This window comes from Taudactylus pleione, unplaced genomic scaffold, assembly GCF_031769625.1.
Source record: "Taudactylus pleione unplaced genomic scaffold, aTauple2 ptg000016l, whole genome shotgun sequence".
Taxonomy (NCBI): domain Eukaryota; kingdom Metazoa; phylum Chordata; class Amphibia; order Anura; family Myobatrachidae; genus Taudactylus; species Taudactylus pleione.
In genome coordinates, this window is record NW_028284418.1 from 10,130,265 (window position 1) to 10,191,212 (window position 60,948).

Here is a 60,948-nt window from a genome sequence, read left to right on the forward strand (position 1 = left end):
AGGTAGCAGGGAGATCGGAGGGAACAGGTACGCTAGGTGAAACATCCATTTCACCGACAGTGCATCCACTAGGCTTGCGCCTGCATCTCTTGTCCTTGAGCCGTACACGGGCAACTTGCAGTTGTGACGGGAGGCCATCAGATCCAACTCCAGCAGTCCCCATTTGTCCACGAGAAGTTGAAACACCTCTGGGTGAAGCGACCATTCCCCTGGATGCACGTCGTGACGGCTGAGGAAGTCTGCCTCCCAGTTGAGGACTCCCGGAATGAAGACTGCCGAGATTGCCGGAAGGTGGCACTCCGCCCAAGCCAGGATCTGAGACACCTCCGACATCGCAGCTCGACTGCGAGTCCCTCCCTGGTGATTTATGTATGCTACCATGGTAGCGTTGTCCGATTGCACCTGCACTGCTCTTCCGTGAAGAACGGTGCCTGACGACAGTAGAGCACGGAACACCGCTCGCAGCTCTAGAACGTTTATGGGAAGGGCGGCTTCCTCCGCCGACCAACGGCCCTGAAGAGACAACGAGCCGGTCACTGCCCCCCAACCCCGGAGACTGGCATCTGTCGTAAGCAGAACCCAGTCCGGGATCCAAAAGGGGCGACCCTGGACGAGATGAGCTGACTGAAGCCACCACACCAGCGACCAGCGCACTTCCGGGGACAAAACCAGCATCTGGGATCGGATCCGGTGAGGTAACCCGTTCCACTCCGATAGAATCTGCCCCTGCAGGGGCCTGGAATGGAACTGGGCAAATTCCACCATGTCGAATGCCGACACCATGGACCCCAGGACTCTCATTGCTGAATGGACTGACACTCTGCCACTGCTCAGGCAACTGTGTATCCTCAGTTGTAGGGAGGACACCTTTTCCGGAGTCAAGAAAATCCTTTGTTGACAAGAATCCAGAAGTGCTCCCAGATGGACCATCCGTTGTGATGGGATCAGAGAGGATTTCTTCCAATTTATCAACCACCCCTGCGCCTGAAGACAAGCAATGGTCAGGTGGAGATGTCGAAGAAGCACCTCCGGGGAGCTTGCCAGCAGCAGAAGATCGTCCAGGTACAGCAACAGCCGTATACCCTGACCCCGAAGGTGGGCAGCCATAACTGCCATCACCTTGGTGAACACCCTCGGAGCCGTGGAAAGGCTGAAAGGCAACGCCTGAAACTGGTAGTGATGGGTCAGGATAGCAAACCTCAGATACCGCTGATGTGCCGGTGCTATGGGCACATGGAGATAGGCGTCCTGGATATCAAGGGAGACCATGTAATCCCCGGGTTCCATCACCAAAATGATGGAACGTAACGTTTCCATCCTGAACTTGGGAACTCTGAGGTATTTGTTCAGAAATTCAGAATAGGGCGATGAGAACCACTGGGTTTCTGCACCAGAAACAGAGTAGAATAGTACCCCGCCCCGCGCTGAGACTGCGGAACGGGAACAATGACCCCTGCTTGTAGCAAGGATTCTATAGCTACCTGAATCTGGACAGCTTTGGTCTTGTCCAGAGAAGGACTCATACAGAAAAACTGGCGGGGCGGCCTGAACTGAAAAGACAGGGCGTACCCCTGAGAGACTACTTCTCGAACCCAGGCATCCGTGGTGGTATTGTGCCAACACTGGGCGAATTGGAGAAGTCAGCCTCCCACTCTGGGGTCCCCCAGAGAGAGGCCCGTCCCATCAGGCAGCAGGTTTATCCTCCTGCTTGGAATAAGGGCGCCGAGCACTCCATGCCTGCTTCTTGGGCTTGGGTGCGGCCTTGGACACCGAATGTCTCAGGAAGGACTGACCCTTGGTCTTACCCTGAACCCGAAAGGACCGAAAGGCAGAGCTCCTCACTTTAGCCGGCGCAGAGGCCGAAGGGAGGAAAGCCGACTTAGACTTAGCCAAAGTATGCACTATTTTGTCCAAATCCGGACCAAATAGTAACTCTCCATTAAAAGGCAAGGCCTCCAGACCCTTTTTAGAGGCTGCATCAGCCCTCCAGGACCTCAGCCACAGGGATCGCCGAGCAGACACCGCCGCTGCCGACACCCTAGAAGTGAGCAGGCTGGCATCCAAAGACGCTTCCCCAATATAGGAAGCTGCATCCCACATCTGTCCCTCTAACGCTCTCTGGATATCCGGAGCATCGTCAGCAAAGGTATCCTCCAAGGCATTGGCCCAGGCCTCAATGGCTTTAGCCACCCAGGAGATAGCCATGGACGGGCGAGCCACCGCCCCGGAAAGAGAGTAAACGAACTTTAAACAAGTCTCCACCTTCCTGTCCGTGGGATCCTTCAAAGAGGAGATAGACGGCAATGGTAGCGTCATGCTTTTGATCAAGCGGGTGACGTGGGAATCCACCGCTGGCGGAGTCTCCCATTTCCTGCAATGAGCTTCAGGAAAAGGATAATTGGATGCCAACCTCTTCTGTGGATGGAACCTCTTACTGGGTAATTGCCAGGCCGCCGCCATATGATCCGTTAATTGATCAGACAGGGGAAACACATTCGAAGTTACCTTGGTTTTTTTTAAAATTAGGAAACTTCGACCTAGGATCCGGCGCATCATCCTCTACATGTAGGATGGCCCGCACCGCCCTAACTAAGGCTGGAACATTAATGGAGGACTTAGCTTCCACCTCCTGCCCCATGGCATCAGAGTCAGAGTCCTCATGGATTTCTCCATCATCTGAGGACACTTCCGAGTCCGACAACTGCGCAGCTAGTGAACTCACAACAGGACGTTTGGACGCCCTTGGTGGCACATCACTTTGCAACATCGACTGAAACACCGAAGATGAAGCCGCCAGACTACAGAGCTGGAGAGAACATCCACCCAAGGTGGAGGAGCCGTCGGAGCAAAACTCTGCAAAGACACCACAGACTGTCGCGTCACTGGAGGAGACTGCACATACACAGGCAGTCCTGAATAAGGACCCACAGTCTGGGCCCCGGGGGGAGACTGCAATATTTGCGGAAAACCCGGGGAATGGGGGATGGTGGGCTGGGGTAATGCCCTAGAAGGGACCGCTGATGGGACCGATAACCGGTCCGCAATAGACGCCAGCACCTGTGAAAACATCGCCCAAGGAGGGTCCTGTGACACAGGGGGGTTGGAGGGGCCCGGTACCAGCTGGCACCGCCCGCACAGACCATCCTGAGATAAGTCTTAACACCCTCGCACTCACCAGTATGCGACACAACAGCCCAGATATGGTACTGTGTAGCACACAACAGTATGTGACTGACCCCACAAATACGTGATTTATATAAGTGAGGGTATCAGAAAACGCCCTTCCCCCACACACCTGCCGGGCCGTAGGAGAAGGAAAGGGATAGGTATAAGCTGACAGTAATGGAGAATTAGTCACAGACAGGCAGCACTAGCAATAGTCACATACAATGCAGAAAAGTTAGTACTCACTGCACCTTCCGCTACAATCAACCGCCCAGATTCAGTGTCTGGGAGGGCTATAGCGCTGTGTACACTGTCCTTTAGCAGGGGAGAGGTACACAGGGGGACCGGTCCACTTGATACCGCCTGGGAGTCTGCGATGCCTGCCAGAGAAGATGGCCGCCGGAGACCTCAGAGGAGGAGTGGCCGAGAGATAAGAGCAGCTCAGCGACGCCAGACTGCTAGTTGAAAGGCGCGCTGAGCTGAGGTGAGGAGCCGCTAGACAGGATAGGCTGCATCCCCTGGCTAGCAATTAACCCCCGGGTTGCCAGTCCCGCTTCCAGCCTGTTACCGTGGTGGTCTAGCGGACACGCGGGGTATTCATCTACTTAGAGGGGGAGCCCGCTGCTGCTAGCGCCTCCGGTCTGTCCCCAGAGACCGGAGGCTCCTGACTGCATTGAAGTATCTGCGGGCCGCCGCACGCGGCGACCCGCGGCTTACCTGATCCCCGTCGCGTCTGGCAGCAGTCACAGGGAGTCCCCAGAACCCGGCTAGTACAGACTATGGGGTCCCGCCGCGATCCCCAGATCTGTACTGGCGTCACGGCGCCAGCGGGGAGAAGGAGCGGCAGCATGGACGTCCTAAAGGACAGTCTGATGCTGCCGCTCTAATAGTGTAAAAAAAAAGAAGAAAAAATTTTTTTAAAATTTTCTTTTTAGTTGGCCGGGCACCAACTAAAACTGAGGTGCCTGTGGCTCGGGGGCGGGGTATAGAGGAGGACGGACCCAAGTGCATCCTGGGAGCAGTGAAAGTTTTAACTGCGTGGTGCCCATGGATCCAGATCCAGCTATACCCCAAGGTCAACCCTGTGGACCCCCTATGGACCGAGAAGTAGAAATTGGTAATGTTTATGTGGAGGGCTCGGACTGAGTTGTCTTTGGAGACCAGTTTTCTTTAAATTTCTTAGTCATTTATAGCACGCAAATCTCTGCAATCACCTTAGACATGTGGTCTTTCAGATGTTTTACAATACTTGTACATTTAGCATCGTTAGGGGCAGAGGTGGAGCCATGGCACCCAGAGCACATGCAAAGGGAAGTGTCATAAAGCAGGATGTATCCATGTAAAAAATGTAGTCAAAGCTCTGCCATTGGGTTTCCAGACTGTGTGCTCGATAGACCACGCCGTATAGACCATTGCCTATAGTAGCATATGGACTTCTATGGCCTTGCGAAGGGATCTCAAGCATCCTTCCCTGATAGTGGCCACTAGTGCATGTACAGCCTGATGGCTGCACATACATATTATTTCACCCAAAGACATTGCCAGGATAGCTGGGTATTGCAGAGAAGCTTGATGTTGCTCTGCCTCTCCAAGGCAAGGGCAGCTTGGCCAGCATGACCTGGTCTGTAGGGTGAGGCCCGGTGCGCTGCTTTCTGTCTTCAATTAATGAATTCCTCCCTCGGCAGCAGACATGTGACAAATGCAGTTCATGACCAGAACAATGGTGGTGGTCACGGTGCATACAACCATGCACATAAATGCAGGGGATTGGATGAAGGACAAGATAGGTGGAGAGAAGAGGATGGGGCAGATTTGGGAGATAGAAATGCAGCTTATTGGTGGCTGGTCTTGTGGGAGGGACCAGCTGTCAAAACCCTACAAACTGAGACTGAGTATTGAAAAAATGCTGTGGCAGGCAGTGTTCAGCGGGACTCGCTGGGCTCTAGGCTCGTCCCTTAGATCACTGGGGTGGGTGCATGGGGGTTCGAACCGCACTGGTTGACACCATCCGAGGTGGTGACACCAAAATAGCAGAGCTGCTCTACTATTTTGGTGTTACCCCCTCGGATAGTGTCACCAAGCAGCCGCACTGCAGAGAGAGGCTGGGGTCTGCCCAACTGCTGCGCTGTGTGAGCCGGGGCTTACTCCATAGAGCAATAGCTTACTGGGCAGCCCCCAGCCTCTCCCTGCCTCTAAGTCTTTGACTGCAGAGAGTGGCACACGAGTGGGTGTGGCTTTGCAGCACGAGGCCACGCCCCATTGTGCGTGAGAGATACCTGGCCCCCGCACCAGGTGTCCCAAAGGTTAGTGATGCTACTGCCTTGGACAACTTATGTGTGATCCTGCTCTGGGCAGAGCAGGCGGCCAGAGCACAAGCTCCACCCATGCCATGCCCCTGATTAAGGGTATATCTTTAGTTGCAATTACAGAACTGTGGGGGGCAAATGGGATTGGATGAAGTGGCAAGTTGATGTTTTAATCTTTGAGCAGGTCCACCAAACACAAGGGAGTGTGCCCCTCCCCTACACACATACAACCTGTTTAGCATCTATATGATGGGTTGTTTTATTACGATGACAAGGACTAAATAGCACCTGTGCAATTTGTTGAAGCTCTTGAATGTTTGTAGAATTTATTTTCCCAATGGCAGATTTCAGCTCTTTCCAAAGATTTGGAAACTGAGATCAGGACTCATTACTGGCCAGTTTAAAACAGTTACTTTATTTCCTGTTAAACCAATATTTTGTGTTTTTGGATGTGTTTAAGTGTTTATTGTTCTGGGGCATCCATGATCTTCGACCCAAACCTTTTTTTCTCACACTGGGTAGCACATTTCGCTCCAAAATGCCTTGGTAATCCTATGATTTCATGATTCCTTCATACGGTGAAAACCTCCAGTACGATAGGTAGCAAAGCAGCCCCATGTAACCCTAGGTAGTAGGATGTTCTTCTCCTTAAAATCTTCATTTTGTCGCCAACATTGCCAAATTTGCCATTTTATTTTGGTATCGTCTGTACTCAGAACATTTTTCCAGAAGGTTTGTGCTTTGTCTAGGTACATTTTGGCAAAGATCAGACATTCCTTTTTATGTATTTTTTTCATCCCTGGCCTTTGCCCATAAAGTTCTTCTTGGTTTAGTTTGTGGCATATGGTATAGGTACGTCCATCGGCTGTGCAGCAGAGCAAATGCGATATGTCGTTGAACGACTATGTTCACCGACATATCGCGGGTACACACTGGCTGACGTGCAGCAGATATATTTGGCCGATCAATTGATCGGCCAATGTATCTGTCAGTGTGTACCCAGCATAAGTCTCCATTTCACCTGGTTTTAATCAGCTACAGAACCTGGGTTATTCACAAGTGTCTCGAATTAAAGGGGATGATACTGTAAGCCCACTATTACACAATTGTGCTAAAAACAGTTAAAGGGAAAAAAAAAAAAAAAAAAAAAAAAAAAGATTGGCTAGCCCAAATGAAATACATAATTTAATTGAATAATTTAATTCTAAATACGCACAAATAAAAACAAAGTTGTTCTTTAAAAGTGTTAGTGGCCTATTTAGTAATAATCACAGAAATGTTATTAAGTATAAGTATCATGGCAGATATCTTAAAATATCCCCGCTATGTAACAAGGGAAACTTGCAAGGACAGTGGTTGCGGTAACTGCTATCCCTGTGAGTTGACACTGCACATGGTCACAGTGTCAGTTTTCCGCCGGAGGCTGCTGGAGAGAGATCGGAAAATCTCTCTCCCGCTTCTAAGCCTCCATAGGCTTAAAGCAGTTTACACCATCTAAAGATGGTGTAAACTACCGGGACCAAAAACGTAGCTTTTTGAGTTTGGTACATAGGGCTGAGGGCCTGATGCAGACCCGTTCGCTAGGCTGCATTCGCACGTAGCCTGCCGATGTTTGCAATGTGCGCATGCAAATACGCGTGCGCAAACCAATCCATGTACACAGACGCCTAGCTTGACTGACAGGACGAGGCGTTTGTGGGTGGTGACAGGGGTTGGTCGATGGACACAGGGGAGTGGTAGTGCGAACGCAGGCGTGTCTGAGCGTGCATAATTAAGACACAGCATCATTTTACACTGAAGCACTCGCAGTACTTGCGGTAGGGTATGGTCTGCCACAAGTGCTGCGTATGCACCGCGATCGCACGCCAAGACATAGTGGGCGTGCTAATGCCTTGCAGTGCGATCACGAGATTTGCATACTTTGGCAGCATGCGGACGCATTTAGCGAGCGGGTCTGAATTGGGCCCTGAGATCGTAGTCCCCATTGATAATAATGGGGACTGCGATCTGCAGTGCTAATTAACTCTCTGCCGGAGATTTCTGCGAAATATCCTGCATTGTGCTATTAGTACAGTACATAGCAACAATTCATAAAATTATGCAGAAACTACAGTTTCTACATAATTTTATGAAAAAAAGCTTGATACATAGGCCCCTTAATCTTCTAAAATACTAGGAAATAATATTAATTAAATAATAATATTAATAATAATAGGGATCACAAGCCACTCTTATCTTCATCTTCTAATTATAACGGAAGAATTATAGAATTAATAAACATTGCACCAGCCCCATTTTGTACATGTATAATTTACATTAAACCTCATTAGAAAGCTAAATAATAACACTAATATTTAGCAGACTTAGGCCCTCATTCAGAGCCGCTCGTTAACAGCAGTACGCTCGTTGCATTCCGATGTTGAGAAAGCGCGCATGCGTCGGTGTAACACTGCGCATGTGCGTACGGCATATTGCGAGATTTTTTGGTCTCGTTCGTCAAATAGCGTACAGGAAGTGACATGTCAAATGTGATTGACAGAACAGGGCGTTTTGGGGCGTTGACGGGGGTGGAGATGGAAAAACGCAGGCGTGGCGAGGCGTTTTTTGGGCGTACATACATTATCTGATGCGAACGTCAAATGTGTTCGTACCAACTCATACGTCACTGGATGATCCTCTTTCCGTTCAAACTGCTCGCACAGCTTAGGGTCTGGATTACTCAACCACATTGGCGATGGCCTTCTCCTCCGTCCCGGCCCTCCACGATGTTTCATCGATTAATCACGGCTTGTCAGAAAACCAATTAGTTTTGTATTGAAAACCAGCTTGTAATGTGTTTTGAAATCAGTTTTTTGGGTTAGCACAAAACCGTACGCAGGTTGAAATCATAGCTGCTAATGTCAGGATTACACAATCAATTAGCGTACATTTGTTGGTCTGTTTTTTTTGGTTGATATTTGTTTTTTGTGCTATTGTAACAATAATGTCATCATGTTTGTGTGTATTTTTCCATTTTGCTTTTGTCTGGAGAATTTGCATCCTTATGTAAATTTTAAAGTGTCCCTTAAAGAGGCCTTTTTTTTTATTTCGTTTACATTTTTTGGGAGCTCGTTTTTGCCTTGTGGGCCAGGATTAAATGTAAACCATTTCTAAAATAATGTCAGAATACAATGTAGAACATTTTTTCAAAATTTATTGGAAACTAAAAACATTTTCAGGCACATTTTTGCCCCAAACATTTTTGGCAGTGTTATTCCCAATAATTTTTTAATTTGTGCAAACATAAAAAGGTATGGAAAATTAAATCTAAAAATTAAAAACAATTCACAAGAAAGGAGAGGGAAATTTTGGCCAGAAAGGAATATGGGGCAAGCACAGAAGGAGAGTGGGAAAAGTAGCCAGTGCTGTCTACGTTTTTTCCCCCGTTTGGCTGGGGGAGGGTGGGCGCCAGACCGGGTCCGGGATGTCATCGGGCTGGCCCATCCAGAGGCAGATGTTGTGGCCTCTGGACTAGGCACAGGGCTAGGCACATTTGGAGGATTGGCTGATGTTGTGCCAGAGGTGGAGGATCCTGATGTTCCGGCAGGAAGGGAGGTCGGCTCCACCATGTGCTGGCGAACGAGCTGCTCCAGGGCATTGGCGATGCGGATGTTGGCCCTGGTATTTTCCGCCAGGGCCTGACCAATGGTCACGTTGGCCGCAGCATTTTGCTCCAGGGCCTCAGCCACCCGTACCAGACTGGCGTCCATCCTCTGCAGAATCTCCGTATGGAAATCCGATTTAAAATTGAGTTCTGTGAGGAGGGACACTGCCTGCGAGGGGGATTGCCCTGGACTGGCTTCCCAGGGTCCTCAGCCGGATGTACTGGTTCATCCCCTGGAGAGCCAGCAGAAATTCTGCGGCCAAGGCTCCCCTCTGGAGCAGACTCATCCGCCTGTGTCTCTGTTGGAAAAATGAGAAAAGAGTCACATTAGAATCTACATATTGCCACAATAACATTTCAGAGTTGGTGACATCACAATATTTACCTGGGACAACATGAGGAGCCGCAAAGTCTGGCATGTCCGTATCCATGTTGGACACGCCAAACACCTCCACAGCCTGCACACACCCCTGTGCCAGCTCTTCTAAATCATTCAACTCCAATGACACAGGGGTGGGACCCCCACCTGTCCCCCTTGCATGCCTAGCCCTGTCCGCCAGTTTTTGCTTCAGGCGATATTTGAAGTCGCCCCATCTGTGGGTGAAAAGGAACCATTATTCCGGTTTTTGGGGGGGGGGTTTTGGTTTTAGGGGGGTCAAGTTTTTACTTACCGCCGTTTGACATCCCGGGCTAGACGGACATAATCACCCACCCTATTGACAGCACTGGCTACCTCCTCCCACATTCTCCACTTCTGGCTAGCACTCATATTCCTGTCTGCCTGTGGCAGGATGTCCACACACTTCTGAACCAAAACCTCCATCTCCTTTCTTGTGAATTGTGGCTGCCTTTTCTTTTTCCCTGCTTTGGCCGGAATACTGGGCCCAGCAGCCTCTTCCATGTCATCCTCCTCACCTATTTGTTTAAATGTTGAGAAATTTAAGCTTGCAAACTTGCACTATATTATGTTTCAATATAATCATTGTTTGGAAATGCATGAAATACTTACCGGCAGACTGTTGGCCATTGTTTCCCTGGTCTGTAGGCACTTCTTATCTCCAAACAAGAAATACACCAGAACGTGTTTTTTGGCTCGTGACGTATTTATACATGCGTCCTTATTTTTCGGCCGCATCATTGATTGTGCGTTCCTATGATCCCTCCTTAATTTGTGCGGGAAAATAAACACTATTTATGGCTTGGGGCGTCTCGAGTCGAGGTGGCGGTTGTCGGTTGTTGGAGGTTATGTTAGTCGGAGTGGATTGTTGGCGGGATTTGGATTTGGCGTTGTTGGGAGTTGTTTTTGGTTTGTCTTTTGGGTTGTTTTTTTTCCGTTCGCTTTTTTTGGTGTGGTTGTTTTCTTTGTCGTGTTTTGTTTTGGTAAGTTTTTGGCCGTCTTACTTTTGTTCACTTTGTGTCTCCTTCTTTTTGTGAATTTTGGCTCGTTAATTTTTACAAAATTCTCCTTTGTTAGGTTTCTTTTGGCTCTGCCCCAACGACCTTTTTATCCGGTGACTATTGGTCTATTGGTAAGTTTATTTTTTCACTTGTTTATTAAATGTTCCTGTTTATTGTAACGCAACTTTGTTTGACCTTACACTTTTAACCTTTGGGTTTCTGAGTCTGAAATGTATGAACTAATTCGTGCATTTATATCTGCGTATTTTTTTACTTGTATTTGCGAACTAATTCGTGCATTTTTATCTGTTTCTTTTTTGCCTTGTATTTGCGAACTAATTCGTGCATTTTTATCTGTTTCTTTTTTGCCTTGTATTTGCGAACTAATTAGCGCATTTTTATCTGTTTCTTTTTTTGACTTGTATTTGCGAACTAATTAGCGCATTTTTATCTGTTTCTTTTTTTGACTTGTATTTGCGAACTAATTAGCGCATTTTTATCTGTTTCTTTTTTGACTTGTATTTGCGAACTAATTAGCGCATTTTTATCTGTTTCTTTTTTGACTTGTATTTGCGAACTAATTAGCGCATTTTTATCTGTTCCTTTTTGTGACTTGTATTTGCGAACTAATTAGCGCATTTTTATCTGCTTATTTTGAACAGGGAAATTGGTTGTGTTTTCCCTTTAGCATTTGTTTAATACATTTGGGCCCAAATTGAGGTAGTGTGCGCACTGTCGTTTTGCTCTTTGCCCAAATGTGTGTTTCTCCCCTTTTCTGTTTTGTCTTGCACCCAATTTAGATTCCTAAATGCCCACCCTAAATTGTGGCATTGTTTATTTGTTATTATTTATAGGTTTGGACAATCATGACAATACCCCGGCATGTAAGCATCATTGGATTGTATCATCAAGCTAAGTAATTTTTCAAATATTTTTGGACAAAAAAGCCTTACATTCAAATCTTGCCATTTCAGGTTCATCTTGGTCGGATTGTTCTGGCCATGCTCCCGGAAGCCGACCAACCTCAATCTCGTCCCAGGCGTAGGCATCGTAGGCGTGCAAGGCCCCAGATATATCGAACACGTGTCACCCTTTTTGGAATGCCCGATGATGAGGTGTTAAGACGCTACCGTCTTCCGCCCAAAATCATCATAGACACTCTCTCATTAATAGAGAGTGATCTTGAGCGGCAAATTGACAGTCCTACAGCAATACCACCACTTACGCAATTCATGGCGGTGTTACATTTCTGTGCCTCAGGATCGTTTCAAACAATGGTGGGAATAGTGGCGGGAATCTCACAATCCTCCTTTTCCAGGATCCTGAGGGCAGTGATGGAGGCCCATTTCAAGCACCTCCATCATTTTATTAAAATGCCTTTGGATATGGGTGCCCTTAGTGTGGCCAAGGCCAATTTTTACCAAATAGCTGGCTTCCCGCACATCATAGGGGTTGTGGATGGTACTCACATACCACTTTAGCCGCCAGCACGGCTGGAGGCCATATTTCGCAACCGGAAACACTATCACTCCCTGAATGTAATGGTGGTATGTGATGCCTCCCTCCAGATCCTGTCCCTGAATGCAACATTACCCGGAAGTGCACATGACTCATTCGTCATCCGGCAGTCAGGGATATGGCACAAATTAAACAACCTACAAGCTGGTGATGTGTGGCTTCTGGGTAAGTGGAGACCTTTAGTACATAACAATGTTAAGCTTGATACACAGTGATCCTGATGTTGTCACTTCTTTTTCACAGGAGACAGTGGCTACCCTTGCACGCCCTGGCTGCTCACTCCTTATTTGGCTCCCACACCAGGGCCACAAAGTAATTTTAATGCCGCACTTACAGCCACCAGGCAAGTGGTGGAGCGCTGTATCGGCCCTTTAAAAGGCCGATTCAGATGCCTCCACCGCTCTGGTGGCGAGCTCATGTATTTGCCGGATATGGTTTCGAAAATTGTGGTCCTGTGTGGGATATTTCACAACATCGCCATAAGGAGTGGTGTCCCAATGCAGCCAGAGGATGCCTTGCCTGAGGATGGCCCCCCTGAGGTTGGTCGGAGGTCAGTATGTGGGGGGGCCATACGCGATTATGTGGTGGCCAGATATTTTAGGTAATTATTGGCAACACAAAAGTGTTTAGACACAATGTGGTAAGGATTTTTGGAGAACATCTAATTAATTTTTTTTTTGTTTCCCATCTTCTGTTTGATTTCATAATCTTTGGGACTCTAACGATGACTACTTCCTGCTACCCATAAAAAACCTTCATGGGGACACATTGGATATATATTCTGGAACCCATATTGCAACGCCACATTTGTGGAATCATGTTGGCATGCTCCTTCGTCAACCAGTTCTTGATTTTTCATTTCTTTTTTCATATGGTGTTTTATGGGTTGTATTTTTGGTTTTCACTGTGTGTATTGTTTGTGAGTCAACTCTTTGTTATTTTAGTTATGTTGTGAATAAATGTTTTGAGAGTGTAATTTTGGTCATTTTATTGCCCATTACAAGCAAGTGTAACCAGGTTCACCCACGTTAAAATTTATTAAGGGTTAATCCTGTAATGACGCAATTTGATCTAAATTTAAAGATGCTTTCTGGGTCAAAACCAACACCAAAAGGAATCCTGTACAATCAGTAGGCTTTGTAATCTCGGCCTAAGCAGGTTGCCCCTCAAATTGGAACATGTAAAATGTAGTAATATATAAATTGTCAAACATAAAAAAAGGCCAAGCAGATTGTTACTGTTAGCTGTTTCATGTGCCTGTTTTCCTTAAAAATATAACACACAATCTTAGTGACATTAATTGCAAATACTTGCTGGAAGAGTCTACTTATGTCAGTGTAAACAATCTAAGATTTGGAAGGAATGAGACAGAACGTTAAGTTTAAAATTTTAATGAATACAACTATTTTTTAATAACACAAAAAACTTAGGGACGCAGGATGACAGACATATGGTCAAGGACCACCAGCAGCCCGATGACGTAGCCCTGCATCCTTTCTACGCATCCGGCTAAGTCCGCCAAACGCCTCTGTTCCTCTGTGGGTTAGAAAAGTGTGGGGCTTAATACATAATTAATGAAACCACATTAAAAAACAAGCCACACAAAGCTATCCAAAAATGACAATATTGTGACCAAAAGCAGATTTACCCCAAAAAAACCAAGGCCCCAAAAATGGACACCCCAAAAATTGCAACAAAAAACATCAGATTCTGACAGGTGTGATATGTGTATGGGGAAATCAGCAGTAAAAGGTAAAGACAAACATAAATCTACACCAAATTCTGACAAACCCCCCAAAAAAAGGCACAGACACAGGATTACATACAAACACTTTTATAAAAAAAAGTAAAAAAAAACAAAAAAAAACCACATACCGTTCAAAATGACGTCCGGGACAGAAGCAACTCCCTCGTCCTCCTCGGAGGTGCCAACATTCCCCAACGAGGTTGGAGGGGTGATTTGGGATTCAGGGTAGGGGGTAGTTACGAGAGGGGTGGTTGGAGGGGAGGGGGAATTGGGATGGAGGGGAAGGAGCCCCGACACATCTTCCACAGGGTCTGTGCAGGCTGGGGAGGAGTGGGAAATAAGGGAATTTTGGGGTGTAGAGGTTTGGCTGGGGGTTGGGGAGAGGGGCCGAGAGCGCCGTCTTTGACGGCGATGACGCCGTAGTCTTCGCTCTGCCCCTAAAACATGGGAAACAAATTGTGGTTATTTTCAACCCTGACCTAGTTAAACGCTAATTTTTGACAACACAAATATGTAAACATGGCCATGCAGATATGAGTACAAAGAATAAATAGGACATACATGAAAACATGGGCATGCAGATATGAGTACAAAGAATAAATAGGACATACATGAAAACATGGCCATGCAGATATGAGTCCAAAGAAAAACATGAAAACTACAGTCACAAAAACTTACTTTCCGCGATCTGCATGCGAAAGCATGCCAGCAAGCGGGGCGTCCGCCGTTGCAGGTCGGACCACCTGCGCTCCAGCTGACCGATCTGGCGGCGTGAGCCGAAGGAACGCAGGCGGCCACGTACCTCCGCATATGCGGAACGCTTTTCCCTATTGGTGATGGGGGGAGGATGGCTGGTGATCCGCCTGTCCATGTCCTCGGTTAACACCATCAGCTCGCGCCTGGTGAATGCCGAGGCTCTCATGATAGCAATGGTGTATTTTCTAAAAATCAATTTTAATAAAGACCCGAAAATAAATTTGATTGGCTAATGTATTTGGGTAATTAACAGGACCAATTCTATTGGTTAGTGTATGAGTCATGTGTTCGACAGGGCCACAAATCTTTTGCGAGTTATGATAGGCTTGATGCAGTGACATGCGTAAGCTAATTTAAATAAAGAAATGAACCCAGTAAAATATGCGTGGTTAAAAACAAATAAAACAAATGTTTAATTGTCTCAAACATGTATTTTGACAAATAACAGCGAATGTTTAAGCCGTACGTATTCTGCGGGTAAACACAAACACGGACAAGAGTAAAGTTTATTGCATTGTCAAAAAAAAAAAAAAAGAGCAATTAAGATAATTGATATATTGATTGGCATGATACAATTGAGGGAGGTAGGCAGAATAAAGGAGCAGGTAATCGGAATCTGACAGGCCCACTTCCGGTTTGTACTTGTGCGTGCGTTCCCTGCAAGCCACATTGGGGATGTACTCTCGCTATTTGGAACGCTCGTTAGTTAGAGGAGGGGTCGGTAGAGTTTGGGGAGGATGTTTAGATGCGTTCGAAATTACGAGCGAGTGCTTGAATTAACATATGTCTGTACGTACGCCGAACGTACGAACGGCCACTTGCGTCCGGCTCTGAATGAGGGCCTTAATACATAACTGAAATTGTGCATGTTATTAAACCACTTCATCCAGGAATGATCAGACTCCCAAAGCTCAAACAACCTGATCCTAATTCTATAATTAACTGCAGTAATCCCTGGTTGTAGCATACAACTCAGTTAGATCCAGGTAATATGTAACATTCTCAAATAATTGAAGCTAACCTTTGAAAATGATTGGGGGTGCCCCTCCAAATAACTGAAACATGGAATGTGTAGCCATGGATAGTGGCAGCAAAAATATTGGGAATGCTCAAGCACCCACAGAGCTGGCTCCTATGACAGGACTTTCAATGGCCATACACAAGAACGTTATTGTTCCAACATGCCAACTAGTTGGCTGGTTGGACTGATAATCGTGCAGTGTGTGGAAGCAAACGATAATTATTTGTTTGCTTCCACATGCTAAAAACTACAAAGAAAAAGGTTGTTCCAACTGAGGAACATATTCAGTTAGTTCTGCACCCGCGATACTTTTTCACATGCTGGACTTTTCGGCGACATCGCGTGTTTTGTGCGTACCCCCGCTATTCGCCGTATTCAAAAACAGGTCACGGCAAAACTGTAACAAACGAAAAGTGCTGTCAGAAATGGGGAACTCAGCCTGACACCCCCCAAAAGATGCACTAACATTGAGGATCAATGTACATGCCCCCAAATAGCCCTACTGAAGCTAATTGGGGTACTTAAGTGCTGTCAATAGCTTCTAATTAGCGTCTTTGCACAAGTGATGAAGAATAGCATTAAGCAGTATTTTTAGAAGAAAATAAGTAGTCCTGTCAAATTTGGGGTACTTGAAAATAGGTGCAAGCATATTTTGTAGTCGCAAAAGTCATGTTTTAAAAATCGTGAAACCCCCCCCAGCTGCAAGCACCTGCAATCTAAAAAAAACACCTGCCCCACCCTTGCAGACCCCCCAAAAGTCTAGTTTGCTAGTTTTTATGCATGTGCCCCAACTTAGTACTTTTTTGCCCCACATTTTCAGTCATTTTTTGGGTTGCACTTTTCTCCACCTATTCAGAGGCAAATCTTTTTTGACAATTACATTGCATTGCGTTTTTGCATACGCAAAAACCATTTGGAATTGAATACGGAGATAAGTTTCCGCCTGGCAAATTGACGTCATCCTCGATTCTTTTTCGCGGATTCCGACTTTTCGCCGCTAATTGAATACGGGCCTAATTGGGAAAATCAAGCATGTTTGATTTTTCCCAAATGATCATTCTAGTGTAGGGGAAAGTTGGAATCTTTTTCCCCCAGCTGAACGATAAGTAGGCGAACACTGGCCGGCAGTGTCCACCTACTTTTGTTACAGTCACCTTTTAAGGTGCCCACACACATAGCGACATTTTACACGATCTGGACGAATCGTGACGACAGATCGTGTAAAATATGGCCAAATCGTGAGTCCCCACTCACGATCACGATGCGCATCCCCGCTGGTCGCACATCGCATCGTCAGATCTGCTGTGCAGTAGGGCAGATCTGACAATCTGGGACAAAATGCACTGGGAAAAAATAAAATTAAGATGCACGATAGATCTTATGCTTTTTACTCCAAATCGTGTGTAGGAGCTGCCGGGGAGCTGCCGGGGGAGAGTTCAGGGGAAATCGCACACATCGTGGGATCGTGTGCAGATCGGTATATGTGTGGGCACCTTTAGGAGCAGTGGGTGCATTGTCATCAGCACCAGCTGCTGGAACAACAGTAACCCCAAGTTCCTGGACCTGGGTCAGGTGGGACAGGAGCCGACTGGAACATGTTGTCCAGCTTTCCGCTGCAGCGGCGGCGGATCCAGGGAGCAGCACACCCTCTGGTCAGTGATTGCATGCCAAATGCCTTCTGCTTATAGTTTGCGAGTTTCACAACTGGCTGAGCTGTCCCGTCCTGGCTCTGAGATTATTGGAGTTCCCCTGCTGGGTCTGCTGTGGAAGCTACAGCGGGCGGCTGGCAGTACCAGACTGTAACCTGGTCTGGTCACCCCAGAACAGCAGCACCTAGCTGTTCAGTCCCCCCCTGCCCACAGATCCCCCCGCCCCTGAACAGCAGCAGTCTCCCTTGACTGCACTCCCCCCTCCTTCCAGAACAGTAGTACAGTCAACACTGCCCGCACCCCTCCTATCCCCAGTACAAGTGACACTACCCTACCCTAACCACTATTATACTGTACAATACTGCCTAAGCACGTTGTTATACTGTATTATACTACCCTAATCACTGTTATACTGTACTGCACTAACCACTCTGTATTATGCTGTACTGTGCTGCCCTAATCACACTTTATTATATTGCACTCTACTGTAAAGGTGGTTTAGGATTAGGCTCCTTACCTTCAGGCGTTGGGATGCCACTGTCTCTAGTCTAACTGCCGGCATCCCATACCCAACCCATTTACTGCAGTACATCCCTGAAACCTCCATATTCTCAGCTGCATCCCCCAAATCATCTCTGCACTACAATAGTAACACCTCCTCTTAATACCCTGCACTACATGACTGATCCCTCCTACACCCTTCCCCTACACTACATCACTGACCCTCTAGCCTTCATTACTTCCTAACAGTGGTGTAACTTCATCCCAGGTGCCCGGAGGCAAGATAAATGTTGGTGCATCCCCCCCCAGCACCTATGCCAGCCCCAGCTGCTGCCACCCCCCTATACCGTTCCTCTTATACAGTGCCCCCCAGTAGTGGTCCCCTTATGCAGTGTTCCTTATACAGTGCCCCAAGTAGTGGCCCTTCCTATGCAGTGCCCCCCGTAGTGGTCCCCCTCTGCAGTGCCCTTTATACAATGCCCTCAGTAATGGCCCCAGTAGTTGGTTCCCCCTATGCAGTGCCCCATTATGTAGTGCCCCCCAGTAGTGGGTTCCCCATTATGTAGAGCCACCAGTAGTGGGTTCCCCGTTATGTCGTGCCCCCAGTAGTGGGTTCCACGCTATGCAGTGCCCCTTACAAAGATAACACACACAGATTACTTACCTGAATCCCCGTTCCTGCACCCGCCACGTTCGCTCCTCTCTCTGTCCTCTCGCTTGGCACTATGAGAGAAAGGGCATGACATCTTTCCCATCACCACTGTGGGAGCTGGAAGGTAGAGCTCATGAGTGAGCTCCGCCTGGCTCCCTCCGTGGTTAAAGCAGCTAATGAGAGTCTGACTCTCATTGGCTGCTAAAACAAACACATCGCCGGCGATGTGTTAGTTACTGATAGGCGAGCAGGGGGGTTTTCTGTTTACTCAGAAACCCCGCGTGCGTGTCGGGTGCTCAGGTGGGTCACTTCGGTCACATGCTATGTGATGTTCGCGAACATAGAGCACTCCGGCAGCAGCAGGTCCTGGAGGAGGAGCGCCGATGATGCATTTTCTGTATGCATCATTGTCCTGGCCGCCGGGTTCCGATGCAGAGGGTAATGCCAGCTTTTGCTGGCGTTACCCTATAGAAGCCTATGGGCTTCTACCGCATCGCGCTGCCTATGAGGGATCCGATCGGATCCCTCCCAGCATGCCCCGCGGCCGCCACATCACTCTGCGCATGCGCAGCTGGACTCCCGGGTCATAAACCCGGAAGTCCACAAGGCGGCAGGGATCGCAAAGGACAGCTCTTATCGGAAGAGCTGTCCTTTGCTGTACAGATCGCATATGTTAGTGCACATGCGATCTGTACAACTGCGGTATCCAGCGGTAAGTATTGCACTCTGTTGGTGCATCTCGCCCCTGATGATTAGACTAGTACAAAGAAGAGATTTATAACAGATTCTAGGTTATAAATATCTTCTTTATATTATTCTAATTTTCATAATCAAATTCAGGGAGAGACAAGGTGAGGCAGTGACGAGCTCAGCCTCCCCTCTGACAATATGAAACTGCCTGCAGCGCAGGGTCGCGCCACAGGCAATAATACTGCATTGAAAAAAAGCACCAGGGGAGGCAGCTATTACATATGTCTAACAGAGGAGGCCGTACCTTGATGTAAGCAAACCCTTAGTGTCCGGACGTGTTGGTACTTGTTGTTCCACAACTGCAAGCCTGCCCGGGCAGGATTTCTGGCACCTGTAAGGCCACCTTTTAAGAACAATATTAATTCTTTCCATAACATTAACCCACACCCACCATGGGCTTTAATTTTATTTTTGGGGTCCACACTTTCCGAGGAATTCCCGTCCTGTGTTGACCAGTTTGGGGCTGGTTAATGTTATGGCAGGGGGAACTCCATGTTCTGTGTCTCCCTGCTATAGCATTATCCCCCTGGCTGGTTTAGCCCGGCGCTGGTTATTGGAATATAGGGTGAACCCCACACCAGTTTTTCCCCCAATTTACTATCATAGCATAAGAGGTGTGATAGTAATTAAACTTGTGCTGTACTATTGTCATTTGAATTTTCAAGAGTGCATGACAAGTCCATTTTGTTAAATATGCACAACATTATGTATACTTTTTAGCTGCTGCTTAGCAAAGAAAATAATATCCTGTGATATATGAAGCTGGGCAATGGTGCCGGCCTATGACCTTATGTTGTTCCCTCTCAACTGTGCGGGGGTGGGGGCAGAGATCAGTTCCTGGCTCGGAGGCCAGGTTGTGTCCGGGGGGGGGGGGGGGATCTCTTTTCATCATAGCAACCCAGCACACGCTAAGCAGCAGCCAAAGCTGCTATGCCTGTGGGGGGGGGGGTGATCACACTGTTCGTACCCACCACTGGCTATGCACTGGGCTGAGGGGCTCACAGCACCCTCCTCCCCAGCGCGGCGGCGCTGCAAAACGTTTTTTTTTTCTCCTAAGGGGGCGTGGCAACACCTCCCGCGATTAGGCCATGCCCCTTTTACCCGGGCACGGCTATCAGCTATTACCATCTGTAAAAATGTAGATGAGTTACACACGGTAATAGTGAGCATACAAATAGGGCCGTATTCAATTAGTGGTGAAAAGTCAGAATCCGCGAAAAGGTATTGCCGATAGTTTTCCAACAGGCGAAAAGTCGCTATCGCCGTATTCAAATGCATCTGCTTTTCGTGTAGACGAAAACGCAATGTAATAGGCGAAAAAGATTTGCCTATAAATAGGTGTTGAAAAAAAGTGCAAAAATCGCTATTTAGGGGTGCAAAGATGGAAAAACCATTCTGCATCCTTGGGACTACCCCCCAAAGGATAACTGCGTAAAAAAAAACAAAAACAGAAAAAAAAAGTGACACACCAAAAAATTACTTAGAAAAAGGGGGCGAAAAAGTGCAAAGTGGGGGTACAAACTTAAAAACTATCGAAATAGCCTTTTGGGGGTCTACAAGTAGGGGTGAGGTGTTTTTTTTTGGATTGCAGGTATATGCTGAAGGTGCATTTTTCACGTTTTTTAAAACTTTACTTTTGCGACTTTAAACCATACTTGCTCCCATTTTCAAGCACCCCAAATTTGACAGACCACTTATTTAAAAAAACAAACAAAAACAAACTGCTTAATGCTATTCTTCACCACTAGTGCAAAGACGCTAATTAGAAGAAATTGACACACCTTAAGTACCCCAAATAGCTTTATTAGAGCTATTGGGGGGCATGTACATTGATCCCCAATGTTAGTGCATCTTTTAGGGGGTGTCAGCTGATTTCCCCAACTCTGATAGTACTTTTCGTTTGGTTTGCATTTGTCGGGTTGCGTTTTCGCGTGTTTTGGAATTGAATACGGCGAATAGCGGCGGCGCGCATGAAAAGTTTCTGCAGCTGAGTTACGTGATGCAGACGAAAAGTCCAGCATACGAAAAAGTATCGCAGGTGCGAAACTAATTCAATAAGGACCATAGTATAATGGGATTATCAAAGCTGCCTTAATTATAAAAAATAAATAAAAAAATAAACAAAAAAAAGTGACATTACCATAGTTCTCATGAGCTTTAAAAATTACTCCCACCACCCAAAAAAAACAAATACAACATATAGCGGTAAGTTCCAGGTAAGAAACATTGATTATATTTTTCCTTGTACTGACTTTTTACCCAGAAGTGCATGTGATCTCATAATGTCCCATAAACTCATTGCATACCTATTAAAATATATGTACAGTCCGTGCATTTAATCAAGTTATATTTAAAAAAATAAAATAAATAAATTCAGCTCATATGACACTACCTTCAGTCTTCGATATCTATCTATATCATATCTATATCATATATATATATACATATAGTCAGGTGCATAAATATTGGGACATTGACAGAATTTTCATATTTTGGCCTCTATTCACCACCACAATGGCTTTGAAATGAAACACACAAGATGCGCTTTAACTGCAGACTTTCAGTTTTAATTTGAGGGTAATTACATCTAAATCAGGTGAACGATGTAGGAATTACAACGGTTTCTATATATGCCTCCCACTTTTTAAAGGGGCCAAAAGTAATGGGACAAACTAAACAATCCTAAATCTAACTTTCACTTTTTAATACTTTGTTGCAAATCCTTTGCAGGCAATTACAGCCTGAAGTCTGGAACACATAGACATCACCAGATGCTGGGTTTCATCCCTGGTGATGCTCTGCCAGGCCTCTACTGCAAATGTCTTCAGTTCCTACTTGTTCTTGGGGCATTTTCCCTTCAGTTTTGTCTTCATCATGTGAAATGCATGCTCAATCAGATTCAGGTCAGGGGATTGACTTGGCCATTGCATAACATTCCACTTTTTAGCTTTAAAACACTCTTTGGTTGCTTTTGCAGTATGCTTCGGGTCATTGTCCATCTGCACTGTGAAGCACCGTCCAATGAGTTCTGAAGCATTTGACTGAATATGAGCATATAATATTCCCCGAAACACTTCAGAATTCATTCTGCTGCTTTTGTCAGCAGTCACATCATTAATAAATACAAGGGAACCAGTTCCATTGGCAGCCATACATGCCCACGCCATGACACTACCACCACCATGCTTCACTGATGAGGTGGTATGTTTTGGATCATGAGCAGTTCTTTTCCTTCTCCATACTCTTCTCTTCCCATCACTCTGGTACAAGTTGATCTGTGTCTCATCTGTCCATAGGATGTTGTTCCAGAACTGTAATTGCTTTTTTAGATGTTGTTTGGCAAACTCTAATCTGGTCTTCCTGTTTTTGAGGCTCACCAATGGTTTACATCTTGTGGTGAACCCTCTATATTCACTCTTGTGAAGTCTTCTCTTGATTGTTGACTTTGACACATATACACCTACCTCCTGGAGAGTGTTTTTGATTTGGCCAACTGTTGTGAAGGGGTTTTTCTTCACCAGGGAAATAATTCTTCGGTCATCCACCACAGTTGTTATCCATGGTCTTCCGGGTCTTTTGGTGTTGCTGAGCTCTCCGATGCGTTCTTTCTTTTTAAGAATGTTCCAAACAGTTGATTTGGCCACACTTAATGTTTTTGCTATTTCTCAGATGGGTTTGTTTTGATTTTTCAGCCTAATGATGGCTTGCTTCACTGATAGTGACAGTTCTTTGGATCTCATATTGAGAGTCGACAGCAACGGATTCCAAATGCAAATGTCACACCTAGAATCAACTGCAGACCTTTAACCTGCTTAATTGATAATGAAATAATGAGGGAATAGCCCTCACCCGTCCATGAAATAGCTTTTGAGTTTATAGTCCCATTACTTTTGGTCCCTTAAAAAGTGGGAGGCACATATAGAAACCGTTGTAATTCCTACACCGTTCACCTGATTTGGATGTACTTACCCTCAAATTAAATCTGAAAGTCTGCAGTTAAATGCCATCTTGTTTGTTTCATTTCAAAGCCATTGTGGTGGTGAATAGAGGCCAAAATATGAAAATTCTGTCAATGTCCCAATATTTATGGACCCGACTGTATAATTTTATATATATATATATATATATATATATATATATATATATATATATATATACATACATACATACATACATACACACACACACACACACACACACACACACACACACAGAACATTCATATGGTGTTAGCCAGCACTCATGTGAAAGAGGATCCCCGAAGTCTACACAGGAAAATGGAATGCAGTGGTTAAATGCTCTACTACTGTACTACTAACAACTGGTGTTTTGTAACCTTGAAACGTTGCTTAGTCAGTGACTAAACCAGAGGTTCCCAAACGCGGTCCTCAAGGCTCCCTCACAGTTCAGGTGTTAGAGAAATCCATGGTTAAGCACAGTTGGTTAAATCAAATTGATTGAGGAGCTGATTAAGTCACCTGTGATCAACCACGGCTCTCTCTAAAACCTGAACTGTTGGGGAGCCTTGAGGACTGCGTTAGGGAACCTCTGGACTAAACACTCCATTGAAAACATGATGCCAGAAAAGGCATTATAACCAAATTATTACATGTAATAACCAGTGGTTCTCAAACTCTGTCCCCACACTGTTCACATTTGCTTTAGACGACAGAAGGTGATTAAAGATGAGTTCCCTAAGTCTGAACAATTTTCGGAAATCATGACTGAGGCATGGAGTATTCCGGATAGACTGTTCCATGCTACAAAGAAGGTATCCTCTTTATATCCATTCCCTGTGAGTGGATGCACATGTGACTCATTTAATTAAGAGTTCCACGTTGACCATTCCAACCGCATCCTCTCATAAGGATGCTACTGATTAAAAGATTTTTTTCAAATTTTTTCCTGTTTCAAATCAGTTTTTTTCTTTATATGGTGCAATTGCGCAGCTGGCTATGGCGGCAGCCTGGGTAGCCAAGGCCATGGAAGAGTGGATGGCAGCATTGGAAGAGACTATGCAAGATGCTACAAGAGAACTATCTTATCTCTCTTATGCGAGAGGCAGCATCTCACATAGGGGATGCAGCAGTGGACGCAGGAATTATGGAGTCTAGGGCATCGACAACGATTGTTGCATGCAGAGCCCTTTGGTTAAGATGGATGTGGGTTCCAAGAAAGCTCTGGAATCCCTGCCTTTTTCTGGTATAATATTGTTTGGTCCAGAATTGGATATGATAGTGGCTACGGTGGCACCTTCAAAATCTGCGGGGTTGCCATCAACAACAACTTACAAGAGGCAGTTTTCCTTTCAACCTCAGGGAAAGGCAAAGGAACAGTCCTTTTCCAGGCAGTCGAAATCCCGCAGGACTACCAAGCCACAACAATGGAAGTCGTCATGGTCAGTCAGACATCCAACTGCCAAGCCAGACGACAAACCTTCAGCCTGATAGGGCGGGCCTCCCCCTGGGGGACCTTCAAGTGGGAGGCTGACTTCTTCAGTTTTGCGACACCTGGCATCAAACAACAACAGATGCCTGGGTCAGATGCCTCAGGGATATGCAATCACCTTCTGGTGACATCCTCCTCAGCAGTTTTTTTTTTGCACAAATCCCCCTTCAGACTGTCAAGGCCCTGGCCCTCCAGGAAGCCATTCAGACTCTGATGAATTCACGGGTAATCATTCCGGTTCCCTTGGCTCAACAGGGAAGTGGATATTATTCAAATCTGTTCTTGATTCAGAAACCAAATGGGTCTCATCGCCCTATCCTGAATCTAAAGCATCTCAACACATTTATTCATGTACCCAAATTCCGTATTGAAACTCTACGGTCAATTGTGCTGGCAATGGAACCGGGGGATTTTATGGTTTCCCTGGACATACAGGACGCATACCTGCATGTTCCTATAGCACTAGCCCATCAAATGTTTCTACGATTTGCTGTTTGTCAGCAACATTACCAATTTCAGGCTCTACCCTTTGGTCTGTCCACAGCTCCTTGGGTTTTTAACAAAGATAATGGCTGTCATGACGGCTCATCTCAGACGACAAGGAGTCAGAATACTGCCATACTTAAGACGACCTTCCTGATATTGGCACAATCTCAGGATGTTTTACATTATCATCTCCAGCTGATGATGGCCTGCCTAAAGGAGCACAGCTGGATTATCAATTGGAAAAAGTCATCACTTTTTCCAACTCAGCGAATGATACATCTGGGAGCGCTCTTGGATTTTCAGGCGCAGAGGATATTTTTGCCAGTAGAAAAGATTTTGGCTCTACATTTGCGGGTGCACAAATTGCTCCACAATCAAAGAGCATCAGTCCACTCAGTATACAGGGCGCTGGTTCTAGCACAAGACCTCCTTCAAGGCAGGCCTGTCCAGGTCCAGACAGACGAAGCGACCGCAGAAGCCTACCTCAACCATCAGGGAGGCATGCGAAGTCGGGTATCCATGAGGGAAGTGGCAAGCATTCTGACTTGGGCAGAATGTCATCTTCCAGCAATTTCGTAAATATTCATCCCAGGAATCCACAACTGGGAAGCATACTTTCTGAGTCGTCAGGACATACATACCGGAGAATGGGCTCTCCACCTGGATGTTTTCCAGCTCATAGTGGACAAGTGGGGGACTACCACATGTGGATCTCATGTCAATTACAAGGTCCCCAGGTACGGGTCCAGGACAAGAGACCCCCTCAGCCACCTTCGTGGATGTGCTGGCAGTGGGGTGGGATTTCAGGTTCGCTTACGTGTTTCCTCCAATTTCTCTTCTGCCAAGAATTCTCAGAAAATTCAAACAAGAGGGAGGCAGGGTGATTCGAATAGCTCCGGCTTGGCCCAGGCATCATTGGTTCACCGACCTGATGTGTCTCTCCGTAGATACTCCGTTCACACTTCCTCTACAGCAGGACCTGCTAAAACAGGGTCTCTGTTTACATCCAGACCTACCTCATCTGTCTTTGACGGCTTGGCTCTTGAGTCTTCCATCTTAAGAGCCAAAGGGTTTACTAGCTCTGTGATTCATATGACGCTTGGGGCAAGAAAGCCTTCCTCTGCCCACATTTATTAGTTTGGTTTCAGAGTAGAACTGCTCTCTTGCCAGATGTTAGAAAGTTTTCTCAAGGTGTTCTCCATCTGCAACCACCTTTTGTTCCTCCGGTGGCACCGTGGGATTTGTCTTTGGTTCTTAGGGTGGTACAGGATCCCCTCCCTTGAACCTTTAGATACAGTGGACCTTTCAGTGGCAGCACTTTCATGTCACCCCCCCATATTTGATCTTCCACCAAGATAGAGCTGTCCTTCGTACATGGGCAGGCTACCTTCCAAAGGTGGTATCCCATTTTCATATAAATTAAGAAATTGTTGTACCAGCTTTCAAGTCTTCAGGCCTTTCTGCTGGTGAAGCCTAATTGGATGTGGTTCGAGCCCTTCTTATCTATGTGGATCGTACCAACTCCATCAGGAAATCAGATGCACTTTTTGTTTTGTATGGCTTTCACAAATGTGGTTGGCCGGCTAACAGCAGAGTCTCACTCAGTGGCTGCGTATGACTATATCTCAAGTTTATACGAAGGCTGATCGCCCTGTTCCCAGCAGGGTGACAGCACATCTAACTGGTTCTGTGGGACCTTCTTGGGCAGTTAGACATGGCGTCTCAGCTGAACAGCAGTGCAAGGCAGCCACTTGGTCTTCCATCCATACCTTTGACAAATTCTATGCATTTGATACTTTTGCCTCCCAGGATGCTTCCTTTGGGCAGTGGATTCTCCTCTCTGCTCAGGAGTGTCCCCACCCTTAAGGGAACTGCTTTATGACATCCCCAAGGTAGCTCCTGTGGACCCTATGGATTGTGAAGAAAATAAGTTATGGTAGACTTACCTTTGATAATTCTATCTTTGAGGTCCATAGGGTCCACCGGACACTGTCCCTGACGCACCTTTTCTTCAGTGGGATCTGCTCATTCTTGTCACTGATTCCCTTTTTTTTTTGTATGAGTGTTTCTAGTGTAATGTGTACTTACTTCTCCACTTTCCTTCTCCTGCCAATGGGCTTGTTAACAAACTGAGGACCTGTGGCCGGATGTGGGGTATACATGGGGGAGGACCCAGTGCATTCTGGTACCAGAAAGCATTGACTGTTTAATGCCTGGTTTCCTCCAAACCACATTCCCCAAGGTAGTTCCTGTGGACCTCGAAGAAAGAGTTATCAAAGGAAAGTTATTTTTGTCGTTTAAAAAGTGGTTATTTTTTCTTGGGAGCGGGTTCTTCCACTTCTATTTCTACAAGATCAGGTATATTTAATTGGGAGAGAGGGAGGTCTGCATCTTCCGCCTCCCCAGATGATATATCAGAATCAGATAACTGGGTGGACATGGAAGATAACACAGCACGTTTAGTAGGTAAAGACTTTTCCTTTTGCAGCATTTGCTGAAAAACTGTAGAGGTATTAGCCAAACTCTGTACTGAGGTAGACAGTACATCTACCCATGGGGGAGGCAAAGGATTTGCAGGGAGTACCTGCTGTGGCCATACCACAGGGGGGCTACCATGGGGACTGACTGCTAAGTGGTCCTCAATCTTTGTCAGTACCTGAGAAAAGGCAGCACAGGGTGGGTCCTGAGATCTCGCCAGAAATGTTCAATCAGATTCAAGTCTGGGCCACTCAAGGACATTCACAGAGTTGTGCTGAAGCCACTCCTTTGATATCTTGGCTGTGTGCTTAGGGCCGTTGTCCTGCTGAAAGATGAACAGTCGCCCCAGTCTGAGTCAAGAGTGCTCTGGAGCAGGTTTTCATCCAGGATATCTCTGTACATTGCCGCATTCATCTTTCCCTCTATCCTGACTAGTGTCCCAGTTCCTGCCGCTGAAAAACATACCCACAGCATGATGCTGCCACCACCACGCTTCACTGTAGGGTTGGTATTGGCTTGGTGATAAGCGGTGCCTGGTTTCCTCCAAACATAACACCTGGCATTGACGCCAAAGAGTTCAATTTTGTCTCATCAGACCAGAGAATTTTGTTTCTCATGGTCAGAGAGTCCTTTAGGTGCATTTTGGCAAACTCCAGGCGGGCTGCCATGTGCTTTTTTACTAAGGAGTGGCTTCCGTCTGGCCACTCTAATATACAAGCCTGGTTGGTGGATTGCTGCAGAGATGGTTGTCCTTCTGCAAGGTTCTCCTCTCTCCACAGAGGAATGCTGTAGCTCTGACAGAGTGACCATCAGGTTCTTGGTCACCTCCCCGACTAGGGCCCTTCTCCCACGATTGCTCAGTTTAGATGGCTGGCCAACACTAGGAAGAGTACTGGTGGTTCCGAACTTCTTCCATTTACGGATGATGGAGGCCACTGTGCTCATTGGGACCTTCAAAGTAGCAGATATTTTTCTGTACCCTTCCCCAGATTTGTGCCTCAAGACAGTCCCGCCTCGGAGGTCTACAGACAATTCCTTGGACTTCATGCTTGGTTTGTGCTCTGACATGCACTGTCAAGTGTGGGACTTTATATTATATAGACAGGTGTATGCCTATCAAAATCATGTCCAAACAACTGAATTTACCACAGGTAGACTCCATTTAAGCTGTAGAAACATCTCAAGGATGATCAGTGGAAACAGGATGCACCTGAGCTCAATTTTGAGCTTCATGGCAAAGGCTGTTAATACTAATGTAGAAGTGATTTCTTAGGTTTTTTTTTTTTTTTAATTACATTTGCAAAAATCTCAAAAAAACTTTACACATTGTCATAATTGGGTATTGTGTGTAGAATTGAGGACAAAAATGAATTTATTCCATTTTGGAATAAGGCTGTAACATAAAATGTGGAAAAAGTGAAGCGCTGTGAATACTTTCCGGATGCACTGTATATACATAATACTCAGTGTCACCATCTATAATATTGTGTGTTTAGCAGCTTCACATTATTAGGGAGGTCCCATCCCACCCTCCCAGTGCATTTCACCCACACACCGCCATACAAAATATCTGTACTTCCACAAGAACTACAGTGTGCTCTGTGATAATCATTCAACTATCATATTCAAATGCCGCATACACACTAGATGATGGGTGTATGCAGCAACATAGTTAGCGGCAGGCCCGGTGGGGGTGCAGGCATTGGAAAGTGTATACACACTTGCTGATGTAGACCAACGACCAAGGCGGGGGCAAGCAAGGCCATGCTGCATTCAGCAGCAAGGCATCGCTGACGATATACCCAGCTGCATGTACAGCCAACTGGGGATATCGTTAACGACCCGCGGGAGGACGCATCGTTCACTTCATACACACTGGAGGAGTTGAGCGATATCGTTATCATTCATCAAAATAGTCTAGTGTGTATGCGGCTTTAGTCTACCAGTATTTTCAAACTAAATGATGATTGCTACCAACATAATTCACGGATAGTTTTTTTCTTGATGCTTCGTTTTTAGACTAATAAATAGGACAGTCTCCATACACAACAATGCTAAATGGTTAATAAAAAAAAAAAATGAATGCCTTAAAAAAGAAGTTTACTTCAGGCTATTCATGCATGTACTTAACAAGAAAACATGTCGTCAGAATTTTACAGGTCATGACGACATTGGATTAATACATTTATTGGAAATAGCTTGAATCCTCTTAAGTGAGCAGTGTTCCTGAGGTAGTCTGTGTAGATGGTTACTGGTACATGCCTTTGTCCAGGTTCCTCTGACCATCCCACAAGCTGAAGAGACCGTTTCAGACCAGGCTCTTTGTTCAGGCAACTGGAAACGCATGACAACACTCAGTTCCTCTTCAAACAGGGCTGGCTTTCCAGCCTAACAATGTGACACCGAAATACTAATTAGGAAGAACTGAAACACTGTAATTTTGATCAAATTAAATAATTTTATTGTGCATCATTTCCAATTTGCACTGCCTATCTTTCCAACTTAAACATAAGAGTTTTACCATCTGCGGTATACAAAACGTTCCTGAAGTCTATAAGTAACACTCACAAATAGGAATCTTTACCTTGTTCAATGGCTACGGTACAACCATTTCCATGATAAGATACATTTTAAGACCTTTTCCGATTCAGGCGACTTTAAATCAATGGCTAATGCACACCCTCCTACAAACTGTACTAAATAATATTACATTTTTTTACTTGACCTTTTATTATTTTAGACAGTTTAAGTTCATTGGCCTTGGATGCAACTGAAAGACGTATGCAGAGCCATGTCATGGTAAAGGCAAACTAACAAACCTATTTCGATGATATAAAGCTGATGGTGGAACTGCAAGATCAAATCAAAAATATAAAGTAATGTAGTAAAAGTGCACAGGGAAATGTATAAACCAGTAAGATCAAGTTGTCCGATCCCTGTCATTTAGTAACAACTGGAACCGCAGTGTTTTTTCCTCAAAACACTTCACCCAACAACCTAACTTAGTAACTCTTTCCATTCAAGAGTCAGTAGCAGGTTTTCCTTGCCACAAAAGACAGAGGTCTCTTCTTTGTTATGGCATATACAATAGCACTGGTGCTGTCACAAGGATGATATAGATACTGCAATTGGCTAAACTGGGGACAACTATCCTATACAATCCCTCATTTCAAACAGAAAACAGAATCAACTCCAATTTAATACTTGTACCTCTACATCCAAATTTGCATTAGATCAAACTAGAGACAATAGATGGCTATAACCCATAGAAGCACCAGAGACAACTATGCTCCTGTGAAACTGATCCAAAGTCTATGAATGCCATATGTAAGCCAACACTGTGGGGCTTATACAAGAGATAGGTGCTATCTGCACAAATGCCAGAACCCATAGCAATCAGATGACTGTTCTTTTTTTATAGCAGTTTAAAAAGTAAAAGCAGACTATTTGCTAGTGCCCATTGCCCATTTATGGGCAACATTTTAACTTCTAAGCCTAAATAATGTAAGTCTACAGGTCCTAAAAGCGGATATCTGATTGATTATGAAGGGCTGCAGCACATTGTTGCTCTTTCAGCCATATAGTTAAATAAATCAATGTGTGAATGAGCAGTTTCTCTAGTTTGCAATGCATAGTGACCCTTATGCCAAGAAAGAAGGTAACAAGAGCTACTATTTTTTGTCTGAGACAGAACTAGCTTTGCCATCAGAAAATGTAGGTGGAACCAAGCAAATATATGTAACATATGCCAAAAAGTAGTAATTTCAGTCAACTTTAAAAAAAAAAAAAAAAAAAAAAGACAACTAAATGGACACAGCAAGGTGGCGTTCACACTGTAGCAAATCACTGTCCTAAGTCTTACCATTTATCTTTCCAGGAACAGGATACATGGCATCAGCCAATGGAGGGGACATAATTGAACAAATAATTGTTTATCTGGGATGTAGGTATTGCAATATTAGAAAGCAGACAGGCTACAGACTGTGTATTTGCTTTTGGGAAATATTTGTACATTGTAAAATTGGCATGAAACACAAAGTTCGTTTCCTGAAAACACTCCATGATTGGCAGGTCAGGAGGAAGGACAGCCCCGCTGTTGTAGGCTAGAGAAATGCGCCTCTTTCAAAATCTGGTTGATATGAACATAGGGTCCCTGATTCAGAGCGGACTGCTCTGGGACGGAGACTGGCTGTGGAGTGGCAGGGCCTGATCCAGCTACTGTCTGCAGGTTCTCTGAGCCACTACTTCTCTCCAGGCTGAAGTTACTGTTACTGCTGTCACTACCTAAAGACTAGAGTAAAAGAAAGAAAAAGAAAACAATGTAAGAGAAACTTGATGATCAGGAGTACCTGGCACATTTAAGATCTATGAGATACTGTACAGATTCCCCCCAAAAAATACTCAAACTATATATTAAATATAGAATTTACAGGACATTATATATTATATAATACCACTCAATCACCTCTAAAGATATTAAATATGACCTTTACAGGGTGTTTTTTGGCGGTGAGCAATACAGTGTGTGTTCCTCTTTGCTGATGATGTACTCCTGCCTTTAACTTCTCATATGTCTATGCCCAAGCTCTTCCAGACCACTCTCCACTTATGGCACTCTCTCAGGCTATAAAATACAGTTTTCCAAGACCGAGTCACTCGCATTGCACTTACCACTTGCAGTCCTAAATCTCCTGCACTAGAATCATAATTTTACTTGGCGCACCTCTGAATTAAAATATCTGGGGGTGTACATAACTAGCTAATACGAATCATGCTGTACATGGCAAAATGCCTCCCCCCCCCTTTTTTTTCTTAAAGTTATCAAACTGGACCTTCTTTATTCTTGGTTAGTGGTGATGATGAATCTCATGCTATCAAAGTTCCAAGCTCTATACTGTTACAACTGCATAGATGGTTTGTCCAGTTTTTATGGAGACTCGAACCACCATGAATTAAGCTTTTTAACTCTCCGTCGCCCAACTACTAATGGTGAGAATGGATTCCGTGACATCCGTCTACTATTTTGCTACCCATTCAAGTCAAGCTGTAAGTTGGTTTGCAACCTTGCCGGTCCCCCATTGGGTTCACCTAGAAGCTAGCTCCTGTAATGTATACTCCATGACATCCACTGTTGGTTTATCGGCACAGTTAGGACCGAATTTGAAAGATCCAACTCTGTCATTGCTCTTTCGTGTTCCATTTGTAAAACCCACTACGAGACCACATCTCATCCGTCCCAAATCTCTCCCAGCCAGCTTTCCCCCCAGGTTACTGTCAAACTTGCTTCACCCTGTGGATTGAGAGAGGCGTCAGGGTGGTGTCTGATCTCTTCAACTCTGGCTGATGTGCTCCTCTGTGTTCTTTACAGAGCAAAGCATATTCACTATTAGTCTTTTTGTTTACCTTCAAGTGCGACACTTTATAGACTCACTACCCCCTTGCTCCATCAATAGATCTTGTGGGCCTGATTCAGACCTGCTCGCAAGCAGGTCGATGGCCGGGCAGTGCGTGCGCTCCGCAGCGAGCGAGAAATCACTCGCTCCGGGGCTCGCAAAACAAAACGGGGCGCCCCGTTTTGTATGCGGGGAGGAGGGGTGGCTGACCAAACTGAGGCGTTCCTGAAGGAACGCCTGCCGTTTGTGGGCGGTCCTACTGACATCACCAGTGATGTCAGTAGTGAAGTTCCTGCTCTATTAGAGCAGGAAGTTCACTGGGGCTTGCGGTGGCCGGACCCAAAAAAAACAAAAAACTGCCCATCAGACCTGAGAGCTGCCTCCGGCAGTGAGCGGGTCTGAATCAGGGCCTATATGCCTTACTAACCTCTATGCAGCCTTCTAAAACAGTTTAAACCCAGGAACAGCAGACGCTAAGTGAAAACCAGGCTGGATTTGTGGTCATTCAAACTCCACTTGTGCGATTCTAAAACTGTGACAGTCCTTTGGAAGTCTGACTGTAGTAAGGAAGGTGATTTTGCCTTGAAAAGATGATCATCTAGTTAAGGAATAATGACAACCCCCTGAGATCTTAGCAGGGCTGCTAGGATAGCCAAGATTTTTGCGAACACCCACTGCACCTTGACTAGATTAAAGGGCATATCTCTGAACAGGAAATTAAAATTATTGTTTGCAAATCCGAGAAGACAGGCATGTCCTTCCTTTCCAGATCACAACATGGAGACATGCATCCCTGATACCTAAAGATGCAAAAAAATTGCCTCCATTTGTTGATCACTAGTAGAACTTGAACTTGTCAACTCAGAGCCTTGTATTTAAGGACTTCAGTTTCCACTTGCTTGGTTTTTTGACAAGAAATAAATTGTAGTATAACCATGGGTTATATGTTCTAGGGGTACAGGAAAAACAATATCTGAATAAAGTAGAAAATCTATTGCCTGATTAAGAGCCCATCAATTCGGACAACTTAGCCAAGGAAGTAAAAGAAATACTACTCTTCATCATCTTTCTAGACATGTCTAGTGTAGAATACAGAGGTTCCTCCACTTTTGGAGGGGGAGAAAGACTGAAATTGATACTTAGCCCAAACTCATGAATCATGATTGTAGAAAAAAGATAATTCATAGAAATTTTTCTTCTAGGAGAGGAGCTTCAGATCTTTAATAGATGGAAGATGAGGTCCCATCCACATGACCAGTGCACCCCACAAGAACTCTTGTATCTCCTGCCTCTGTGCTAGCCAGCTTCAGAGTGCAGCTTCTTGTGGCATTTTTGTTCAAATGACCATCCCCGCTTGATCTAACTGCAGAGGATGAATTCATCTACAATTATGTACTCGCTGCCCACGTGGTCTCAACCACTTAAAAAGGGGCGGTGCCACTGAGCAAGTCCACTTTTTCTATACCCCGCTCTCACGAAAAAATCAGCTGCTTCAAACTTCAGTAGCGTTTCTAGCTGACTTTTTAGAACCTTTCAACGACAGTGGCCATGTTTAGTAAATCTGATTGTTACTCACTGTAAAATCTCTTTCTTTGAGCCCATCTGGGGGATGCCATTACTTCTGGGTTATGCGCAGTGAGGTGTGGAGTCGAGCACTAACTAATTAAAACTGTCTCCAACTCCCTATATAACCCCTCCCCTTCAACCAGAACCTCAGTCTTTGTTTAACAAAGCCGGAGAAAGACCCACTGAAGAACTGAGAAACCAGAAACCAACAGGCAACTAGTATGAAACCAAACAAGGGAGGAATCCCAGCTTCCACCAAGAACAAATTTTATGGTGAGAAAAAACTGAATTTCCTTTTTCATCCATCGGGGGGATGCCAGTACTTCTGGGATATACCAATGCAAGCCAATTAGGGGGGGGAGAAGAGTTGGAACTGACCACTCAAAGAATGCCCATCATGCCGTACAGCCCAAGAGGCCCCGACAGCATGAGGTGAGTGGGCCCGACTTGAAGGCTATACCATCACATTTGAGGACAAATATGTTGCCGAATGGCAGAAGTGGTCTATCTGGCGATGGATCCTTTTGCGGCTGGCCAGCCTCTTTTTTTGTGCAATCAACACCAACAGAGAATCCATACACCTTAAAGACGCAGTACGCACCTAGTAAATGTGCTAAAGAAGAAGCTTCACTAGTCACTGAATCCTGGTGAAAAGCTGGAACTACAATATCCTGGTTAATGTGGAAAGCTGATACCACCTTCAAAAAAAAAAGTAAGGTTTAGTGCGTAATACTACTCTATCCATCTTCATTAAAAATGAGAAGTATAGATTTACAAGAAAGAGCCGCTAACTCAGATACCCTTCTGGCCGAGGCAATGGCCAAAAAGGAAAAACCTTCAAAGTGAGATATCGCAATTCTACAGATTCCAAAGACTCAAACGGTGCCTTCTGAAGTGCCTCCAAAACTAAATTCAAGTCCCAAGGAGGAACCAGCTGGACATAAGGAGACTGTACGCGAAGAAACCCTGCAAGAAGGTTTGAACTTCAGGAATGGAGGCCAATATCCTCTAAAACGGGGTTGACAGGGACAAAATTTGTCCCTTAAGAGAGGACAATCTAAGACTCTTAACCAACCTCTCTTGCATAAAGGCAAGAGAGGAGACACTTGGAACCTTTCAGGTTCAAACTTGTGTCATTCACACCAATAAAAGATATATCTTCCATATATTCGATGATAAATCTGGGAAGTGACTGGTTTGCGAGCCTGTATCATGGTTTTCACAACAGATTCTGAAAACCCTTTGGCCTTCAAGATATTGGATTCAACCATGCCGTCAAAGCAAATCGGGATGACAACATGGACCCTGAAGTAACAGATCTGGACGCAGGGGCAGACAATACGGAACATCTGCCAACATGTTCCGAAGAACTGTGTACCAATGACGGCGCAGCCAGTCTGGAGCCACCAGAATGACCGGCCGTGCCACTGATAGAATCCGCTGAATTACCTTTAATAACATTACCAGAGGAGGAAAGATGTATCCCAGCTGGAACACCCAAGGTGCCTGAGGATCCCGGGACAGAGATCCGTACATTGAAAGTTTCTTGTTGAGAAGAGAAACCATTAGCTCTATGTCTGGAGATCCCAATCTGGAAACTATTTCCGCAAACACCTCTTGGTGTAATTCCCATTCCCCTGGATACACACTGTGGCAACTTAAGAAGTCCGCCTCCCAGTTGTCCACCCTGGAACGTAAATTGCCGATATAGCTGGAACCCAATTTTCTGCCCAATGAAGGATATGAGAAACCTTCCTCATTGCTTGCCAGCTGCGTGTGCCACCCTGCTTGTTTACATAAGCAACTGCCGTGGCATTATCTGATTGGATTTGCACTGGTAGGCTCCTTAGATGAGATTGAGCCTGGACCAATGCATATCAAATAGCCCTTAACTCCAGTATATTTATGGAAAAAGAGAAGCTTCCTGGACAGACCAAAAACCCTGTAAGGTTCCAGTCTAGAACCACTGCCCTCAAGCCTGTTAAGGATGGCATCTATGGTGACATTGACCACATTACTGACAATTGGCAACCCCTGTTCAGATTTGCATCCTGTAGCCACCATAGAACTGACTGTCGGGTCTGAAGAGAGAATCTAAACATCTGCCTGTTTAATCGAGGGTCTGGCTTCACTCATCAATGAAGCAATTGGTTTTGCAGTGATCACGCATGATATCTGGCAAAAGGAATAGCTTCTCATGAAGCCACCATTTTTCCCAGTAGCTGCATAGCCCTGAGAACTATAACAAATCGTCCAGATAGGCCAACACATTAATCCACCCACTCCTGAGTAGGGAGATCATGTGTGCCATACCCTTTGTAAAGACTTTGGGAGCAGTGGCCAAACCGAATGGCAGAGCCTGGGACTGAAAATGCCTATGCCCCATTGCAAACTGCAGAAGATGTTGATGACCCCTCCATATAGGAATATCGGGGTAGGCATCCTTGATATCTATGGAGGCTAGAAATTCCTCTTTCTCCATGGAACAAATGACTGACCTTATGGATTTTTTTCCAAATGAAGATAAAGCATTTAACCTCCCGAGGATGAGAATGGGATGAAATGACATCTGGTTTGTCTACCAAGAAAAGACTGGAGTAGAACCCCGATCTTGCTGTAGTGCCGGGACCGGAATAATTACCCCGGAATCGGAAAGCGCAGAAATTCCCTGTATGAAAGCCGCCTTTCTGCAACCATCCACAGGGAGAGGAGTGGAAAAGACTCTTTCTGGAACAGGACCCTCCAAATCTAAAATGTAACCCCTGGTTACGAGTTGACTTCCTCAAAAATCCAGATTTTGAGTAAGCGGCCTCCCACCAGAGGACGGGTCCCAGTCCTGTGACAGTAAGGTGGATTGATCTGCTGGCTTAGTAGCAGGGCGAATGGTGGCGGGGTCAGAATGTCCCTTCTCTGGGGACCCCTAGGTACACCCAGGGAGGCCTGAAAGCTTCCCCTGCCTTGCGTCCGAAAGGAACGAAACCTAGGGGATTTTGGTTTTGGTGTTGTTACAGGAAGGTAAGGACTTATTCCTCTGTGACCTGAGCAATAAGTTTAGTTAATTCTGGACCAAACAAAAGACCCTCCTTCAAAAGGCAATGCCTCTAAAGCATGTTTGGACTGTGTGTCTGCCTTCCATGTTTTAAGCCATAGCGAACCCTTTGATTGAAATCCAGTAATCATCTGGTTCATCAGGGATGGATAGCGCTGGCCAGAATTGGGCGTAGCTAGACTCCTGACAAAGTGTATATAGATTTAAGTACAGCCTCATACTACCCATTCACCGGATCTTTAGGAATTACAGACTGTTGTGGATATAACAGTATTCCTGACCAACCTAGCAATAGGAGCATCCATCATGGGTGGAATTTCCCAAAGCTTGGTATAGTCTTCCGAAAAGGGATAAAGATACGTACAATTTTTCAGAAAATGAAGTTTGGAATCAGGTTTTAACCAGGCTTATTTTAATATTTCTTCAAAATGGGAAAATTCTGGGAGAACAGATACACGTTTCTTTTTACGGTTAAAGAAAGAAACTGAACTACTTACTGGAATAGCTGTTTCCTGTAGATGCAAGGTCTCCCTGACCGCATCTATCAACATAGAAACTCCTGAATCAGAATGGGAGTCACCCTCCAAGTTTGAGGTGTCTTCCCAGTCATAATCTAATTCCCCTTCTCCCGGGGAAGAGGTAGTTGAAGCCTCTTCTCCAGAAAAATCCACTGAGAAATGGCCTGAACGTCTCTTAGCGGCTGTGGCCCCTGTTGACGTTACCATTTTATTTAGGGACGTTACCATTTGAGCGAGACATTGTTCTATATCCTGGGCCCATCTGGGCTCTACCGAGGGATCAGACAAAGTAAAAGCTTGAGCACAGGGTATCATAATTTGTCTGAGTGTGATGTAATTCACCTATGGCCTCAACCATAGACCTGGCCCAATCAGGCATTACCGACTGTTCATCTGATCCCCCCGGTAATAAAATATCCCTGTGAACAACCAGCACAGAGCGACTATAGGCCATATTCAATTAGTTTCGCGTACGCGATAAAGTTTCGCATGCCGGTCTTTTCGCCTACATCACGTGTTTAGCCACAGAAACTTATCGTTTTATAATTTTTTTTCAGGATTTTTTTGACGCAGTTGTCCATTGGGGGGCTGTCCTAAGGGTTCTGAGTGTTTTCCCCACCTTTGTACCCCAAAATAAAAATTTTGCACTTTTTCTCCTGCTATTCAGAGGCAAATCTTTTTCGCCTATTACACTGCACTGACTTTCCGCGTACGTGAAAAGCGGATGGAATTGAAAACTGAGATAAGTTTCCGCTTGGCGAAAAGTCGCAATCGACAATACTTTTTCGGGGATCTCTGCTTTTTGCTTCCAATTGAATACGGCCCTATGAGAGAAAGACAAGTCTAACAAGTACAGATAACTACCTAAATTCCACCGGAAAAAGTGTAGAACTGTTGGAATAGAAAAAAAAAAAAAAACAAAGAAGGTGCTAAATAACACTAATTCACCCATCTGTTAAATGCAAAAAAAACAAAAACAAAAAAAAAAAAAAAAACACGGGACTCCTTGAAGTCCATATTCACTTGCAAAAAAATCAAAAGCAAACAAATAATCATTAGTATACCCTTGTATGTTACTGCCTAGATTCCTGAGAAATAGTGCAGTAAAAGTGCATACATGTCCATAAATTAAGTTAGGGGCAATAATGTGAAATAACACAGGGAAAAAGTTGAACACATGACGAAAAAGGAGGTGCATAAAGGCATGGAAAGCCAAGACACCATCTGAAATCTATCAGTAATTAGAAAGCAATCCTGCCCCTTGTCAGTGCACATTAAAATAAACTGATTCAGCCCCAACTGATGGCCTATAAAAAGGTGTCTCATTACCAAGGTGTCACACAAGAAACATCTCATGATGGGTAAAAGCAAAGAGCTCTCTCAAGACCTTCTCAACCTTATTGCTGCAAAACATACTGATAGCATTGGTTACTGAATGATTTCTAAACTTCTGAATGTTCCAGTGAGCACTGTTGGGGCCATAATCCGGAAGTGGTTTCACCATAAACCAGCAACGACCAGGTGCTCCTCGCAAGATTCCTGAGGAGTGAAAAGAATCAGAAGAGTTGTCAAAGAGCCAAGGACCACTTGTGGAGAACTTTAGTAAGACCTAGAATTAGCAGGTACATTTGTTTAGGAGAAAACAATAAGTAATGCACTCAACCGCCATGGCCTGTATGGATGCTCACGACGCAAGACTCCATTGCTGAAGAAAAAGCATGTTGAAGCTCGTTCAAAGGTTGCTGCACAACATTTGGACAAGCCTGTGAAATACTGGGAAAATATAGTCTGGTCAGATGAGACCAAAATTGAACTCTTTGGATGCCATATTACACACCATGTTTGGAGGATAAATGGCACTGCACAATACCCCAAAAACACCATACCAACAGTGAAGTTTGGAAGTGGGAACATCATGGTGTGGGGCTGTTTTTCAGCATACGGTACTGGCATACTTCATATGATTGAAGGAAGGATGAATGGAAAATTGTACAGAGACATTCTTGATAAAAATCTGCCGCCATCTACCAGGATGCCAATGATGAAACGAGGGTGGACATTTCAGCAAGACAATGATCCCAAACACACAGCCAAGGGCACACTCCAAATTGGTTTCAGAGAAAGAAAATAAAGCTGCTAGAATAGCCCAGCCAATCACCTGACTTGAAGCCAACTGAAATATCTATGGAAATAACTAAATATCAGAGTTTATAGAAGAGGCTCACGGAACCTTCAAGATTTGAAGACTGTGTGGAAGAATTGGCCAAAACCACACCTGAGCAATGCATGCGACTAGTTTCTCCATACAGGAGGCGTCTTGAAGCTGTCATTACCAATAAAGGCTTTTGTACGAAGTATTAAATACATTTCAGTAAGCGTGTTCAATACTTTTTCCCTGTCTCCTTTCACATAACTTAATTTATGGACATCTGTGGTTTGATTTCTTAGCATGTGTGGATTGCATAGGTTGTTGCTGACATTTGGTGAAAATTTCATTACAATAGCCCCATTACAAATATATTTATATGTCTTGTGTAGCAGCCCAGCAGGATGATTACTATTAAGTGAGTGTGGACACATGATGAACATACATACATAAATTATATATATATATATATATATTTTACACACACACACACACACACACACACACACACACACACCACAATATTATAAGCCACACATAGATCACCAAGTTAATACCCAAAAGTAATAATCCCAGTTAAACTGCTTATCTGTTAATATACAGCCATCCCCCTGTAATCTGCAATGAGTCTTCTCTAAGCAGAACTCCAGCAGCTCTCAACCTCTGTGTGTGGCTCTGAAGCCGCGTGAGCTACTGATACTCAAATACCTGGGGGAGGTGTGGCCAGGCACACCGTCGGCATCCAGCTTCATTCAAGATGCCTAACGTCAACCTAGTGTCCGGTGTTTCCATCTGGAGACCTCCAATGATGCCGCAGCACATACAGATGTCACAGACGGCATGCCTCCACGTGTAGTGGCGCCACGTCCTGGGGGCGTTCAACAAGCATCTTTCCCACAAAGACGGCAGCATGTTGCTGCACTGTAATCCCAGCCGGCGGTCCTCCAAGAGGAACCTTCAGGGTTTTAAAGCGGTCAGGGCTGTGGAAGCCCGGGGAGGTGTGAGACACGCCGGCCCTACAGCTGCAGCCACGCGAGTAATAACATACCCGGCCACTCTGCTTAAAAGCGGTGTGCCGGGAGGCAGTAAATACGTCAACAAGGTCTTTTACATACAATGTATAAAGCTTACCTTTTCTTTAGCCAGCGGCCCCCTCAGATGTGTGTCTGGTATGGAGAGAGACCCAGGGTTTGGTGACTCTCCCAGGGGCCGTCTTTAGAGTGGGTTACAGGGTTCACACAAACCTCTATTCTATCTAACTTCCACTCTGCTAGTGCTTGTCGCCAGGAACTAAGGGGGTCATTCAGACCCGCTCGCGAGCGCAGGACGCTCGCAAGCGGGTCGATGTTCCCCCACTGCGCATGCGCACGACGGAGGGAGCTCCGTCGTGCGCATGCGCGAGACCCAGCGAGCGACGGACTCTCCATCGCTCCGGGTCTCGCACCAAAGGGGGCATGCTGTCGATGTTGATTGACAGCACGCCCCCTTTGGTGGGCGTGCCTGCCAGACGGAGGCGTTCCCATGGGAACGCCTACCGTCGGAAGCCGGCCCCACTGACAACACTAGTGATGTCAGTGGGAGTGATTTTGGCTCTGATGGAGCCAAAATCACTCCAGGGCTTGCGGCAGCGAGACCCTACCGCAGGGTCTCCGTCGCAAGCCCGATGGTAGCGATGGTCAAGACCATCGCAACCATCATCATGGACGCTCGCATATGCTGTGGGTGGTCACCCACAGCTATGCGAGCGGCCAGGGGGCCGCTCCATTTTCATGGAGGAGGGCCCTGATTCAGAGCGAGCGCTCTGGTCAGAGCGTCCGGCTCTGAATCAGGCCCTAAGCACCTAAACCAAATATCAAAATAAGGAAATTAAACCTAACTAAATGCAAGGACCTAGTTAGTGCCTTACTCCAAGGCACTAAAAACAAGACTGTGGTTCTGGTGGAAGGGGGAGGGATTATATAGGGGATGGGAGACAGTTTTAATTAGATAGTGCCCGACTCCACACCTCACTACGCATAACCCAGAAGTAATGGCATTCCCCAGATGGATGACAAAGGAATGTGCACCCCTAGGACTTATGGAGGATCCCTGGGCCCATTACTAAGCGCTGTGACTGCTAGAGGTTACCTACTGAATAGGCTCAGTTTGCCTCTAGTGATTCTGAAGTGGGATCTCTCCTTTCTCATCGGGGACCTTTTCAGCCCATTACTAACATGTGCCGGATGTCAGGGGCAGTGGGCAGATGCTGCTCTTACAGATGGCTTCACTAGCGTTGCATCAGTCAGCCCAAGAGTGTACTATGGGCCAGATTCAGACAAAACAGATACTTTTGCATATTTTTGTACTCTTGTACATAGGAACCACTTGCAAAGAGAGAGTGTCACGTAGTCAGCGGTTTGGGAAGGTAACGGGGAGAAAAACGCAGACATGTCAGACCGTTTAAATGGCATTTTATGGGCGTGCATAAATTAGCCCTTGCAATCACCTTCACAGCATAAGTGCCCTCTGCGTGTGAGGAGAGTGAGAGTGCAGTGTTTGCGGCTGGTCAGGCTCAACTTAAATGCTACCGATGTTTACACTGTTGCACGTTGTCAGACAGATATGAGAAGGCAGCAGTGGGCGTCCCTATGCTCGGTTATGCTTTTGAAGGGATTTGCATATTTGATAAACTGCGATCTGTGAGAGAATGCAGTTGCGATTGCATTAGTGTACGTTTATATTTTGAAGAGAATTAAAAAAAAAAAAAAAAAAAAAAAACTGAGCTCCTTAGTCAGCTGCCTAAATTGTGCCCAAATCCATCTCAAGAGAAGTGGCACTCACCTCTGTCTCTGCCTCCCAATCCTGGAATGTGGGGCTCCTGTTGCTCCGCTTGGACTGTGGGTGCTGGGAGACATCATTATTCCGCCGTCTCTTCCTGAAGTAAAGCATTATAAAGTAAGTTGTTAGTACAAGCAAATAAATGAACAAAATAGCTGGCACAACTGACAAATATGATGCCAGCGTGACATGGTGACACAATCAGAGCAGCTAGGTGACCCGTGATTGAATGGCCATGTTAGTTATTTGTGACAACGTAACATGCAGCAAGGTTTTAGTGCTTACCTAAAAGTCATCAGATTTAATATAAGGATTTCATTGAGTCTGAGTTGAAACAGCCATAGGGCTTTTAACACTAAGGGTTGGTGAGTGGAGAAGCATTTTACTCAAAGAAAATTAGCTTTAAAATTCAAAAATGTCTGTACTCTCAACACAACCCCATGAAAATATTTTCCAGAAACCCATTAGCCATAAAGTCCCAAAAACCAGAAAGGAGGAAAAGTAAATGATAGTCATTGTTCAATAAGTTTGTCATGTATACAGATATTATCATATAGTGTTCTTTCCTATGGTCACTGTTAATGTATAAAGGAAAATAATGTAATGAAACGTGAGAAAATATAAATACTTTCACTGCAAACAAAAAGCTAATAACACTCACTGCATTCCAAACCAAATGCATCACAAGATAAATTAACATACAGCAATTACCTTGGGTGGGTCCTGTAATGTGATACTACAGGACTTTTGGTCCTCCTTCCCACTATTCTCTAAAAGGCCTTTAGGAAGCATACAGACTACAGAACCAGCCAAACTGACTCCCTAGAATGCAAAGTCACTGCATTTTATACAGCTAATATGGTTGCTTTTCACCTTCTAAAGAGGACAGGTGGAGAAGTTGCCCATAGCAACCAGATTATAGCCATAATTTATCTAGTACCCTGAGTTTCAGTGAATGCATGGGTAGGAGGGTGTGTATCTGGGTGCTGGCGGGGTTTTGAAGTGAATGTGGCGGGTGGTGAGAGCAGGGCCAGATTAAGAGGGAGGCTCTTCGGGTGCCCTCGCACAGGATCAGTGTGACCCTGCAATTGCTGAAAAAAAGGTACCCAGTGCCACCTGTTCTCAGGTGGGGGCTCCCACGTCTCTCTGTGTTCTGCATGCACAGTGCAGCTCCCGAATCCCCTCATCAGCATCATGTGATAAATCATATTCGTCAAGTTAATTAGGGGACTCGGAAGCCGCTCTATACTGTGCATGCAGAGCACATAAGAGCCGGAAGACTACAACAGGAGCTAGCCACAGGTGGTGAGTATTCAGAAGCAATGGGGGAGAGAGGCAGGCGCTGTGGGGCAAGGTAAAGGGCATTGTGGTGTCGGGGTGTCCATTTTATCGAAGGGTCCTCCACAAGCCTTATTCTAGCCTGGGTGAAAGTGTATTTGGGTGCTACTGGTGTGTTGGAAATGAAAGAGGAGGCGGGGGGCAGGGGAGAGCATCTTTGTCTACGGTGATGCTGGAGTATTGGTAGAGAACGTGGTTTAGGGGGAGTGTGTTTGCAAAATGGAAAATACAAATATATCTTTGTTTACAAGCGCTCTAATAGGTATTTTTTCTACAGCAGCTGTATAAATTTGGGCTAGTCAACCCCAATGTGATATACAAATGTCTATAAAGTGTACAGCGCTAATGAAGAGGGTGTTCAGTTCTCAAAATCACAACCAGATGAAGTGTATCGTAAACAAACAATTTATTATAAAATTAATTAAAATGCAGATTCAACTAAACGCAATCTGAGCATATAAAACAATATGGCAATCACATTTACAAGGAGGACCCTCAATATTGTGAATTGCTTTAAGAGACTGTACATTCACACTAGACCTACCACCAAAGTCCTAAACATCTACTGTCCACTATTAAGGAGTCATATAGGAACAGGACTTCTCCGATATTCATCTATACTATATCTATATAAAAAAAAAAAAAACACAACAGAGCTAAGGAGCTTAATGTCACGATTGCCATATTGTTTTATATGCTCCGATTGCGTTTAGTTGAATCTGCATTTTAATTCATTTTATAATACACTTCATCTGGTTGTGATTTTGAGAACTGAACACCCTCATCATTAGCGCTGTACACTTTTTAGCCATTTGTATAGGGGGAGTGAGTGCCTGAGCGCTGCTGGCACTTGGGTGTTGGTATTGAATGCAAGGAAAAATGGGGACTCACAAACAACTATATTGCCTCCGGGCTCCAGGTATGAACGTACGCCCCCGCCCAATTACTGAGGGCTGTGACTGCTAAAGGTTTCTCACTAAAAAAGGCCCAGTTTGCCCCTAGTGATTCTGAAGTGGGATCTATCCTCTCTCACTGGGCACCTTTTCAGCCCATTACTAACATTTATATATTGATTTATTACCAGTTATTTATATAGCGCACACATATTCTGCAGCGCTTTACAGAGAATATTTGTCCATTCACATCACTCCCTGCCCCAGTGGAGCTTACAATCTATGTTCCCTACCACATGCTCACACACTTACACACTAGGGTTGATACATGTGCCAGAAGTCAGGGGCAATGGACAGATGTTGTCAAACAAGTATTCTTTATGGCAATTTAATCACTGGTTAGATAAAATCACATTGTAATTGAAGACATGTTTTCTATTAGGTCAGCAAAACCTATGCATAAGCTTTCCCCGATACATACACCGAACAGCCGTAACACTAAAACCACCTGCCTAATTTGTTTATGTCCCCCTTGTGCAGCCAAAACAGCTCTGACCCATCAAGACATGAACTCCACAATACCCCTGAAGGTGTCCTGTGGTTTCTTGTACCAAGAAATTAGCTGTAGATCCTTTAAATCCTGTATGTTTGTGAGATGGGGCCTCCATGTCTTGGATTTGTTTTTTCACCCCATTCCACGCATGCTCGATCAGAATGAGATCTGGGAAATTTGGAGGCTAAGTCAACACCATGAACTCTGTCATTTTCCTCAAACCATTCCTGAACAACTTTTGCAGTGTGGCAGGGCTCATTTATCGTGCTAAGAGGCCACTGCCATTAGGGATTAAGAGTAGAGTTGCCATGAAGGGGTGTACTTGGTCTGCAACAAAGTTTAGGTAGTGGTACGTATTAAAAGAAACATCCAAATGAATGCCAGTACCCAAGATTTCCCATCAGAACTTTGCCCAGGAGCTTCACACTGACCTCAGCCAGCTTGCCTACTTCCCATTGTGCATCTTGGTGCCATCTCTACCCCATGTAAACAACGCACACAAGAAAATGTGATTCAGACCAGGCCACCTTCTTCCTTTTGCTCCATAGTCTAGTTCTGATGCTCACGTGCCCATTGTAGGCGCTTTCTGCAGTGGACAGGGGTCAGCATCAGCACTCTGACCATTCTGCAGCGATGTACTGTGCGTTCTGACACATTTCTATCATTGCCAGCATTAACTTTTTCAGCAATTTGTTCTACAATAGCTCTTCTGTGGGATAGGACCAGACGGGCTAGCCTTCCCTCCCTAGGCACATCAATGAGCCTTGGGGGCCCATTGCCGTTCCTTGAGCCACTTTTGGTAGTTACAGCCTACAAAACCTGCCGTTTTGGAGATGCCCTAATCTAGTCATCTAGCCATCACAATTTGGCCTTTGTTAAAGTCGATCAGATCCTTACTCTTGCCCATTTTTCCTGCTTCCAACACATGAACTGAGTGCTCATTTGCTGCCTAATATATCCCATCCCTTGACAGGTGCCATTGTAGCAAGATAATCACAGTTATTCACTTCACTTGTAAGTGGTTTTAATGCTATGGCTGATCGATGTATATAATTATACAAACAATTTAAAAATACAGCCGTGCTATCTCCATAGTCAAACATTAGCAGTAGAATTGGATCATACTGCAGAACTCTGACTTTCAGTTTGGTGTTGCCATAGGATGCAACCTTTCCAAGTCCATTTGTTAAAATGTTGTACTGCTAGAGCTGTGCCAACTGTAAGTGCTGTTATTGTGAATTTGTAGTCTAGCAGCAAAAGCTCAGCCATTAAGTGGTATGCAACACAAGCTCACACAACCAAGTGCTATAGCACATAGCAGATAATCATCATCAGTATTCCCACTACCAAGTTCCACACTGCCTCAACATCAGTACAAGAACGGTTAGTCGTCAGTTTCATGGATTGGATTTCTATGCCTGAGCAGCCCTACATAAGTCTCAAATCAACATGCATAATCAGTGGTCAAAGTGGATGTATATGTAGTATATCATGACTCTGTAAAACTATCAAATTCTATTTACTTACATTTCCCATATTGCCACTTCTAAAGCTCCACTTCAACTAATCCATAGTGTTCAATCTCGCACCCTGCACCAGTCACAACACGTGCAGTTCCTTTTTCCTGCCTGGTGTGTCTCACACTGCTCTGGTGCTTCTAGCACACTCAGCTGATGCAAAACTACTGTGATACAGACCAGAGTATGCTAGAAACACCAGAGCGACACAGTCAGGAAAGAGGAACTGCACGGATTGTGACAGGTGCAGGGTGCTAGAATGAACACTATTGTATACCAAGCCAAACACGGGCTACAGTTGCGTAAAGCACACCGCCATTACACTTGGGAGCAGGTGATATGTTTTTTTCAATCCAGAGAACACATGTTTCACCATCTGTCAGTCTGACAAACGAATCTTGGTTTGGCGGATGTCAGGAGAACATTTTCTGCCCATAAGTGTACAGCCAATCGTAGAGTTTGATGGAGAAAAAAATATTGTAGGAGTGCTGTTTTACATGGTTTGGCTTGGTCCCTTAGCTCCAGTGAAGGATGGACTTAATGTGACAGCATACAATGACTTGCAAAAAATTGTGCTTTTTACTTTATGAAAACAGTTTGGGGATGACCCGTTTCTGTTACAGCAATACAATTATTATTATCCTTTGTTTACACAGCGCCACAAATGTTCTGCAGCACCTAAATAAGTGAACAAGAAACCAGTGACTTACAGTACAATACAATGCAGGACAAGGTTTATATATAAATTGCTGCATTAGTGATCATAACACTCACATAAGCAATATGGCATAAGCAACCAAGTGATAGGTGCCCAAGTGGGGAGTGAGGAATATATGAAGGTATAAGTAAGGAGAAGCACAAGAGGGTAGAGGGCCCTGCTCGTGAGAGCTTACATTCCTGAACAAAAAGCAAGGTCCACCAAAGAATGTATTGCCAAGTTTGACATGGAAAAACTTCATTAGCCTATACAGAGCTCTAACTTCAATCCCATTGAACACCTTGTATCCGACCGAGTTTTTGCGGACACAATTACATTCTCCCCACTATCTTCTGGTTGTGCCAGACAGGCATTTTATAAAGATGTGATTTTACCCGAAATCCACTGTCTCCTAAACTTAGGATTTACTGACTCAGCACGCCATGTATATGAATAAGGAACGCTGGTGACTTGTCACAGCATAACAATACAGTATCACTATGAAGTAACAAGGGACAGTGATCCCCATTCACTTCCATAAGTCTCAGAGTATCCTAGATCAAGAAGGTAGACAATTGCAGCATTCTAAGATGTAAGCAGACGATAAGCCAATAGGTGATTCAGGCTGCTCAGATAATGAAAGCAAAGAAAAATATTAAAAACTTAAGCAAATGGAGCACAAGGACTGGTGCGCCAACAACCTCTTACAAGGCATGCTGACAATGGAGAAATGTTCTATTAATTGAAAGCTCAGAGCATTACAAAAGAAGCTTGCAATCAATATTGATTTCACGTCTTCTACCATTTTGCAGGTATTCTCAAGAATCTGCTGGACCCTATTGCTATTTATTCATTTATTCTCACCTAGGTTGTCTGCTGACATCCATTAAAAGTGACTAACCTTCTGCATGAACACTGCGACGAATGGGTACTGAATTTCGTCCCATAAATTCTCCATACAAACCTTTCCCGATTTGAGTGTAAAAATAAATGCTGGTTGTACATAGAGCAGAAGAGGAATCCACAGTAAATTATCTCCATATTTTTATTTTTAACAGTAAGGCTTGGGTTAAGGTCATATAAATGATAAATAAACCCTGCATGACTGGATTTATGACTGGACTTTTTTATTTAAAATGACATCAATCTGCAAGCAGGGAACACAGCGCGGCTTAGGAATCATGCAGACAACACTGGATTATACAAATTTTTTAAAATTGGTGAAAAAGTAAAAGCTTATGTAGCAGAATACATTTGTTCCATTCTTTACGCTGCACTAAAATAGAATTAAAGAGAAGGATAGTCAATTGATTTTTTTTTTCCACCGCATAGAGGTGCTCAGGAAAACTATCATCATTGGGTTAAAGTAACAACAAGCAGGGGTGTCTGCAGCTTCACAGAACTACAATCTGGTTATAGGGGGGCGAGCACCTCCACCCCATATACCAGCTTTATTAAAATATCCTTGTGTTTAATACATAATTCCAACTGGATCAAAATTGTACTGTGAAATAAAGCTACTAATATTTAAAGCCGTCAGTTACATTTCATAAATTAGAGCTAATCTACTCACAACTTTTTCTCACCGCATTCCAAATCCACTACAAAACACATTACAATCAATTGCTCAATCTGTAATACATTAAATCGCAAGACTATGCCATGTGCTATCCAGGCAAATAAATATATGACAAGGAAAATTAGAAAATTATGAAAACCTAATAATGATTATAATATGTTTTAATAATATACATGAGTAGAAACCTAATGTCATAAAGTGACCTAGGTAATCTTGTAAGGAGTTGAAACTGGGCCAATAATAAACAAAAACTTCTATTACTACACATCTAGAGCCCTTCTCGGTTACCCAGAGATTACCCTCTACCCTGAGTTCCTTTTGTACATTCTAAAATCACAAACGCACCTTAGTTACAGTGCAAAGCAGTTACACTTTTGATACAAAAGATATACAGGTATAACAAAGTAACCATCTGACCTGCTATCAGGCAACATCTGGCCTCTGGGCTCCGGCCGTACCGGGATCCTCTTGCCGACACTGGTGGAAGGGGATCCACAGGAAACAGATAGAGAGGACCGTCTGTGGGCTGATGTCTTGTTAGAAATCTCTGCTGATTATTCCAGGCTAAAATAAATGAGTGATATCTGGGGTCTGGCACAAAGGAGATGAGCAGTTATAAAAAAACACACATATAAGATTGTAAAAAGATGGTTTCACATCAGTTTGTGGTATGTTGCCCAGCAGGGCACTCAGCTAATCATGGCTGCAGCCTAAACCCATACACAAATATAAAGCTAAATACTTAAAATGCTAAGGTGATATTCATAAAAACATTCTAAAAGGTAAGAAGGGAAGAAACCTGCAGTAGGCAATTGCTTTCATTTTATAATCTACACTAGGAGAATTCCAGTAAAAATCCCTTTGGTTGATATTGAAAACACCAACTTTTATGTGTAGTATTTTGTTGCACAGTGTTCCCATCGTACCTTAAATACCAGACAGATCAGAGGAACTGCTTGTGGTATTTTTGGACTGTCCACTGTAAAAATACAGCAAATGTCATTAAAGTATTTAGCATGGTGTTCTATTGACCATTATGGTTATGTGCGAATGTGGTCATCGAATACTAAACACACTGCAAACTGCATGTGAGCATAAGGACTTTAATTGGGAAGCAAGTAGTAAATATAAAAGGACAAAAATTTAATTCAGCAAAATAATAAATTAGTGACTTCTAGCAAGCTAATGCATCCAATATTGATTACTCAATTCTCTCATGTGAATCCAGCCATCTCTCTGCTATACCCTCATTAGAACCCCTTTACTTTACTTAAATATCAATATGTCTTAAGCGTAGCATCATCTTTCTTCCCTCTACAGTCTACAAACCTCCCAGCATATCTCTTGCCATGGACAACACTAAACTATCCTCTTTTCTTCGGTGTCCACTGCCTGGGTACCGTACTCTCCCCCAATCCTATAGCTTCCACCTTTTAAACATCAACCAGAATAAGACTCTCACACATGATGTTACCAAAAGTCTCATACACTTTCTCATTATCTCTCACATAGACTAATGGAACCATCTCCCTCTGCCCACATTCTCATTCCAGCTCTTGTCTCAGCCTCACCCCACTAGATGGTAAGCTATTAAAAGCAGATCCCTCTCTCCTCCAGTCTTCTCTACTCACACCTTGAATTATGCCTTTTGCATATTTCGTATATCACTTATTATATACTGATGTACAGTATTGCCAGGTACACAATTGTTATGCTACATTATTTGCCTCTGTCCATGCATGTTACCTAATTGATCTGCTCTATTCACTACTGTTCAGCACTGCAGATTGTTATGGAACTATACCAATAAGAATATTCTGCCAAAGCATCTCATTGTGAGGAGAGTATGACTGTACAGATTATATTACAAATGCATAGAATAGATAAAGGCACCCTCCCACTTGCCACCTGAGGCCTAGTGATATCTGTAGATACATCTAAGTATCTCCCTATCTGTAGGGAAACTAGAGCTCCAGCCAGGAATGCTTGTACTTTTAGCTCCACAACAGCTAGAAAGCCTCAGGCTGCTTAAGACTGACCTGTACGGAGACTGCAGCTGTCAGTGGGTGTCCTCCTCACTGTCTCAGTCTCCCTATAGAGATAACAATCTGGCCTGTCACTCAGCTGCCTCCCACTTACCTGCACTGCCTCCCAGCTAGCAGACCACTCACCTCCGGTCTCTCCCTGCCGGTGTCTGTCTGAGGCTACGGCCTCGGCTTCTCCCCGTCCAGCTCATGCTACTCATCCACACTGGCAGAAGCTCTCAAGCCCCGCCAGACCCCATGCTCCAGACCGTGGCTCCCGCCGGATACAGGCCCCGATGACATCAGCGCGTCCTCAGACGTGTGTGAGCCAATAGCAGCACAGCACCATAAATGTCGCTGACCACGGGCAGCGGGCGGACATTTTGTTGGTTGGTTAAAAAGCAGTTTATAGAACGGTGACATTTTAAGTGTCCACCATAAATCTAAATTTTCTGTTGAAATATATATTCTATACCTGTTTGTACTTTTATTTAACTACTGTACGCAGAGTTGCTAATCATACAGAGGAGAGAATCACATTTGATAATTATATGATATACAAATATTAGTTGTTATTCTGATTTATTTATATTGACAACAGTAGGTGCCGATTATAAATCTAAATAATGAGCTTTGAATAACACTATTTTTGCCTCAATCAACACAGTGAACTCTCGCAGGTAACTCCTCCTTGCTATGTGATTCTAGCCAATCACAGCGCTGCCCAGGGCGTGTCACGTGCTAGATGACGTCAGGGAACGTGTCAATGGCTGCAGGCAAAGAGATGCTGCTGCTGGTGCATGTGGCTGTATAGCGGGGAGTCAGTCAGTGTGACAGTGCTGCTGCGGCATACATTCTTCTATATATATATATATATATGTATCATTTGGGGTAGAATGCTGCAATCAAGACTTTAGGTAACATCTGTCTTCATCTGAGTGTCCCTTACAGAAGCATGCTAATATCTGTAATACAGTCTATACATATACCAATAATGCAATATATGCTTAGGAAACTACAGTAAATTCTACATTGGCCGATTTAAAAAAAATAATTATAAATTGATCCAATTTGTTTAAATTTAAAACTTTTAAGTTTATCTAAATGTTTAAATTTGTGTTTATCCTGAATCCAAGGACACTTTTCAATGATCGTACTCCACTCTGTGAATCCTACCACTCCCCATAACTCTACAGCCCCTTCATCTCACAGCTCTGCCCCCTCTCCCGCTGGGTGATCTCCCTTATCCCATCTACAAAGTAAGATTTCACGTGCAGGACCCTAATTATATTGATCTGTATATCACAGATTGGTCTTATCTTTGGGGCACCATATAAATATAACATAATTCAGCTATCACCACTTTGTCTTTAAAAATATTAATTATGCAAGGGTTATACTTGTATTTACTCAGATTTTATTTTTACATTGTGCAGAAACTGAAGGTGTGTCTTGTCTCTTTTAGAAATGAAAGATCAATCTTCGCCCACTGACCTCTGCCCATTCTGTGGAAAGCCTTTTAAGAGGCTGAAATCCCATTTACCATACTGTAAGATGGCTGATTCCAAGAACAAGTCTCCGGCTTTGGCCAACGCACATAAGGATAACCAGATGGCTGTGAAAAGCATGAATGCAGTGTTGCCAGGAGAAGTGATAGTAGGGTATTTAAAAGAGAAAGGGAAGCGTAAGACTGATATTACTGAGCACATTGGAAGGCCCAAAAAACAACTTCAGAAAAACTGTACAATATCCTCATCTCAGATATCCCTAGCAAAGATGGCAAAACCTTCATCAGATAGTAGAGTGCCCTATGTATCACAACATAAAGATATACAGAACACAAAGGGACAACGTTCAAAGAAACATGAAAATAATAATAATTTGGACAAACCAAATTACAATGATAAATATATCCTTGCAGAAGACATCAGTGCAAAACATTCTTATTTAGAACATTCCCCCAAAAAACTAACCGCTCCAATATTATCTGGAACCAATGAGGTGGTTACATCATTAATGGAGCAAGACCAGGCTGCTGTTCCAGAGATAGTACCATCTGCAGCAGTCTTGCAGAGCATTTCAGCAAGACCAGACACTGACAGGAAGGTGGCAGCTATTTCAGAAACGGTCAGTGTGAACAGTTCTGGTAAGAAGTTTAACGTTCTGTGCCAACAAGTTTTTAATGACACTTTGGAAAGAACTGAAAATAAGTATGCCAGATTACCTGTACAAGACCAGTTCTCCGTAAAGACAGGGTATAATACACAAGAAGGTGTAGCTAATGACAGCATTGCATTATGGGATCAAGTTCAAAGTTCCCTTAATGGAAAACACCTCCATGAGCAAGTGAGCCTGGTCTTGCAGCAGGAATCAGAGCCAAGTTCTCCTACTAAATCCTCCCAGGTTTCCACTTTTGTCCTCTCTAGCACCATTGACCAAGAAAGCGTTACCACACAATTGTTACCAGGTATCCATCACACACTGCACTCACAGAATACACATAAAGTTGCACTGTGTAACATAAAAAAATTGGAGACTATTCAAAAGTCAACGGAGATCAACCTGGACTTGCTGTTCCCACACAAGATTGTGTCTCTTCTAGATGTAGAACCAGGAATTGACACATTAGGACTACAGTGGATGCCTCATCTGTATTCTAATTATGTCAGACAACGCATTGCTCCTGGAAGACAAGACCAATGGGGTCTGGACCAGAGACTTAGTAAAACAAAAGAACCAACGGAAGTAAAGCCTGGTAATTTGCACCAATTATTGTGAATTTAGAATAAGATTGTCATGTTCTTTACTGTGCTACCAGCTATGTCTTCAGCTACTTGGCATGTCTCTCTACAGGGGGCCCATCTACTAGTAGATCAGGGAAAGACGGTACGATTACGACACTGTAATCGTACCGCCGTTCCCCTAGGGGGTGTAGTGCCTACACTGAACTATTGATCGTTCAGTATAGGCACATCAATCATCCCTGAATCTGTCATTACTTTTGTGGGATACAAAAGTATAGCTATATAGTTGCTTATTTATGTTATTTTTTACATGTTTTTTTTGCAGGATTTTAATAAATTGTATTATATGAATCTGATCCTGAAGTCTATATAAGCGCTCCCAGAGGTGAACAGTGTTCTGATTCACCTCATATATTTTTTTATAATCTGTCGTTATCGGCAGATTGGCCTGCATGTTTGGCCGATGATTGATATCGGAAACGACCAGCGGGAGCGCGCATCGCTGGGCGTTTCTGATATTTGCATGCACAATTTGCTGCCGATTACTGAGCGATTGCACGATTACGATGTCGCAATCGTACAGTGTAATCTGCTAGTGGATGGGCACCATAAGGGGCTCATTTATCATTTTTAAAACTTGTTGCATATGATAAATGGTGCTCAAGCCAATCAGCTCCCAACTGTCATCAAATAGATGGCATTTAGGAGCTGATTGGCTGGGGCACCATTATCATACGCAACGAGTTTTAAAACTTGTTGCATGTGAGAAAACTTGTTGATAAATGGGCTCCTAAGTTTGTGTAGTTTTCGCATCCTTTCAGTTCTTTTACAAGTAGACTTAACAATTTCCTTATTTTTGTCTCAGAGCTTTGCAAGCCTGTTCCTGACAGCCTGTTAGCGTCCAGATACCTAATGGATGTCAGACTTGGGGAGCTCCCTTCCTGGTTGGCTGGCCGTAGATTTACAATGAAGATGTTTCCAGAATTAGTTCAAAATGGTAAGAGAATATATGTAAGGGCTACACCAACAAAGCAAGCAGGCTTATGTAATACATGTAACAACACAATGTGCTGTAATCTATACCAAACAATTACATATTTTAAATTAAAAGCAATTGTCTGGTGGTTATGAATTTCATCACATTTGCACTACATTATAAATAAAAGTAAAACATGTATTTTTTGGTCTTCCGAGACCTCTGTTAAACATGTTACACCCTTGCTCTTTCTTACAGCATGGGGGCGATACAACAACAAGTACATCAATGTGAGGAAAGGTGGTGTGGCAGGCCTGGCTATGCTGCTTGCTGGCTATTGTGTCCTGAGCTATGCCTGGAATTTCAATCATATAAGTAAGATGGCTTTATTTTGTCACAATAGAAATATTCTGTGGATGGACAGTTTTTGTGAACCGGTGCAAAGGAAATAGGTGGTGTTGTCCATAGTAACCAGATGATGTCATTTTTGTGGTGAGGTGTAGAAAACAAATGCAAACCATCCAATCAGTTACTATGGGTAACAACACTTTTTTTGCTTTACACCTATTTTCATATATATGTATAAAATATATAACAGCTAAAACACAATATATCAATCTCACAACTCTGCATATGAATCAATATGGAACAGCCCACAAGAGCAGTGTTTTGGCATATAGGAGACTGAGCTTAATTGTGCTGTTCTATCTCAGGGCCTGGTTCTGATGGGGGCGGTATTGCACAGCAGCAGGGGAAGCAATACAATACAACCAATATGTAAATGCAGTGGAAGGCGTCTGTTGGAAATAAACACCTCCTGCATGCATCTGCAATCCGAGTCGTGGTTCCGAAGACACTGCACCGGATCGCCACTGCAAACACCGAAGCTTACTCAGACTGGCCGTCGCAACTGGTCAACCGAGTCAAGGAAGTCTGCGTTCGTCAAAGCAGACCATGGGCTCGGCCCGCCTCCATTTTTGAGAACTGTCCCGGTCTCAATCATGTCAATCATACTGTGGCTAAGGGCGGACTACGGGCCATCACTCAGGACCCGTTCTGCGCATTCGCAGATCCCAAAACATCAGATTTGTTCGTAAACCATCGGGTTCGCATATATATCCGAATCAAGCCTCAGTCATTAGCTCCAGAGTATATGCACTTGCAGACTAAAGGGATGACGCAGAGTTATACGCTGGTCTGATTGCGGAGCGTACCAGCAATACAGAGTGGTGCGCAAATCAGTCACATCTCCACTTGTGAAATGAAAGGAGTACCGGGGCATCTCATGTAGGCACTGTTCATTATGGTTGGGAGCATAGAATTGTGGGGTATGCTGCGTTGTTTGTTAAGCTGCGTACACACAGTACAATTTCAGTGAACGATAACTATATCGTTCGTTAAATCGTTCATTTTTATGGAGCCAATGATGCACGTTCCCGCATGGACAATAACGATATTGTTGGTCTGCCATGCATGCAGGCCAACCTGGACGATATTGTTCATTTTCCATAGGGGTTTGCGATCGTTGGTAATATCTTGTGTGTGGATGAACTATATCGTTCATCCAACACACCAGGAAATTCAACGGATATCGATCGCTGAACAGATCGTCCCTTGTGTAGGCACCATTAGAGTAAATACCCTATTTTTTTCCAGACAAACTTTTTTTCTTGCACTAGTATAGGACTGGTGTAAATGCACACTGATGATGACGACAAACTTATGGACAGGGGTGGTCCATCCACAGAGAGGTTACAATTTGCAGAGATGCGTAGAACTGCATCGTCCCATAAAGGTCTCGTCTACAGAGCCTCAAGAAGTCAAGGACCAATCATTTATACTAGAAATAAACATGCATTTGTAGAAAATTGATCTGCTGACTACAAATAGTTAAAGGACATCTTAAATCACCTATTTGCTTCACAAATAGGTATCACAACCTTATATAACAGTTTGTGTCTGGAACAGTTATATATTTTAAGAGCAGCGCTAATTAATGCAGTCAGATTCTTGCAAACTCTTGTTCTGATGCCGCAACTGCAGCATGCTAATTATTTACCTTTCTCTTTAGTTATGTTTAAGCTGCATTTGATTAGGGACAGAACACCTTTTTGTTACCAGCTTTGCAATTCTGTCCTTGCTAATATGCAAATGCAGCAGGATGACGCCCCTGCTGCTATTGCGATCCCAATACTGCGACTGAGGTCGTAGGCTGGGATCACCATCGCAACCATCTGCCGGCCAGCTAAGTAAGCGTCAGCTTACGCAGGCTGGCCGGCTTGCGATGCCAGGAAACTGCATCTGTGGATGCAGCCCATGGCCTTGCCACTCCCGGAAAATGGAGTGGAAATGCCCCCGTTTCCGGGAACGCTAGCCATCCCCGCACCGCCCCTTAAATGCCTCTGTCTGTCAGTCAAGCAGAGGCATAGAAAGGGCTGCGTGCACATTCGCAGAACGAGTCCTGCACACGCGCAGATTCACGATAATCGATGAATCAGCCCCTTTTTCTCTTGTTCATATTGATGTTCACAGTTTGATATAAAGGTTGTCTGTGGCCAATCAGAATACTTGCAGCACATGATATTTTGCTGGCTAGTGTGTTAATACGAGTGAAAAGCAGTGATCAGTCCTCTTCTCTGATAAAGGTCTGCATGTGAAATGGGTAGTGACCTGACACAAGGAGAGGAAGGAAGGGGATGTGGTCATAAATACCGACAACGGGGATTCTTGTGTTCAGAATGGCGACGCCAGAATCCTGACACCTGTCAGAATCCCGGCGCCGGCGTCCCGAAGGTAAGTAGCGGGGGGAGGGTTAGGCACCAGAGGGGGGATGGTTGGGATACCGACCGACAGGTGTCGGTATCCTAACCCTGTCGGGATTCTGCTAGGATCCCAAGCGCCGGCATGCCGTACCCAACCCGCAGGAAGCCACAGACAGATTTAGATCACAGGTTTTCAAACTCTGTCCTCAGGACCCCAAACAGTGCATGTTTTCCATGTGTCCTCATAGAATCACAATTTAAATAATTAACTCCACCTGTGGGTCTTTCACAATGTGTTAGTGAGTAATGACTACATGTGAGCACCAGTTAGGTGACCTGCAAAACGTGAACTGTGTGGGGTCCTGAGGACAGAGGGCCTGATGCAGACCCGGACGCTAAGCCGCAATCGCTCGCTATGGCCGATTGTCGCCGGTCTGCGCATGCATCGCAGTGCGTGTGCGCAAACCAGTCACTGCGATCGGGAATTGTGCGCTCGTAGCACAAAGACTGAGCGCTACTTTGAGTGACAGTGCTGTTTGTGGGTGGTAACGGGAAGGTCCTGGAAAATGGGAGAGTGATTGTGCGAACGCAGGCGTGTCTGAGCGTCAAAATGGCGTTCTTTGGGCGTGCATAATTAACATGGAAGCGTCATTGTACACGTCACCTGGTTGTATTTCAGCTTGCAGTGCTTGTGGCAGGGTAGGGTCTACCTCAAGCGCTGCGTGCAGCTCCGATGGCTCTCGATGTTACTGATACACTTCCTGGAGATGACGTGTGCTAAGAAAGTAAGTGGACGTCTTTACACCGGCGTGCGCTCACTCTGCCGTCGCTCTCTAAGACATAGAGGGCGTCCTTACACCAGACAGTGCAATCATGGAATTTGCATACTTGGCCCCTTTTGGTCTGAATCGCCCCCAGAGTTTGAGAACCACTGATTTAGATAATGTAAGCCTGGTCCACAACAGCACAGTATGTTTCAGGAGACAAATGTGCTGATCATGCAGTAGGCACTGACCTTTTGAAATGTTTTAGTAAGGACAGAGGACCTCATTCAGACCCGCTCGCAAGCGGGTCGATGTTTGGCTGTGCACAAGCGCAGCACCCGCACTGCGCGGGCACATGCCCCGGAGCGAGAGAGAAATTCTCTCGCTCCGTGGCTCACTACAAAAGGGGCGGCTGTCGATGTTGCTCGACAGCTCGACCCGTTTTGTAGGCATGGCTTCACAAACGGAGGCGTTCCCAAGTGAACATCTGCCGTTTGTGGGCGGCCCCACGGACATCACCAGTGATGTCAGTGGGAGAGCTTCCGGCTCTATTAGAGCCGAAAGCTCTCTGGGGCTTGCGGCAGACGAGACCCTACCTCAAGGGTCTCGTCGCAAGCCCCGATGGTCATCCTGGTCACTCATTTAAGCTGTGGGTGGTAACCCACAGCCTAGCGAGCGGCCAGGAGGCCGGCTCAGAAAATGGAAGCGGCCGCCCTCATTCAGAGCGAGCGGCTCTGAATGAGGTCCAGAGCAAATATGCAACACAAACAGTGCTGTGATGTAAGGAGAAGAAATGGGGGTAAACTGGAAACCCCGGACAGATAGTGGAAGGAGCTGGGTCCCCTAGTAATAGAGTAGTGATGCGGAGATCAGACATACCACTATTGGAAAGTAAGTTTATGCATCTAACTTGATTATGTAGCTATATTCCTTTCCCTCTTTCAGAACAAGATCGCTGGAGAAAATATCATTAAGAACTTCTTGCCAAAGAGATTTCATACACTCAGCAGCACTCCAGGCCCCACTGCAACATGTCTGCCAAAACCGTTCATGGGCATCAGTTCCTTTGTGATTGTTTGCACTGGATCAGTTTGCCGTTTGTTTTCTTACTTTTAATTTAACGTAGGACAATTTTGCAGTCCAGATTATCAAACATGGTTAAGTCATATGAAGAATGTGTGTGCAATATTTATTTAATAAAAATATTTCAGCCGGATCTTTATTAACATGCATTGCATTATATCCTTTACAAAATAGTGGCAGTCCTACAGAGAGAGCCATATAAAGAAAGACACGTGAAGCACAATTAAAAAAACAAAAAAAAAATGTATTGCTAAAGAAATATTTACGCAAAAAATGCTGTATAGCATAGTGAAATATCCCCGGTATGTACAATGGGGAACTCGCAGGGACAGTGGTTGCGGTAAGTATTGATATCTCCGGCATTATGTCGAATTCTTTCAGTGTCATGCGCACAGTGCAGCTTTCGCTGCGGGGGAGAGACCAGAAGATCTCTCTCCTGCTCCTGGAGCCTCCATAGGCTTGTAAACTACCGGGGCCAAACTCCGAAAAGCTTTGCTTTTTGGAGTTTCATACATAGGGGCCAGATCATAGTCCCAACTGAAAATAATGATGACTGCGATCTGCAGCGCTAATTAGCACTGCCGGAGATTTCTGTGAAATCTTCTGCATTGTGCCACTAGTACATTATAACAATATCTAAAAATATGAAGAAACAGCCGTTTCTGCATAATTTTATGAAAAAAAAAAAAAAAGCTTGATACATAGGCCCCTTAAAGTAAAATCAGCGTAAGAAATATCTGAGTAGGAAGCCACAGAATAGCAGTTTCCTTTAACTTATAGGATGATATCTCATGGAGAAAAGGTTATATGGCAACAGCTTATAAAGAAAAAGCCACCTGAGCCCTGTAATAGTGGATTGTGTATATAAAAAAAAAAAAGAAAGAAATCTACAGTCATTACGAAGTACAATATTTGTTTGCGCTTTTCCTAAGACACCTAGATGTGAACAGATGGTCCTTTTTTACTTAGAGGCAAGTTTAGGAAGTGGCGCTTTTCAAAGCAACAGTGTCT

The 60,948-nt window shown here is 44.6% G+C and overlaps 2 protein-coding genes across 4 annotated transcripts; one reads left to right on the top strand and one right to left on the bottom strand.

Annotated features, from left to right (window-relative positions):
- Positions 1–29,722: 29,722 nt before the first annotated feature.
- VCF1 (VCP nuclear cofactor family member 1) lies at positions 29,723–51,916 on the bottom strand. Of its 2 annotated transcripts, none has more exons than XM_088474536.1 (4): positions 51,756–51,916; positions 50,002–50,148; positions 43,011–43,104; positions 29,723–31,809 (listed from the first exon to the last, which is right to left on the bottom strand). In XM_088474536.1, the coding sequence occupies exons 2-4, from the start codon at positions 50,016–50,018 to the stop codon at positions 31,591–31,593; spliced, it is 330 nt and encodes a 109-aa protein (XP_088330662.1). In that variant the 5' UTR covers positions 50,019–50,148; positions 51,756–51,916; the 3' UTR covers positions 29,723–31,590. The 2 variants fall into 2 exon arrangements, with proteins under 2 accessions (XP_088330662.1, XP_088330663.1); XM_088474537.1 differs by having other exon boundaries at positions 50,002–50,175.
- A 420-nt stretch (positions 51,917–52,336) lies between these two features.
- MTNAP1 (mitochondrial nucleoid associated protein 1) lies at positions 52,337–60,113 on the top strand. 2 transcript variants are annotated; one of them, XM_088473076.1, is made up of 6 exons: positions 52,337–52,525; positions 53,074–53,754; positions 54,211–54,363; positions 55,218–55,349; positions 55,587–55,703; positions 59,800–60,113. In XM_088473076.1, the coding sequence occupies exons 2-6, from the start codon at positions 53,076–53,078 to the stop codon at positions 59,826–59,828; spliced, it is 1,110 nt and encodes a 369-aa protein (XP_088329202.1). In that variant the 5' UTR covers positions 52,337–52,525; positions 53,074–53,075; the 3' UTR covers positions 59,829–60,113. The 2 variants fall into 2 exon arrangements, with proteins under 2 accessions (XP_088329202.1, XP_088329212.1); XM_088473086.1 differs by having other exon boundaries at positions 52,516–52,525; positions 53,074–54,363; positions 59,800–60,112.
- The last annotated feature ends 835 nt before the right edge of the window (positions 60,114–60,948 follow it).

What these genes read in the sequence shown, in the direction of transcription:
- VCF1 (XM_088474536.1), bottom strand. An exon ending in ATTGGGAGGCAGAGACAGAG is followed by an intron (nt 31,810 to 43,010) that starts GTGAGTGCCACT and finishes CTTTTACTCTAG; the next exon opens with TCTTTAGGTAGTGACAGCAG.
- MTNAP1 (XM_088473086.1), top strand. Translation starts at nt 53,076, where the DNA reads ATGAAAGATCAATCTTCGCCCACTGACCTCTGCCCATTCTGTGGAAAG. An exon ending in ACCAACGGAAGTAAAGCCTG is followed by an intron (nt 54,364 to 55,217) that starts GTAATTTGCACC and finishes TTTTTGTCTCAG; the next exon opens with AGCTTTGCAAGCCTGTTCCT. An exon ending in TCCAGAATTAGTTCAAAATG is followed by an intron (nt 55,350 to 55,586) that starts GTAAGAGAATAT and finishes TCTTTCTTACAG; the next exon opens with CATGGGGGCGATACAACAAC.